A 72,089-nucleotide genomic window follows, 5' to 3' on the forward strand; every position below is an offset into this window, starting at 1 on the left:
CTTGAGTCTCGGTGAGAAAGGCAGACTATAAATGACATAAAATAATAAATAAACTACTTCAATAAAACAGCACTTTCTGTAACAGTGAATCTTAACCACTTGCCCAAACCAGTGTTACGAGCTGCGTAACAACTAATAGTGTCCGAGGAGCTATTCAAGTAAACCAAAAGGTTAGCCAGTTTAATTTTTACAAACCATCCACATTAGAATGTTTAAAGTGTAGACAAGGGTTGAATTCAAGCAGCTTTTCCACTGGTGTAAAAGGGAAGAGAGGGTCCCCTTTGACAGCAAAAACCACTCTGCCGGGGATAATGGACTCTGCCTCAACAAATGCCATGTAGGAAAAGGGATGTAGGAAAAAGGGATCAAATGAGACAGTGAAAAAAACTGCCTAGATCCACCCCTAGAGATGATTTGTGTCACTCCACAAATGAACGCTCTCTGCTGAGAAAAACATATTTCAAATGCTGTCTATATTAAGCTGACAGCAGATATAAAGGTCTCAGATTCAGTCCCTGTCATATCCAGGTAAAGGGTTTCAGGATGCAGCAACACCTGAAAGATTGTTTGGAGGCCAAGCTATGCTATGGTGGATTTCCCATGACTGGAACAGATTGGATCTGAAAAGCAGGGTGGGCTGCTGGGGGTTGTGAACTGAACTGGGACAATGGCACGGGAGGGCATTTAATTTCTTATGCTCCCCATTTCCTGATCCAAAATGGGAAAAAGATAGGTCTGTCTGTTGCATCAGTCTTGTTTTCTCCATTGGCATTGTAGCAGTTGGAGGGGTGAAGTTCAGTTATGTAAACCAAGTGGAGAGTTATCCCCCTTTCTTAGCTTCATGACTCAGATCCCTATTTCTCCTTTGGCTTTGCGGGGGGGGGGGGGGGGAATAACACCCCTGGCATTCCAGTCACAAAATCTAAAGATGTGCTGTTTGGCCACTCCTTCTCTGAGCATTTTGCAGGAAAGTTAAACCACACGTGAAAGTCTCTGGAATGAATCATTTCTGAATGTTTCTGTTTGTTGTGTCTATTTTTTAAAAGTGAGTAGTATGGAGAGTGAGGTCATAATAGGATGAAATCCCACTGCTTGTCTAAGAATCACAAAGCGTATCTCCAGGTCCTACGGGGCCACCAGTGCTTGAATCTATATATTCAATGAGCCACAAACATGTTCTATCAACTTTTTTTTTTTTTTGCTTAAAGAGAAACTTTTTGCTGAGGAGCCAATCGGCTTCTTGTGCAAAAAAGCATATCTGCCTGCTGTAACATTTGAAAACTTGGGGGGGGGGGTGTCTTAGCGAAAAGTTGGAAATAACTCCGCCCGCCCGCGATAGATTCATGAGGTATTTACACAATTGGAAGGGTTTTCCAGGTATGCCTTAACAGGAAGCTCTAAAGAGGTAGCTATTTTTGTCTTAAGATAAAGCAGATAAGAGGTGTGGGCAGTCCTATGTATTCATGACAAGCCTACCAGGGGAGGTCAAGGAGTCAAATTTATTTCTTAAACTGAAAAAAAAAAACTTCTGAAAGGGGAATCCTGGGAAGTCAACACGGCGTTTTGATTTGGTTCGTGACATCAAAGCCACGCAGCGCAAGCAAGTTACCTTGCTGAGGCAACACTGGCGGTTCTCTTTCTCCTCCCTCTTCCAGGACCCAGGACTATTTGGCGGAATGCAAAGTAGCAAACGCCGCGGGGCACAGCCCTGAGTATTGATCCGGGGCTTCCTGCGCAACCTTGCTTCCGTTCTCTCCGTGGCAGCCCCCGCTTGAAAATCTTGGAAGAACTTTCTTCGGCGAGGGGGCGGGGCGGGGCGGGGCGGAGGGCGGCCCCCGAAGGCGCATTCGGCGGCTGTGCGCGGGCAGGTGGGGCGAGGTTCCGCGGGGGTGGCACCTTGGCGGGCGGCTTCTACTCTTTCCCCTTCCCGGAGCCGGATCCCGATCGCGCGCTTAGATCCGCAGTCTCCCGTCCGATCCCCCCTGTTATGGGGTCCCCCGAAGGAGGGGAGCTGGACTTCGACGACCTGTCCCGGTTGCGCTCGCTCTTCCTCGCCTGCGACGTGAAGGGCTCCGGCCGGATCGAGCGAGACGACTTCAGTTCGCTTTGCGCCGAGTTGCGGGTCCGGCCGGCCGAAGCCGAGGCAATCTTCCAGCGCTTGGACACCGACCGCGACGGCGCCATCACCTTCCCGGAGTTTGCTCGCGGCTTCCGCGGCGCCACTCAGCGGCGGAGGCGGCGGCAGCGGCAACAGCAGCAGCAGCACCGGCAGCTTTGGGGTAACCGGGGAGACGTCTGGGAAGAGGAGATGGAAGAAGAGGGGAGCGAGCGGGACGCGGGCGACGCCTTCGACGTTTTGGCTGGCGTGGCGGCAGCGGGCGCTGCAATGGGGCCGAGCCAGGCTTGGCGAGACTTCGAGCTCCGGCTCGGCGAAGAAGCAGGATACATCCCCAGGTAAGCCCCGGCGGAGGAGGCGCTGTAAGCCCCGGCCATGGAAGGCGAGAGCTGGCGATGAAACTTCAGTTGCTTTGGATTGCGCGGGGAGGAGGGCGGCCGCCTTTTCCTGGGGAGCTCTTGTGCCTTTAAAAGCTCTACAACGGCATTTCCCGACTTGGAGATGCCACGATAGAGGAAAGGACGCACCTGTTGCCTTTCTAAAGTTACAGATGAATGGAACTCAAGTAGCCATTTAAAGACTAACGAGATTTTATCCAGTATGAGCTTCCTGGACCAAACCCTAGTGTAGTGGGTCCTCTCTAGGCAGACATTTCTCAAGGGGGGGGGGGGGAGGACAGCAGTGTCAAAGGGAACTGTGGGGTGGGAGGTATGTAATTATGTAACCTTCAAGCAAAACGTTTGAGACAGCAATGACTGGCCATTTATCTGTTTTCCTAAGCAATTAATTCCAGAAATGGCTGTGCAGTCTTGGATATCACTTAAAGGTGGATATCACTTAATGTGGTACTCTAGCTTCCATTCTGCTTGACTTTTGTCTGCCCAGGTCGCATGGTTCCTGGCATAGTCTTTTGTGGGTTAGAGGAGATCCCACTTTGCATTTTCACTAGCAGAAAAGCTGATTAGATCCAGTCCTATAAATCCCAGATCCATGTCAGCTCTGGATTGGGGATTGTACCAGACTTCTTGGTGAATTTTAGATCAGCTTAGTCATTACTGAATCTGACGAAGAGAACTTGATTCTCGAAAGCTTATGCTACAATAAAATTGGTTAGTCTTAAAGGTGCTACTGGACTCTTTTTGATTTTGCTACCACAGACTAACACGGCTAACTCCTCTGCATCTCTCCCTCTAAACAGTGCGTCCTAGGAGTTTCAAATGTTCTTTCATTGGCTTCTTAATACTGCCATTTTAGTGTCAGTTTTATGTCTTTTTATTTTTTTCCTGGGACTGACCTCTTTTGTCCAATGTATAGAGGCCCAGATGGAATAGGTGATATTATTAGGTGTTTTATTGAAGACGGAGCTGTCATTTGGGTTTGTGGTAGGGTCTGGTCCCTGGGTTTGTGTCTTTGTTAGGTTGCCCTTTGTTGTTGATAAGAAGGGGTTTGGGGCACAAGTTTTATTAACAGCAAGGTTGTGATTGTAGCTGAGGGACTAGGTCTCTTACTAAGGTCTGATTCTGGAGACAAAGCAAGACAAAATTGTGCTGGAGAATTTCTAACAAAACACAATACTGTGGTGCTTCTAGAGACTGTTATCACATGTGCTCTTTTGAAATCTTTCCCACTGCAAACTTGTAAGGTGCCACGTTGCTTCTTATCTTCTTACAAGACAAACAGGGCTACTCTTCTCCAATTTCAAGAAGTCTCCTGTTACATCAAAAGAATGCCTGTTGTTCCAGAACAGCATAATTTTTCTGTGGGGCATCATTTCTAGAAATTTTTAGGAGGTTCTGCAGAAACATTTTTTTTGCCTAGACTTGAAATGGGATATAGATTGCAGGCATTTTTATTAAGGGGGAGGGTGTTAGTTGTATTCTGGATGTTTTAAATGTGATTTGTTTGCCACTTAGAGTCACAAGGAAAGGCAGGATAGATATTTAAATAAGTAAAACAGATTATTTTGGAACATTCCAGCTCTGAAAAAGTCTGTTGAACAGTTTTCATAGTGGTGTCTCTTGGAAGACATTTATTATATTTAATACAGATGTTTATGGCAGCGCTGAAGAATTTCTTTAAAAAGACCAAACATCAATGAGATGATATCTTTTACTGAATCAGTGGCTGTCAGATTCTCTGGTTACACAGTGCTCCTTTTACAGGCAGAGTACAACAACAACAACAACAACAAAGTTTATTAGCCAGAGGCCATCACATTCTCAAAATCAATTCAAAATTACATGATTGCACATCAGCGAGACACACACCGTTTTAAAATAAATATTTAAAAGGCAGAGTAAAAGGGTCGTTGTAATTTGGCCGAGGAGATTGGTCTGAAAGTTTATGCCAGTGATGGTGCAGAAACACTATAGGGGATTTGCACTATGTCAAAGCTGTGACAAAGAGTGTCCAAAATGGCGGTCCTTCACCCAGTGGCTGGAGCAATATCATGGCTGCCTTCATGAATTTGTACTCTTCATGAGATAAGAAACCTATGCTGGTGAGAAAGGTAGGCTATATAATGCAGATAAATAAACCTCCCATATTCATTTCATACACCTTAGTTATGATGTGAAAGATGTAGTTATTAAATGGTACCACATGATAGTGAAAATAAAATCTTGAGCTTTCAAAAGGAGAATGGTCACACTGACAGAAATGTTGCTTCTTGGGACGTGAGCTGTTCTCAATCATAGTACTGTAATCTGAAACCTTATTAGCATTTAGTTTCACTTGCATAGCTAACCACTGGGGCATTAGGTACATCGTACTGAGTACATAATTTGCTGTGACTGGCAAACAGGACTCGACTGTCATCAGTGTTTTTGAGAGGCAGAACACAAAAAGTCACACTTTTCTAGGCTTTTAAAAATCTATCTTCCCTCCTTCAAAGAACTCAGCATTTCCCTTTCCTTGTGCTGTCCTCGCCACAGCCCTGCAAGATAGAGGGAGGGCAACTAGGCCAAGGTTCCCCAGTGATGGCTAAGCAGGTCCATAGGCCTAGCCCAGTGTTAATTTCTACACACCACACTGACCCTAGGGAATAAAAGAAGGTGGATTTTCCTTCTAACAACAAATATCAAACTGTCTTTTTCTTCAAGTGGACAGCCACTTTGATCAGTTGGTAATATAAACATTGGTTAACTGATTAAATTGCAGGTGACTGAATGAACTTTATTTAATTTGATTGTTTATTTACACTTTCATACCTTATTTTTCTCCCCATTGGGGACCCAGAGAAACTTACAATATTGTTCTTCTTCACATTATGCTTACAATGAAGTAATGAAGTAGTTTAGGTGTGTGACTAGCCCACGGTCACTCATCAACCTTCCATGGCAGAGCAGCAATTCAAATCTGCGTCACCTAGATCTTAGTCTTTTCCTTATAACAATCCACCTTGAATCTCAGAGAGAAAGGCAGACTATAAATAAATAAATAAATAAATAAATAAATAGTCTGACACTCTAACCACTACACTGTACTGTCTCTCTTATTTGGTTCTGAACATCTGAGGAAACTTATTGGAGCAGAACAAGGGGCTATCTAGCCCAATATTTTTGGTAGTGGCCAGCCAGATACTTCCATGAAGCCCCACAAACAGGACATGAAGATAACCTTTCTGTTGTTCTGAGGCATACTCCATCTGAACATGGCATTTCTACTTAATATCATAACTAACAGATGGCTTTTCACTACCTTAATTTTTAAGTATTGTTCTGGCCTTGGGATTATAATAAAATTAGACACTTCAGTTGCAGGAGAGACCCCTTATTTCTCTGAACATCTTGAACAGGGAAATGTATTTCATTACAGGGGAACACATTGAAGCCAGCCGTGGAGTTGTTTGTTGGAAAGGATAATTAAAATCTAGAACTGGACTTTCCCTGAAATGTGGGGGAAAGATAATTAATGAGGGCCTACCTCCTTTTTAGGATTAAATTGCAGTGTTGTTTTCCTGAGGTAAACTGATAGCTTGAAATGTGTAATAGGAGATTTATCAGTCGAGGATTGCCAGTTCCAAGTTGGAAAATTCCTTGAGATTTTGGGGGGAAGGATGCAACCTGGAGAGGGCAGAGTTTGAGGAGAGGCAGAACCTCAGAAGGAATGATGCCATAGAGTTCACCCTCCAAAGAAGCCATTTTTTCCAGGAGGATTGTGGCCTGGAGGTAAGTTGTAATTTCAGGGGGGGGGGATCTCCAGCTACCACCTGGAGGTTGGCAACCTTAGAAAGAGGATATTGGAAGAAATACAAAAACTGACGACCTGAGATCCAGAAATTTACACTGCCATCTTCTGAGCTCTCTGCACTAACAATGTTGTAGCCAAACATGCAGGTTAGATTTTAGTAGGGCAAACTTTAATAATCTTGGCGATATGATGAGAGTTATTCCATGGACAAGAATGCGGGAAGGGAAAGGAGTGAGTGAAGGGTGGGTTCTTCTAAAAGAAGAGGTCTTGCAGGCTCAAGCTATCACTGTCCCAGCAAGATGGAAATGAGGTAGAGGATCTAAGAAGCCAGTGTGGAGGAATGGAGTTCTGTGATGAGCTGAGGAGGAAAAAGGAGATGTTCAAGATGGAAGGAAATGCATCTAAAGAAGAGTATCTAGGGGTAGCTAGGCACTGTAGGGCAGCTGTCAGAGAAACGAAAGCTCAGAATGAGCTGAGCCTGGCCAAGGGGACTCACCACAACAAAAAGACATTCTTCAGATATGTAAGGAGCAAACAGAAGGTGAAGGGGGCGATAACCCCATTGCTGGGTGGAAAAGGAGAAACTCTGACAGAGGACAGAGAGAAGGCAGAACGGCTCAATGCCTACTTTGCTTCAGTTTTCTCCCTGAAGGCGAGAACAGGCCCACCTAGAGGTGGTATTGTGCAAGCATGACTTCAGGGATGATGGTTGACATGGGCAGAGAAGTCGTAGAGAAGCAACTTGCTGCACTGGATGTGTACAAATCCCCCTGGCCAGACGGGTGCACCCAAGAGTGCTTGCAGAACTTTCAAAAGAACTTTCCAACCCTTTGTTGATTATCTTCCAGGCTTTTGGGGTGACAGCTGACATTCTGGAAGACTGGAGGAGGGCAAATGTCATCCCAGTCTTCAAGAAAGGGAATAAGGACGATCCTGGGAACTACAGGCCAGTCAGCCTGACCTCTATCTCAGAGAAGATACTGTAACAGATATTAAAGGTGTCAAGCCGCAAGCATCTGATGGACAACTTGGTGATATGGGGAAGTCAGCATGGATTTTCCCCCAACAGATCCTACCAGTCCAACCTTATTTCATTCTATGATTGAATGACAGATTACTAGATCATGAGAATGATGTCAATGTATCTTATCTGGATTTCAGTACAATTTTTGATAAAGTTCCTTTTGATGTTTGTTGGGTAAACTGATGGACTGTGGACTAGACTCTAGTATGGTTAAATGGATAGGGAACTGGCTGGATAACCGCACCCAAAGCATAGTTGTCAATGGCATCACGTCTGATTGGAGGGAGGTGTCCAGTGGAATGCCGCAGGCCTCAGTTATGGATCCTGTGCTTCTCAATATTTTTATAAATGATCTGGACTGGGTGTGAAGGGATTCCTCATTAAATCTGCAGATGACAGCAAACTGGGAGGAGTAGCAAACACCCTTGAAGATAGAATTTGACAAGATCTGAACACACTGGAAAACGGGACAGATTTGAATAAGATGCAATTTAACATGGATAAGTGCCAGGTTCTCACCTGGGTAACAAAAATGTAAAGCAGGCATACTGGATGAAGGCCACCTTTCTGGATAGCAGTGTGTGTCAACAAGATCTTGGGATACTGATGGATGGGAAGCTAAATATAAGCACTCAGAGTGATGCAACAGCAAAAAAGGCAAACATAATCTTGGGGTGAAACAACAAAGGCATAAGATCCAAATCACAGGATGTCACTGTCCCACTATATACTGCATTGGTCAGGCCCCACCTGGAGTATTGTGTGCAGTTCTGAAGGCTTCATTTCAAAAAGAACGTGGACAAATTGGAATTTGTGCAGAGGAGAGCAACCAAGATAATCAGGGCCTGGAGACCAAACCCTATGAGCAAAGCACGGAGGTACCTGAGAATGTTCAGTTTGGAGAAGAGATGGTTGAGGGGAGACTTAATTGCTCTCTTTAAGAATTTAAAAGGCTGTCACTTAGAAGAGGGAAGGGAGCTGTTCTCATTGGCAATAGGGGATTGGACTCAATGGGTTTAAACTACAGGGGGGAAGGTACTGGCTGGACATTAGGAAATACTTCTTCCTGTTAAGAGTAATCCAGCAGTGGAATCAGCTGCCTAAGGATGTGGTGGGTTCCCCCTCGTTGGCAGTCTGCAGGGAGCAGCTGGATAAATACTTGTTGGGGTTGCTATTCCTGTTCCTAGGGGGTTGGACTAGATGGTCTGTAAGACTCATTCCAGTTCTATGATTCTATGATTTCTATTGGCAAATTTGCTATAAGAAATAATAATGTGTAGACCAGTAACATGCTGAGACAAAACAGAAATATGCATACATTCATTGTTGGATTTAGAACCTAAAATGTTAGCTCAGAGTAATTGAGCTTCCTTAAAGCCTGAGTACACTTTACATACAAATGCATAGTTAAACCTCAGTAGATGCTTTTTTAAAAAAGTGAAGTGATTTTCAGTAGAGAAGCAGTGGAGGTGGTTAATGTTTCTTCCAACCTACCTCTTCTTTGGTGCAGCGTCTCTACCAAACTCCTTTAACTCTCCAAGTTCCTAGATGTATTGATGTCTGGAAATCTGGACTGTATCAGTGGCAAGTTTTCACAGAGGTTGCAGTAGACAGGTATACTTAGCAGGCATAGTCAGTCCAGCCCCCTCTGCCCATGTTGATCCCTCACCTGCCACATGGCCAATACAGAAGAGAACTGCAAACTGCATGTGGTTTGTGTGGTATACATAGGGCAAAGAGTGGTGATTATACAGGAGCCCTGTACCACTAGTACCATCCGCACCCACCTCAAGCACTGGTTCTAATGCTTCAGTGTTTAGCATAGCATTAAACACAAGTATGGCCACTGGCTGCTCCTCTGTGGCATGTAATAATGTTGACATGGAGTTATAAGAACAAAACAGTGCTGATTTCTAGTCTCCTTTAGTAGACTCATATGCAATCATAGAAGCTTGTGGATTGTTTGGTATCTTAATTGAGTGATATGGAGAAATGCCCTAAGGTCACCGATGCTGTGCCCTCCTCAGACCCTGGTGATGCCATGATCCTTTCTGCAGACCTCTGCAGTATTGACCTCTGATCTCCCTGTGGCCACTGAATGCCAAAGGGGGAGGGGAGAATCTTAATCGAGTTTGGAGTACAGTTAACCATTTGGTAAATAAGGAGAGCCCGCATAGTGTTTCAGAATGGGATTTTGGTTCATGTCTCTTCCTAGGTTCAGCCATTAAATTCGTGGAGTGACTCTGGACCTGGCCTACCTTTTGGAGTCGTTGTGAGGACAGAAGTGAGGAGAGGGAGAACTGTGTGTACTGCCGTTAGCTTCTTGGAGGAAGAGCAGGATAAAAAAGGATATATTGTACAGAATAATGTCAAGAGCTTATTCAGTTGTTTACCAGCCACCTTTTAAGGTTGCTTCATTATCCATGCTGTGGAAGAACCAGTGGATAGTGTCTTATGAAAAGCCTTTAGACAAATTATGACCTATATATAGGGAACTGAATATATATGTTTTAAACTGAACCAGAAAAGATAATGAATGAGGTGTGTGCAGTGAGAGTTTGTTTAAGCATCTATCTCCTTTCAGTCGGTGGACTTATCTCAGTACCATGGATACGGGTGTTTGTCATAGTACTCTGAATGTAATCCAGCTACTTTATCTTAATAGGGTGGTAGAGAATTGCGGTATCTTTGTTTGGCATGAATGTGCAGACATGTGGTTTGATTCTACTGAATGGCAATTCTCATACATTGCATCAGACAGAACAGGGTCAAGATGAAATGGTTCTGGTGACAAAAGAAACTGTACAGCAATAGAAGCTAGGTACAAACCAGACCATTCCCAATTCAGATTAAAAGATACACTAACCTCTTTTTCCCCTTTGAACTTTTTTTGAGTCAACACAAGTTTTAGAACAATGTATTATTTTTCTTTTTAAATGCTCAGAAATGCGGCTGTAGTATTCTGTTTTGAACCTTAATATTTATATGCTTGCCTAGCAATTGCAGATGTATGGTAAAATGGTAGTATCCATTCTGGCCGCTTCTGGTCTTTTGAACCACACAACTGGGGTAATGAAATTATTGACTAGTTCAAGCATGTATGTGACTTTTCTCAGTAATTTTCCTTGGAATCTCATTCCATACAGAGAACTGTTCATGAATTCAGGTCTGGCTTGTTGCATCTTCTAAGGCAGTGTTTCCCAAATCTTTTTTCCGTGGAGGAACCTCTAAATTAATCTTTTAGATCCTGAGGAATCCCTACCTACAAAAACTTCACAGGCCAGAATACATTACTGGAGGAGAACGCGCGTGCACGCGCGCACACACTGTCAAGTTAACATCATAAGGAAAAAGTGAAGTGTTTTTCCTGACTTTTTTTGTATTCTCTAATCTTTTTTCCAAATGTCAAATCAAAATAAAGTTCATATAAGGTTTATTTATTTATTCCCCAATTTCTCATGTTATCCTAGGATTCTGTGGGAAACATTGTTCTAAGGTGTTGAATGATGTCTGAAGAAAGAAGGAAATGGTACACAGAATATCTAAAATGTAGATGGAGAAAAAGCAAGAGAAGCTCTTTCCACACTTCCTGTGACAACTTTGTTAGGTTTACTCTGCAAGCTTCATTTTGTATGTTTTAACAGAACCCAAAGCAGAAGAAGCACAATTTGCTTGTCTCCTCTTGTATCATTGCAGTTCTAAGAATATATGTACTTGGAAGTCGTTCCTAGTGAATTCATTGTAGGGTAGCCAGGTGCCCTTACCCTCCTGGGCAGGAGGTTGGAGACCTGGCACTCACCTTTCTGGTAGAGCGGTGTGCGCGCGTGCATGGTGTGATGATGTCATTTCTGTCATTGCACTTCTGGGAAGTGATGTCATTGCGCAGGCCACATGCTAGCCCTGGGAGCGCTCCCGCGCTCTGCAGCAGTCCAATTCAGGTGCGCAGGAGTGTGCTGTGCTGCTTGGGAGCACACTCCAGGAGGCGCATCCTCCCCAGTAGCCAGGTAAACAGGAGCGGGGGTGGATGGTGGGAGCGGGGGATCTCCTGCCCCCTGGCAGGGGACTGACATCTCTAATTCAATGGAATATACACCTTAGTAAAGGTACTTAGGATTGCATCCTCAAAGAGGAGTCCTTGGGAAGAAAATTGAGTGTTTTATTTCCAGTCATATATCATGCTCCCCTATTTGCTTCTTTTGGTGTTGAGATCGACACATTTCTGATGATATTTATGCATAATTGGAGCACCTTCTTGAATTGGTAGTCCAGCTAAACTCAAGCTTGAATACCAATATTATCACTTTAATCACCTCCAAAAGGAACATGAAACACTGTCAAATCATCACGAGATCCAAAACCCTTTACTACAAATATTTCATGGTTTCAATGCAAAAACATGTAAACACTATTAGGAGGCAGCAGGCATTGCAAACGTCCATTCAGGAATTGATGTTCTGTTAAATATTCATTGATGGTATGTGTCTCAGTCAGTTTCCATCAGGCTTCGCTGAAACATACTTTAGGTGCAGGTGAATTTACAGTACATGAAGTAGATGTAACCTAACAATGTGGGGTGGAGGGGGAAGCTAATGTCAATGAGAATTTTCTTAAGGTTGTAGAAGTTTTGAATTGGAGGGCTTAGTCCTAGTTTGTACTAATTCAGTATCTATATGTAACTTTAATTTAAATTCTAGGGACTAGCAAACAAATGAAAAGCAAATGCTGAGTAAATAACAATGAAGGCTTTGCTCCCCCATAAATAATGATAACAAATAGTCACTGTATTTGGCAACAGCATTAAAGATTTGACTAGCATTTTCTGTCTAAGCCCTGAATTGTTTATAGTATTTTATAGAGGTGCCCTTTTAGTATTTTGAGAGATGACAAGAGGTAACAATAACCAGAGGCATCTCATTTTCTCTTTTCCACTTTCTGCTTTCATTTCCTTGAAAGACCCCACAGTCTCATCTCCTTTCTTGCTTCCTTCTATCCTTCTCATCCACCAGCCAATCTACTTTTACCTGTCCCCACGTCTTCAGCTTTTCTTCTGGCCCTCCTCCTGGGAAAACCATGGTCCAGTTGAGTGGTGCTGGCCACCAGACTGGGCCCGGTTGTGCACTGGACTGGACTGTACCCTGTATCCCTTTCCCACACTATCTCCACTCATCCTGGCAACCCCCATATCCTCACCTGGCAACCAACCAACCTTTTATCTGCTGCCTGTTGTCAGCTCTATTTATTATTTAGTTACTGCTTTTATACCCCACCTCTCTCCATAATGGGGACCCAAAGCAGCTTGCATAATTCTCTGACCTCCATTTTATCCTTATGACAACTCCGGTGAGGTAGGTTAAGCTGAGGCTGTGTAACTGGCCCAAAGTCTCCCACTGAGCTTCTGCATCAGAGTAGTTATTCAAGTCTTGGATCTCCAAGATTATAGTCTGAAACTAAACACTACACCACACTGGCTGGGGTGGCTGCTGTTGAACAGTAGCCAACAGCCAGCTCTAGGTGAGTCATGGAAGTCATGTGCTGTCTATGGTTGCTGCCAGGCCTGGCCCCAGTGAGGTCTCCTTTAAAGGTCAAAACAGCCCTGGAAAGGGTGCTGTCCCTGCCCTCTGCCTTTTACTGACAGAAACCAAATATTGAAGGCTGGCAATACTATTGTGGTTGCCTTGCAGCCCCCATGATGTCACTGAAAAGGCCTTCATTTTTTTAAAGCTACAGGTGCTGATTTTATTATTTGGGGGCTTTTAACCTTCATCCAATTTTTTAAAAAGATTTTCCTGCAAACTTGAGGCTTTCCCCAGGTTTGTAGAAAGATCTGTCTTGTCTGTTCATGGCTCCCATCTTGAGATTTATGCATTTACAGATTTGGTCATTCGAGAATTAGATATATTGGTGGTCAGAAATATGGAAGGGAGCAGTTCGGCCCCATACCCCATATTCTTTAAGTGGTGCTCATGATCATTTACTAAGTGGCGCTCCTGGAAGAAGCAGCTTGCTCTGTAGATAGTTCCTTCAGAAATTCTGTGCATTTATAGGTTCACTTGGGTCACTGCATGCCACTGTCCTCACTCTTGTACAGATTGATACAGATATTTTTGAATGTTGTATGTATTTCAGTTTGATCAAGAGCAAATCTTCCAGTAGCTTTCAGATAAGCTGTTTTAAAATGTGCCTGTCTTCTTCATGGCTCTTGTGGGGTGCTGACTTGTGTTTTCAATTTAAATCTGCTGCAGACGTGTGCAAATATTCCGGTGAGTGCCCCTAATGTCATCTTCAATTTGAAAGGAACCCATTCCTTTTCCGGGGCTACTGGTGCTGCTTGCAGAGCTGCACTACCGTTTGCCTGGGATTTGGTTTCTCTGTTGTTCACACCTGACTAGGATTTCCACCACAGTTTGTTGTAACAGTCTTAATTGGGCTTGTGAGGAACAATCGGGCTATATTGTGATTTGGGGATCAAATAACCTGAGCAAACTCCCACAATTATCACCATGCGCTTGTGACAGAAAGCGGTTCTCCCAGCACATAGCTTTCCACTTTCCTTCTTTCAGGTTCCTTGTTTGTTTAATCTTTGAAGTTCAAAACCCTCTGAAAACAGCAGCTGTGACGTAATTGAGAGAGCAGAACAAAAGGTAGCACTGTCAGAGTACAGTACAAAACTCTCTTCCAGACTCCAGAGGATAACTTTACAAAAGGGGAAGAAGGCAAGGGGGAGGGGAAGATGTGCTTCCTGACTAGCCAGTTCAAGAGTGTGAAGCAAAGCAGATTATGATATTTATCCAAGGTGGGTAGCAAGTCACCTCCAAGTGTATACACACCCCTGCATGCCAGAGGCTATTATTACAATCAACCTTTTAAAGACAAAAAAAAATCAATCCTGCTCCTCCCCCAATATGTAGGTGAGCTGACATTGTTTGAGACATAACATTCATAGAGTGAAGCCCATATTTTATTAATTACGGCGTCACCATTAATCAACATTAATCTCAGAGTTCTGCGTTGGAAGCCCCTACTTCAAATTTCAGCATTGAAGTGAATGTCACCGTAGCATTTTAGGAAAATCTCCACCATGGATCCAGCCTTCCTCCATCATAAGTGGAGGATGCTGTAGGTTGGAGGAAGGTGTCACATGGCTTACTGGAACAATAGGATTTAGGTAGGATCTACCGCACTGTCACTGGCATTTCATTTCACAACTGTAATGACTTTTGCTGAGCAGCGCCTATTCTTATATATTTTATTTAAATAGGGAAAAAGGAAAACATAATAAAGACAAGGATTCCCCCCACCTACACAGTATAGTGAAAATTCTGTATAAGAAAAGTTGATGTCCTTTATATGACCAGTTCAGTATTCATACCTTGGGACACACATGCCTGCAATTGTATGAAGGAAGTTGCTTATATAGTTGCGGAGATAAGGACAATGCAGAGTTATTTCTAGCCTGAACTTCTGCCTTGCACCCCCAATACATCTCCTTGACCCAGCCAAAGGTCTAGTATCTTGTTAGAAGCTGCCACCATTCTGCTTGCTAAAGGTCTTCAGAGACACTTGATTAATCATAGAAACAACCTCAATAATCTGATTTTAATCCAGAGAACTTCCCCAAGCAGGGCAGGGAAGACAGTATGTAAAATATAAGGAAACATATTCTGGTTTAAACGTAGGCAATAATTTATTATAAAGGAAATTGGAATTCATGTAGCATTTAAAAATAACAGAGCTCTTAAATGTGAAGAGAGATCAAAGTAGAAAAATACAGTATTTTTTATGTTGCTTAGTCCCAGACATTAAAATAGTGCATAAAATTTAACTAAGTTGTAGACAGGTCTTTGTTGAAACCATTAAAAAGTGTAGAAACAGCTTTGTGGTGTCTCAGAAAAAAAGACATTCACCCCCGTGCTTAGACAGCATCATCCTGGAAGCTAGTTGGAAAGTGTGGGAACTCTCTAAACAATACAGTAAATGCCTATTTAAATATTTCCATGGGATCCTCAATCATTGGCAGATAGTGATTTTTATAACAGTTGAGAAAAAGGATTGCAAAACTAATTCAGAGAGATATGAAAACAAGCCAATAAGAGGAGAGTAGGTAAATTAAGGACTTCAAAACCTGGGTAGATGGAACGACTTTGCTTGCTGGCTATGTGACTGCTGCTGATACACATTTCATTGCTTGAGCAAACATGACACAGAACACATTACTCAGCAGCAAGGTTGTTTAAGAAAGGGACAGGGAAGTTTGGATTGTGGAAAACAGAGTTTATTATATGAATTAATCAAACTTTAAGAATAATTTTTTAAAAAAACCTTTAGAAACCAGAGAAGGAACATAGTTCATAAATATAATGGCTTGGATCCGGATTAGATGATTCCAGAGGAACAAATATTTTCACTCATAGAATGCAATTTCCCTGCCCCCCCTCCCAAAATGCCCCCTGAAATGCTTTTCTTGGGGGAGAGAGGACCCCTCAGGATAGCATTTGTTGGGGTGCATTTTGGGCTGCCATGGAAGGGGGAAGGCAAGAGAATTGCTATCCGCAGGTGGAAATCCTTGCATGCGTGGAAATATTACACTAGCTCCAGCCCACTGTTAATTTTGCCATAAAAGATAGACTTCAGAATCTCTGGATATATTCAGAGATTCTTAATTTTATTTCTGTTTTTGGCACTTCCTAAGGTTAAGTTTAAAATTGGGTTCAGGGTGGGGTTTTATTTTTGGTTGCTCAAACCGAATAAGTGCTTTCTTCCATTCATTTTAGTGATCATCTCTCAATATTACCTGATAATTAAATCATTACCTGATAATTAAATCTATCATGGGTATCTTTTTTTTTCTTCCAGGCAAGAACAAGTCAGTGTTCTGTATCAGAACATCAGTATAGTGGAGCCACGATTAATTCAACCTTATGAACATGTTATTAAGAACTTCATTCGCGAGATCAAGCTTCAGAGTGCAGAGATGGAAAGCTTAGCCATCGCTGTAAAAAGGTAGTGTCTTGCTTTGCATTTCATTGTTAATGATCATTTTTGTATGCAGGATACAATGTTGCTTATTATTGTTCATGGAAAAATGTGTTAATGTGTGGTTTCCATTCCTTCCTGATTTTGCTTAGAATTGTAGGTGCTAAGATATCACACTGAACAACCTTTGAATCTCTGAATGCACAAGGCAATATTTTTGCTACTTTGATCTGTATTAGAATAATAGAATCATAAGGTTGGAAGGGACTTCCAGGGTCATCTAGTTCAACCCCCTGCACAATGCAGGAAATTCATAACTACTCCCCCCCCCCCACAGCCCCAGTGACCTCTGCTCCACGCCCAGAAGATGACAAAACACCGTCAGGACCCCTAGCCAAACTGGCCTGGGGAAAATTGCTTCCTCTCCCAAAAGTGGTGATGGGCATTGCCCTGGGCACGTAAGAAGGGGCCACAATGGAAAAGGTTATGACTCAAGGGCAGATTTTCACAAAGAAAACATGTCTGCATGCTGTGGTCATCTGGCTATTGTTCTTTGATTCCCTTACTTATTCTGCCCTGGCAGCATGTCATGATGTTTTTTATCTCATCTCAGAGGCCTCTGGTTTGCATCTCAAAGTTGTAACTAAAAAAAGCAAACAAAGCCCTGACTGAAACGAAACAGGTAACTTTTATATCCTTATATTTTTTTATTAAATATGGCTCAGAATTATTAGAACAATATTGAAATGCAGACTAATAATGTTTGATGTTTTTATTACTCGTCTCTTGATTATTTTGTATATCCAGTGTTCTTTGTTCTGAAACATCCATTTTATCGTGGGACTGTCTGTTTCTTCTGTGATTACATGCCACAGGAAACATAGGAGAAATGGCATCCCATTAGAGTTGCCAACTCTGGACTGGGAAATTCCAGGAGATTTGAGGGTTTGGGAAGGGATGGACATATAATGCGTATAATGCCACAAAATCCACCCCTTAAAGGAGCCATTTTCTCCAGAGACAGGACAAGCAGAGGATACATGAGAACTCAAGGGTAGAAATGTGTAAAAAATCTTTTCCTCCATTGCTTCCTTCCCTTTCCTTGTAGCTTCCTTGTAACCCTTTCCTTGCTTTCTTCCTTCCAGCCTCCATCCCACTGTTTCCTTTTCCTTTTCTCCTTCCCCTCTGCTTTTTCATCCTCCCACCTTTACCTTGTTTGCTTTACCTTGTCTTTCCTGCCTTTCCATTCTTGTTCCACCAGCTCATATCTGTATCAGGCATTTTGGATTGCCTAGGCAACTACAGACTGTTGGCTGGTCAATCTAAAATGGCTGCAAATATGTTGAGAATCTCATAAGATTTGTTGCTGAAGATGTTTCTGAAAACCCATGGTTCTTCCAGATTTGTAGAAACATCTCCCCCTTTCTGTACTTGGCCTTACTGTGTAGATTTTTTTGATCTATACTCTGGGGCTGGATTCAGAATTATATATACAGACTTTTGAGCTAAGTCACATGGCCATCAAAGATGTGGAAATTTCTAGAAAAAGCAGGCCAGTTCCACACATTGAATCTGCAGAGCTACTGCTAATTACATGCACAAAACTTTGTACAAAAAAAGCCAGTCCTCATATGGGTGTGGATCTTTATCACTCTGCTCAGTTTAAGTGTGGAGCCTCTTCATCCAATGCTTGGAGGAAGTGAGGGATAAGATCCAATCCATAGGTTAGTGTCTGTGCGTGGCAATTGTGCAGCAACTTCAGTGTGTGGTATCAATAGGTGCCCCAAATTTTTATTATTCTTAAAGTAACTTAAAGTAAATGTGACTTTTCCATTTGAAGAATGTTGTCATTTTAATTCAATGGCCTGAATTTTGAGAATGAAGGGACTTTAATTTGGAACTTTAAATACTGAGTTCCTTCCCCTCAATTTTCCAACTTGAAATATCTCTGTTCATCTGTTTTGGGTCATGGTTGAACTAACTGTATTTCCCCCCAATTGTCTTCGGTGTTTTAGAGTATTTTATGTGAACATGTTTAATCTTGTTTACATGCTAGGGCACAAGATAAAGCAGCAATGCAGCTGAGTGAATTAGAAGAGGAGATGGACCAGCGAGTACAGGCTGCAGAGCATAAAATCAAGAAGGAGGTAATCTACATCTGCAGCTCTTAATAATTAAGGGTTTTTTTCACCTTTCGACAAAGTTAGTGACGGGACTCTGTCTTGTACACCCCGTCATGCGAAAAATAGCTCTTTGAATGATTTTCTCTCCAGTTTCCATTAATGCAAAAGTATGAAGGACAAAGAACCTGTCAGACAGAGAGTGATAAAAAAGGAAGCAGAGGGTAAGGAGGGGAAGGACTATCGATACCCCTTTTGTCCAAGGCCCATTCAGCGACAGTCTGGCTCAAACATTTTCAGGGGTCACCTGAACAGCCTCCCAAAAGAGCTCTAGGGGAGCAGGAACAGAGGGGAAATATCCATGAATAGGTGACGATTTAAGACTGGTTTTAATGTTTGTTTTGTTAAGACGGTTTTTACATCGTTGTTTGGTTCTGAGCTGTTCAGGAGAAAGTCAAGCATATGACTTTCAGATAAATAGTTCATATGTCTTAAATAATTTACCTTAAAGCAAGTAGTTTTACATATGGGTGAAAGGTGTGTTATTTTGGAATCTGTAATGAATTGTTATAGAAATGATGGAAACCAGGTGTTCATCTGGAGTACCTCTCCTGAAATAGTCAGACTGTGAACTGAAGTACTCTAATCGTTGTACGAGGCTCATATGATTGAATGCTTGTCCACACAAAAATTCTGCTATGTACAATATTAGATAATGGGAATGTATGAATGTATTTGTATTTTTAAAAAATCAATTAAATGTTTTAGTAGAAAGATATCTGCTAAGTATTCTTCACTTCATTATCTGGGTACTAATATCAGGGTGGACTATTTCTATTTATTGTTCTCTGAAATTGAGCTTATCTTACTCTGTAGATCCATATTCATAGCTCCACATATTTTCAAAAAGTATACCACCCCAAATGTAAATGCAAGGTCACTGTGATATTTACTTTGTGGGATAGTACTGGACTGTAAATTTTAATGGTACTATGCACTCTGTTATTACTGATACTGTCCTGACCTGTGACGCAGAGAGATTATACTTCATGTGTTAGTCAGTACTGTGGGATTTCCTTGGTTTTTGTTTGCTTCTTAGCTTGCAATGGTTGTTTAACATGTACTGAAGCAAAGCTATACAGTTGCTATATTGCATTCTTGTACATACACAGACTTCAGAGTTAATGATAAATGATTTTGTTACGTTACAATTAGAGAGAATATATGCCCCCAATACATAAACTCTAAGGGAGCTTGTTTAAGACTGCCATTTGCAATTTAATAAAAATGTGGAATATTGTAGGAGAAACGGAAGGCAGAAGAGGCTCTGAATGATCTCAGGCACCAGTATGAAGCTGAAGTTGGTGATCTCCAAGTGACAATAAAGAAACTTAAAATGGTAGGTAGCATCAGCTTTTGGACCAGACTGTGAACAATGCATACGATCTGATATAGTAACTGCAGCTTCTGAAGTACTGAGCGCCAGCATATGAGATTTGTGCTTTATATTGCTGTAAAATTGTTTGGGCCAAATGTAGGGTTGCTAGCCTCCAAGAGGCCTGGAAATCTCCTGGAATTACCTTGAGCTTCTGTCTACAGATCAATTTTCTGGAGAAAATGGTGGATTCAGAGTATTGGGTGTGCACTGAGAAAAAATTTGCTAAAATGTTGGATTTGGGGGAAATTTTTTTTACTGTGATTGCTTATTTCTGGGTAGGACATTACCAGCTCGGATTCAGATCGGTGTTTTTTTTCAAATTCTGGAGTTCCAGGACCATTATAGTCAGTGAGGAATGTATATTAGGATCTAGGCCAGGTGTTTAAAAAGATAACGGCACCAAATTTGACCAGAATACGATCCTGCACTAATCTAAAGCCCCCCCTCCCCTAAATTTCAAGCAGATTGAACAAAGGGGGTTGATTTTAAAGACCGCCAAAATAGGTCCCTCTCTGCACAGCTGTACTAAGTTCTCTCTTCTAATTTCTAAAATGGCTGTCAAGCAGCAGCCAGCAGGAGAACTCCAACCAGCCATCAGCATTCATTTCATTTCCCTATTGGTACAGTGACTAGCATTTTTTTACCTTTCTACAGAAAACTCTGCATTTGCCTTCCTTCCTTGTTGTCGTTTGTGTTTTCTTTCAGAAAATGAGGACGACTTCTGTTGCAGCCCCCCCATATTCCTGTTGGTCTGCCATTATGGCATATGGTGAACCTTTTTAGGGTGGGGGCTGCAGTCAATGTTTTTAAACCCCCACATTTCAAATTGGAGAAGGATTTTAAATTCTACAGGGCCCTGAACCCTTCCTCCACCAGCACTGTAATTGCACTTTCATTATTCCTTATGGGGGACTTTTTGGGTGTGGGGCTGCAGTCGTTTGTCAACCAAATGTCACCAAAATTGTAGTAGAGATACTTCTGCCCATCCACCAAAGAACCTCCAGGTTTCAAGCAAATTGGACAAAGGATTTGAATTCTATGAGCCCTTGTACAAACCCTTGCTTTCTACTTTCAGAGGAGGGAAAAACCTCTCTCTCCATCCCACATGGAGGAGAAAAGGAGAATGGCAGCTCTCTGCAGCTTGTGATTGTCTGGGAGTACTCTGTGCTCCTCTCTTGCAAGGATCTGATCAGAAGGGAGAAATGCCACTGTGCAGGAATCAGTAGAATCAAAGGGAAACACGATCTCATGTGGCATGTGTCGTAAGCATCGGAACTTAGGAACCCCCCCCCCCATTTTTTCTGGAAGATGTTTCATGATTCTCAGGCAGCCCAGATTAGTACCATTTTGGAGTATCAAGTAATAACTCTGAAAACAGTTATTTTTGTGCTTTTTCCAGCTCAGGTATATTGTAATGTACACCTCTACTTCAGAGGGTAGATACTATGGCATTACATCCCTTCAGAGCTACTTCTCATCTTTCTCAGGCTCTGCCCCCAAATCTCCACGAATTTCCCATACCAGAGTTGTTAACTGCCACCACAAGAATTAAGTCCTTAGATGACAGAGAAAGGTATTATGAAGCACTGAAGGCAGCTCTGCTCATTTATGATTGTTTCCCCCGAGGGACCAATGAACTGCCCATCCACAATCTGTGTTTAGGATATGCTCTTAGAGGCAAAGTTTCTTCTGATTATTCATTCCCCCCACAAGCGTCAACTGTAATACCCAAGTTTAGAAGAACTTTAGGGTGCACTGAGGATTTACACTATACATTCATGAAAAGTTTGCTCCCTTTCTACTGAAGTCTGCATTTTAATAGGTCAATTAGAGTTATATCATTGTAGCAAACATGCTTTCTTTATCGTTTCAGCTGGAAGAACAGTCTAAAAACATCAATCACAAAGGAGATTTGACTGTGTTAAAGAACAGGATACATGATCTGACATTGGTATGACCTTCTTATGACTTTCCTCCTTACATTGGACAGAAATTGTAGGTACTGATAATTCATTTGTGATGACCAGCTAAAACAATGCATAAATAGACAGCATTCAAGTTACCTACCTTATTCTTGTTTAAGTGAAACAAAAAAGAGACAGAGAGAAGAAAAAGATGATATTGGGCATGATGAAATCCCAAAGAGAAATCTCTATGTGCCTGCAGAGAAGAGATGGTACATGTGTAACTAAGCTGAACTGTGCTAGGTGGAAAAAGTTACTGCCTTAGAGTGGTAATTCAGCTTGGCCATGATGGCATAACTAAGCAGTTTAACCACCTACAATTTTAAAATGTTTGAATAGTTGAATTTTCTTGAAATCTGTCAGTGTTTGGAAAGATTATTAGCATTTTAGCATACACACACCAATAACATCTCTCTCCAAAATGCTAGTAATCTAACATTAAATATAATTAAATATAAATTATGTATCATTTATATTTCTGTTTAGGTATTATTTCCATTACTAAAATGTGGAAATAACGGAGGTTAAATTGAATTTACAAATACAGGTTTATTGCTGATCATGGTGTGTGTGTGTGGGGGGGGGACTTCTGGAGACACAGTTAAATAGTCTAGCTGTGTAGATCCAGTTCTTATGAGCCTCATTACAGTTTATATGTTTGTATATTCCCATTTCATAATTAGCAGCTTTTTCATATTTATATCCTTTAAAAAATCTTTAAATAAACATTGCTTCTTTTTAAAGTGATCTGATGAATAATTTAAAGTTTCTTGCTTCATTTTTAGGAAAACCAGAAACTTAAAAAAGATCTCATGGAAGCTCAAACAAATATTGCTTTCCTTCAGAGTGAATTAGATTCTTTGAAAAGTGATATTGCAGATCAGAGTTTGAATTCAGAGAGGTAAGGTTCTTTAATTATATCGATAGAAATTAGGTTGCCTAGCAATGTGTATGTTTGTGTATATATCATAATTAACATAATTATATCAATTTTGGTTTATAGAGACCTGGAAATGATCAGAGAATATTCTGACGACAGAGATAGCTTGGAACGGCAGATAGAAATACTGCAGTAAGCTACTAACAGTTCAATTCCTTTTTACTTATGAACTTTAATTTGTAAAAGCTGGGTACCGCTTGTAAAATAAGAAAGAAACATAGCAGCAAAGTTACTGATCCCACTGTTCTTTTAGTGAAATCTTAAAATATATCAAGAATTGGGGGAGAGTGAGAGTTGGGGGAGAGTGGAACCCCCCCTCTTCCAGAACAGTCAACCCCCTCTCATAGGAGAACACGCGGAGCATTAAACGGCATGTATTATGGGAAGACCTTGATATATTTTTATGCCCCTTTTTGGTCTTTTATGATTTCTGGCTCAAATACGAAAGGTGGGGACATTAAATGGGATGAGATGCTGAATTAATGGTTTTCCTTATTGTTAGTGGTTGTTCATTGTCGGTTACTGACAATTTCATAGGAATTTTCCCAAGGGTGAAAGAATACCTTTTGGTTCCTTAACTTTGTTAGCTCTCCTCATGCTGATTTCCTTAGCCTGGAAATGCTTTTCCTGACCCATTTTACATATTAATTTTATTTCCCTGGCTTTTTTTTTAGGTCAGCAAACAGAAAACTTCATGACAGCAACGATGGCTTACGAAGTGCATTAGAAAACAGCTGGAGCATATACAACAGATCATTGGTAACTACTAACTTTGTATAATTAATGTATTTAATTATGTGATATTTAAATATTTGATCACGTTTATAATCCAATATAAGACATCATTTAAGGTCACTGAAGTAATATAGTCAGTCTAGTTTTATGACAAAGTTACTAAAAGCAGATTTTCATTCCTGTGTGTAACTCAAGTACCAGTACATTTTTCTCTTTATATATTTCTGTGTAACTAATTGTATGTAGTCTTTAGGAGAGGAGTACAATTGTTTGACTAAATAAATTTTACTTGAATGAGCTTCAAAATTTTGTTGTATTGTAAGATGGGCAACTTTGTTCAACATTTCAGTATTCTGTTTCAGTTTCCCTGCCTGGTTCACCCTCAGTATGGGCAATGAAGCCATCGTGTAATGACTTCACAATGCATCCAGGAATGAGGGATGTGTCCTGGAAAGAACAGATTTATTCCCTCCCCTAACACACTGTAGGAAGCCAGTTGTTTGGAATGAGCAGCTCCTGTTTGCTTTGTGGAGGCAGGTTGAAGCACATGTACCTGATTACCATGGAAACCATGGATTCCTAGATTGGATTTGTGTCATTATTCACATTATTCACAGAGGGACCTGTATCCATGGGAATACATGGATACAGGTCCCTCTGATTTCTGGCAGTCACAAATAACAAAGGGTCAAAGTAGCTGTATTTATTTAACCTCAATGGTAATACTTCTCCCATGTTTTTCTGCCTCTGGTAATGTGGTTTGTCCTATTGTCTATTTTTGTGACAGAATAATGAACATCAACACTACTAAAAGGAGCATGAGTCACAGAAAATGGCTCCATGCTGGAAAACATAGATTAAAATATTGTTGATTAAAGTAAAATAGAAAGTGTATTGTTCTGTGCTATACTGAAAAGCTTACTTCCTTCATGTGTATTTCAGCGTCTAACCAACACTTCCCCAGGGAATACTGTCTCCAGAAACAGTCCTAAATGCATTGGTGGCCAGTCTCCCCAAACTACACGATATGACAGGTAGACCTGTTTGTCACTTACATTGTAGGATTTGAAAATAAATGTTAACATTTTAGGCTGTGACCCTGAACTATATGCAATATGTGAATAGGTTCATTTAAAATGATGGCATTTATTTCCAAGCAGTTGTTCAGAATTGAATTGTTACATAAGCATGAAAGCTGCCACAAAGTATCTTGCTGATACATGTAAAGATAATGAATCTTCCATTAAGAAATTAGCATTACTGAAGGATACTAATGCATTGATTGGTTGCTTACTCCATTCTGCTTCCTAGTGGAGTATATGATCATCAAGTAGCAAGAGGTAGTCTTCTGCTAAGTGGCTGTTAAGAATGAATATTCTGTATTTTGTCCCATTGACGAATAGGCAGAATAAAGTAAATGCTTCTCTTACATAAGGTAAAGCTAAGCACCGAGTCATTACTGGCCAATGGGGGGACGTCGCATCACGTTTTCTTGGCAGACTTTTCACGGAGTGGTTTGCCATTGCCTTCCCCAGTCATCTACACTTGGCCGTTCTGCGCCAAGCTGCAGTACTGCAGCCCAAGCTCAGATGCGACGTCCCCTCAAGGATCAGTAATGACTCGGTGCTTGCACAGGGGACTACCTTTACCTTTCTCTTGAATTAGTTGTTCTTAAATTGAAGCCTTACATTAGATGTGAATAATTTTGCATACTTGGATTTGTCGTAGCTTAGATCTGTGACGTATCACAGGGGTGTTTCCTTAATTTCAGATGGAACAAGCACTTTGAGTTTGAATTTTCTGTAAATATAAGAGTGAGGCTCTTGAAACATATCTGAATGTATGTTTGGTAACTGTGTATGTATCTTACATGTTTGATGCAGGATTTGAAAGTCTTTTTTATATTGGGTAATAGATTAAACATTAAGTCTTCAACAACTTTTGTTATGCTTTCTTTTAATGTTTCCATGGGAGCATACTTCAGGGAATTTGGACGTAATCATGTACATTTAGAAGATGATTAACTGTTTCATTAGACCTTGAATTTCTATTGCCTGTTTATCATAATAAATAAGAACAGGAGACTTATATGCACTCTGACTGCTCCAAATTTATATTATGAAGCTCATTTTATTAAAACCTTTTTGAATGGTAAAGGTGGCCAACTTATTAAGAATGGCTCCTGGGACAGCTCATGCACAGCTTTAGAATGCTTAAGGAAACAAATAGAAGGAGAATTAAAAGTAAACATAAGTTGTTTGTTTGCCCAATAGGGACTTCTCTTCCTCATACTTCCCCAAATTAGAACTTTGGGAAGGAAAAGATGCTTTTAACAGCAGCATAATCTTCCAAGAGTTCAAGGTGGGGAATCCAAGACTAGTGGTCTGGCCTGGGGATATTCGTTGGAGGTCTTGTGTGTGTGGGGGGGGGGCAGGGAAAGCTGGAGCAGCCAATGGCCTTTATAATATAGTAATAATAACATTCAATTTGTATACCACCCTTTAGGGCAACTTAATGCCCACTCAGAGCAGTTTACAAAGTATGTTGTTATTATCCCCACAACAAAACACCCTGTGAGGTGAGTGGGGCTGAGAGAGCTCCTAGAAGCTGTGACTGACCCAAGGTCACCCAGTGGGTTACAAGTGGAGGAGTGAGGAATCAAACCCGGTTCTCCAGATTAGAGTCCTGCTCTCTTAACTACTACATCAAACTGGCCCTTATTCAGGAGAGCATGTTTTGTGCATCTTTCAGGTACACAGAAATGTTTGCCTGCAGATCAGGAACTTTGGTTACTGGTCCTGTAAGTTGTAGCCTCTCCTTTTGTTCCAATCAGGTCGTCTCATTCTTCCTATGTGGATGAAGACTACGATTCTCTGGCACTTTGTGATCCTATGCAGAGGATAAGCTGTGAGGTAGACAGTTTGCCTGAAAGCTGCTTTGACAGTGGCCTCTCTACCTTGAGAGACTCCAACGAGTATGATTCAGAAGTGGAATCCAAGCATCAAAGGATTTCTCAAAGGTCACAGTGTCCGCAGGAAACCTTTGCAGGAGATGCTTCTGATACAGATGTAAGCTCCAGACTTATTGTGTTTTTTAAAAAGAATCTCTTCTCATGTTCAGAGATAAAAATGAGTTCTTGCTGCCTGTAGAGTGAAATTGATCTCTTCATATAGGGCAAAGTCAACCAAGTGCTCACCTGGCTTTAAAACATTAATGTAAAAAAGCCCCCCAAAACAAGCCCTCCCCAACCAAGAAAAAGGTTCAGCATGTATAAGTGAACTAAATGTTGTTGTTGTTGTTGTTTTTTAGTGACTTGTGCAGATGTATTTCTATGGCTGCATTTCCTCGTTTCTGAAAAAAAACTTTCAACCTGTAGTGAATGAAATTTAGAAAAAGTTTATTTAATTAAAGTATGTATATCCTGCAATACTCACAAACATTGATAAAAATCAACAATGGAACAATAAATCGGGACCCTTAAAATCTTTTTTTTAATTTAGAAGCATCATCACTAGAAGTCAACACATGAACCTTTCTAGTCATCTGAATGGGTGGGAGGAGAGTGACCACATTTTCTTAACCATAGGCCTGACAAAAGTTTTCATCTGGTGTTTAAAACTAAATAAGCATGGCATCATATGAACAGGTTGAGGTACTAGAGTCATCATGCCATCACACATTGTATAGGTGTCTGGTGGCTGCTCCCTTCTTCTCTTTAAGGCAGTTATAATTGTATTCTCTGGTTTGGGGCAGAAAGTTTCCAAGGGTACATATCTGTGATTTACACCAGGCCCTCCCTTGTGAATTATTTATCTGTAATTATTTCTTGTTGCCCTTCCACTTTTTGCTGACTGTTTTATTACTGTGTTTTGGTTGGCTTCCCCCTCCCCTCTAAAGCCACAGGCTAACTTATGGTTATTATGGGAAGTAATAATATTTGAAGAGCCCCGTGGCGCAGAGTGGTAAGCTTCAGTACTGCAGCCCAAGCTCTGTTCACAGTCATGACCTGAGTCCGATCCTGGCGGAAGCTGGGTTCAAGTAGCCGGCTCAAGGTTGACTCAGCCTTCCATCCTTCCGAGGTTGGTAAAATGAGTACCCAGGTTCCTGGGGGTAAAATGTAGATGACTGGGGAAGGCAATGACAAAACCACCCCGTAAAAAGTCTGCCAAGAAAATGTCATGATGCGACATCCCCCCATGGGTCAGTAATGACTTGTTGCTTGGACAGGGGACTACCTTTACCTTTAATAATATTTGCTGATTTGTTTAGGTCCCTGATATCCGAGATGAAGAAGTATATAGTCCTGATGAAGTCAGTACGGTGTTGGACTGGAAACCATGCCAGCCAGTCAGTCGAAGCAGTTCTGGAGCTTCCACAAGGAAGTGCATCTCTGCCATCTCTCCACAGGTAGGCTGATTCCGCACAGGTTGGATAATGCACTTTCAATGCACTTTATCAATCGTTTGAGATGGATTTTTTGTTCCGCACAAAAAAAAAATCCATTCTAAATGACCTATAAAGAGGTAGTTAATCCAGGGTGATCACACTAGAGTCTTCGTAATCACAGAGGCTGAGCTGCAAAGGACTGCTCTGGAGATTTCCAAGAGCTTGCAGAATCTTTTGACTTTTTGGGTTTCGAATGGCAGATTCTCAGGCCCTATCATGAGCTGCTTTTGAAAGATTTCCCTTTCAAAAGAAGGATGGCAGGCAGTACGAGGGGCTGTTGTTGAAGAATCACAGAGACAAAACTGTCTTGGACACATGGGTATAGTTGTGAGGTCCAAACTACGTTCTGTGTTTTAAGTCTATTGCAATCTTCTGCAAGGTGCTGCTAATATAATAACATTGTTACAGAATGTGGTGGGTGCCCAGTTCTAATTTTTAGTTGTATTATGCTTTCCCAGAAATTTACCTATTTTGAATGCAAAAAAAAAAAAAATTGAGTGAGCGTTTGGGGGAGAAATCACCATAGATTGGTTTTTGAAATGAATACAAAAAAAAAGAGTGTCTGAAAAGGGAAACTCTGACTCTCGAAAGCTTACATCCTGAAAATCTTGTTCGTTTCTAAGGTGTAACTGGAGTCAAATCTTGCTGTAATACAAAACACAATCAATGTTGTCCTATTTTGCCTGGCCTCATTGTTTTTCATTTTCTTAAAAAAAAATTACCAAATCTCTATGACAATATTTCAGAACATACAAAGAGACCTTCTAGATGAAGCTAAAGCTCTAATATTATTATCTACCTGGTCCTACATCTGTTTGCACGACTAAACTTTAACTTTCTTTGTAACGGAACAGCTTCAACACCTTCATTATTTTAGCTGCTGTTTTCTTCAACCTTCTAGGTCAAGGATATCTTACTGAGATGGGACAGCCAGAACAGCACATAGTATTCCAAATGCCACTGTTCTGTAGATTTATGTAAAACAATTATGATACTTTCATTCCTTTTTACTGATATTTCCTAAATTTTCTTTTTCACTGCCATCATACACGGAGTTAAAGTTTCAGAGCCAGTTTGGTGTAGAGGTTAAGAGCGCAGGACTCTAATTTGGAGAACTGGGTTTGATTCCTCACTCTTCCACTTGAAGTCAGCTGGGTGACCTTGGGTCAGTCACAGCTTCTAGCTCTCTCAGCCCCATCCACCTCACAGGGTGTTTTGTTGTGGGGATAATAACAACATACTTTGTAAACTGCTCTGAGTGGGTGTTAAGTCATCCTGAAGGGCGGTATATAAATCTGTTGTTGTTGTTATCTTCCTTGACCCCAAGAACTTCTACCTGATAGTTACAGCCAGTTTGGATCCCATGTGTACAGGGTGTACATGAGGAATAGAGACATGATTTCGCAGTGACTCCCTTGAATGTATGCTGGAAGAATTTGTATGTTTTTCATAATAACATTTGGTATGTGTTTGTTAAATTTAGCCAGACTCCATCGATTGCAACTCCAGATACCCAAGCTCGGACAAGGCTTACAAGATAGTTCTTGCTGGAGATGCAGCAGTTGGAAAATCTAGTTTCCTTATGAGACTTTGCAAAAATGAATTTCGTGGGAATACCAGTGCAACTCTTGGTATGTATGTTACACTTTTCTGAGTCATTGGCAATGATTTGCAGTAGCTTAGAACTGATGTTTGTAAGATATTTTATACTTGGGTATGGAATGGATTCTGTCGTACAAAATGTACGTGCATTGCATCAGTTATGAACAGACATGTGCAAAGTGCATATTTCCCTTTTAAAATAAGCTATGGGTGCTGGTGACCCATTCCTAAATATCTGTTACTGTGGCACCCTTCTAGTCAGCTCAGTTTGTCCTTGCCATCACTTTGCGGCAGCATATTTATTTATTTAAATCTCTGTCTCATTTCCACCATATGTAGCCTTCAAGGCAGCTTCTACTATCCATAAGAACAGTTAAATTATCTACTAATATCCCCCCAATCCCCTTCAAAGAAACATTCTGCTGGGGAGGGTCACTTGCTGGCCATGGCAACCATGGGGCAAATATTTCACCTATTCCTTCTCCCTTCCTGTAAATTGACTGGAGAACTTAGAAGCTGAATGCTGCCTGTCTGGGTGGTGGATCTTCTTCCCTCCGGGTTCTGCAGTACAGTGACAGCAAGAAACTACTCTCTTCTAACAGTTCATGATGCCCACAGAAATACTGTAGTGCAGATGTTTGTGTCTTCTCTACATCCCTCAGGGATTTCTTGCTTCTCTAGCTGCTGTTTCTTCTTTTGGCATCAGCAGCCTTGGGGTAGATATGATAACCCTCCCACCTCAAAAATGGCTGCTAAATGTTGGAATTTGTGCGCCTCTGAGGGGCAGGTAGTGACTAAACTATGATGACCCAGTGACTTTGTGGCTTCCTGTGTCCAAGCTGAAAGTGCTGTGATTCACATTGGTGCCTGTCTGTATCGTGGGGGTGGAGAGCCATCATTTATACATTTTGTTTCCTTTACAGCTGACCCAATGGTCATATATTTTTATTTATTTTATTAATTTACCACCTCTCTCACTGAAACTCAAGGTGGATTACACAGTGTGAATTAGTACAGTTAATTTCAAGGAAATTTCAATAAACAGTGTCATAGCATATTTAAATGCATATTTGCAAAGATTTAAGACCAACAGAGATCTAATGCAGAGTTGAAGAAATGCTGAAAGAGAGCACAAGTCATTCTAAGACTGACATATTAAACAATATAGAACTACTTAGTAGGATCATACTTAAGCAACAGATACTACATCACAGTCAAGTCTATGGTCCCTATCCCTTTACTGATGCATTTTTGAGACCATTTCCTTACAGTACAGCCCTCCTATCTAAGTAAAAAGCACTCTTGAATAATTCAAGAGAGAGGTGATCCTGTAGATATGCTGGGCCAAGATTGTGAAGAGCTTTGTATGTGATAGCCAATACCTTGAATTGAGCCTGGTAAACAATAGGAGTGACTGTAGAATGAGATCTGCAGTATCTGAAGAAGTGAGCTGCGGCTCACAGAAACTCATATCCTATCACAAATTTTGTTAGTCTTATAGGTGTTACTGGACTCTTGCTCTTTTCTACTGCTACAGGCCGACTAACATAACTACCCATCTTGATCTGCAGAATGAGAGTACTATTCATGCTCCTGCTAGCTCCTAATAATATCCTAGCTGCAGCGTTCTGCACCAACTGGAGTCTCTGAGTTAACAGAGGGGAGACCTATGTAATGTGCATTACAGTAGTCAAGAGTCAATGTTCCCATGGTATGGATCCAAGTGAGCAGATCAGCCATGTTGAGGAAGGGGAACATCTTCCAAGCTAGACTGAGGTTGTAGAAAGCATTTTTTGTAGCTGCCTTAACTTGCTTTTCTATCATTAGTGCTAGATCCAGTATAACCCCTAGGCTCTTTAGGGTCTGCAAGGATTAGATGACTTCCATCAAACGTAAGGAATTCAATGTCCTTCAAGATTCCTGACTTCCCAATGAACATCACTTCTGTCTTGTCTGGGTATCTCTCTAAGCTGTGCAGAGATCCCTGTATTTGCATTCTATTAATGGACAGTTTCACTTGAGTCACTGCTAGGATACCAGATTCCTGTAGTTTAGTTTAATTGTATGGATAATGTGCTTAAAATTAACTTTGCTGAAAGTCACTGTTTTATTCTTCACTTGTAATGGCATCGGTGTTAGCATTAGTGCAACTTTTAATTCATGTGATTTAAAAATACTGATTGTATTATGTTTTTTAAGGAGTTGATTTTCAGATGAAGAGGCTTATTGTTGATGGTGAGCCTACAGTACTACAGTTGTGGGACACAGCTGGACAAGAGAGGTTAGTATGGTTCCTCTGGTTTTATTTGGGAATTGTACAACCAACATGTTTCTATATTGCAATTTTAAAAGCAGAGATCGTATCTGTTTTGAATTTTTGCTAAGGCTACAGATGGTGTAGAGGAGTAAATCAACATTTGTTCTCAAGTGTTGTGGTGACTAGAGTCTGTTATTATAATTGAGCTGATATTCATTGTTCCTTGAAGATTGCTAGATGACACTGGCTCTCTCTCAACCTAACTGCCCTCATAGAGTTGTTGTGAAGATAAAATGGAGAATGGGAGCAAGCTGTCTGCTGCTTGGGAAAAGGAAGGGCAGAAATGTAATAAATTGTAGAGCAAATTGTGTAAACATGTGAATGTATATAAAATTTTCAAAACTGTACAGCAAGAATTTCTCCATAAAATTCTGAGAGCTTTCCTCATCCTACCCCTTTACTTAAAGAAAAGTACCCCCTGCACAAGAGAATAAGGAAAACAGCTGATGTAGCAAGGTAATGCTAGCAGCTGTGGGTGAGTGTGAATGAATAGTGTCAAGGGTACTAGCCTTGCTATGTACATGAAAGCTGAGTGCTGGAAGGAGTAATTTCCAGTTGTTTGATGTAGACATAAATGTGAGTTTTCCATAGGCAGAGTTGTACATGAGTGCCTCCTCAGTAAGCTTGTATAATAGACAAGGGGGTGCTAGGTGGAATGGTGGTGGCTTTGCACATTTTGTAACTGGATCATTCTTAGATTGTTATGGAACAATGACCAATTCTGGCACTGGCTGCTTAAAGTACAAAGCTAGTCCTAAATTGTCCAAAGAGTGAAAACTTAAGAGTATTGCTAAGGTCTATAATTCCTATTTTTGCACTCACACTGTCCATGTATATTTAAGTTAGTTGCTGCCTTCAATAAGTAAAAATGTTCAGTGGTCCTGACTAGAGGCAGGCACGAACCAAAATACAAACTGAAGTTCATCATGAACCAGTCTGGTTCATGGTTCATGAACTGGCAGTTCATGGGAACTCATTTCTCATGAACAATGACGAATTTTAGCCCAGTTCGTTTGGTTCATATTTCAATTTGTTACTGCAAGCAGCCTGGCACCGATTAATCAGTTTCCTAGGCAATGGGAGGGATGGACTCTCTGCAGACCTTCTGCTGACCCAGAAGTGATGTTTTCACGAACTAAAAAAACCAATTTCCAAACTGGGGCAAGTTTGTGAAAGTTCATGGTTTGTGAAATGCGAGAAACCACGAACCACACAGTTTGGAATTTTCCCGTTTCGTGCCCATCTCTAGTCCTGAGTGATGTTTGTGTTGCATACCCTTCACAGTAATGATGTTACTTAGTCTTAAATCTGTATTTCTTAACCTTTTTCCCCTTGAAAGGTTCCGGAGTATTGCAAAATCCTACTTCAGAAGAGCAGATGGTGTTTTGCTGCTATATGATGTTACTTGTGAGAAAAGTTTTCTGAATGTACGAGAATGGGTGGATATGATTGAGGTAAGAATTTTAAAACTTGCCAAGAGCGCTTGTCGTTACACTATGCTGATTCCCATTCAGTTTGGTACTGAGAGCTGAAGGAGTGTAGTGCAAAGATTTCTGGGGATAAGAAACATACCTTGTGTTGAAGAATATTATCCTATATTGCCATAAGTAATGGAGAAAGTAGTTTTCTGGAGCAGCTGATTGAAGTTTTTACCTTACCAATCCCAGACCACGAGTAATCATTAAAGGCCAAGTGAAATTCCAGTATGGATAGGATTAACTGGTAGGGGTATGCAAAATGGAAACAACAGCAACAAAAAAAAAGAGCCGGACATACACCCGGAAATTGCTGTTTTGTTTTGTTAAAGCAGCTTCTGGGACAGTGAACCAAATCCAGGAAACCAAGTTATAGTGGTACACTCCCATCAAAAAGTTTGTGTGTTTCTTTTTGGTTGTACCTCGCAGCAGCAGCTGTAGGCACTGGGCTCTGCCTGACAGAATCTTGCGTTCCTGATCAGCATTCACCATTTAGATTCCAAGAGGAGAGAGCCCTTATGTTATGAATTAAGTCTTTTGGCAGGAAGGGAAGATAAGCACAGTGTGCATGAGTGCATCTTTTTTCCTGGTTGCTACCCAGGCAATTGCATTGTCTCTCTGCCAGTTGATCTTCGCAAAGTGAGATATATCCCTGCCTGTCAGCTTTGGAAACATTTGGAAATGGGAAACTTCAATCATACGCTGCAATTCAAAAGCCATTTCCCTGGGAGTAAGCACTGTTGAATAACATAATAATAACTGCACTTATATACAGCTCTTCTAGATGGATTAGTGCCCCCCCCCCCGAGTGGTGAACAAGTCAGTGTTGTTATTATCCCCACAATACAGCTGGGAAGCTGGGGCTGAGAGGAGTGGCTTACCGAAGGCCACCTACTGAGTTCATGGCAGTAGTGGAACCAGTAGAGGGCTGATTTGCAGCTGAACCTCTTAACCACTGTGCTACAGCAGCTCTCATGGGACATACATCCGAGTAAACTTGCTGAGTGATAGAGAATTTCTGTGACCCCTATTCTAAAAGACCTATGTATGAGCATTTATTGGAGTTGACCTTTCACACAGAAGGGAAAAGCTTTTTCTTGTAAGCAGATTCCTTCAGACACAGTTTCAAACACTGTGGTTAAGTAAGGTTAGGAAGCACTTTTGCAAGGACAGTATCTCTCTTGTTTTGACTTTGTACTCAAGAATTTACCTTCGATAAGCACCCTCTCAGGAAGACACCCAAAATTCCTATGTGGCACCAGACATGTAGCATGTTTTATTATAGAGTTTACTATCTTGTCAATCAGGCCTGTTTTGTGCCATGTCTCCCGAAGAAGTTGATTCTGAAGAATTGTTTGTATCTAGTTTTGTATAACAATTTTATCTCTTTTCTGTAAACAATTAAATTCTCAATTCTGTAAACAAAGATTCTCTGCTATGGTTGATCTTTATGCATATGTCATAATGAGGGCATCTGCACCTGAGCTTTATTATGAAATAAATGTAATAAAACTCATATTTCTTCATTGATCAGAGTTTGGTGTCTTGAGTAATGGAGAGTAACGGCTGTTATGGAAAATAAAATTAAAGCAGACCACTTTTAAAAGAAATTTCCCTCACACTGGGGAGCATGTTGCTTTGTTTTGCAGTGCTAGCCAGACACTGGTCTGTCTCCCCCATCACCATGAGGGCAGTTGGATGGTCTTGTGAGGAAAAGTGCTGTGGGGGGTGGGATGGGTATGGTCTGTTCAATCAATCAAACTTGATAAACGCCCCGGAAGACTTCAGTCATAGGCTGCATTTCTAAAGACACTTCCCTGAGAGTAAGCAAAAGGAAACATGGCACCAAAGGTAATAATGTATTGGCAGGATAGAAAAAGAAAAAAGTGAACATAAAGCAGGATTTTTTTTAGTACGACTTCCTCCACTCTGCTTTTCCTTAGCCAGCCAGTTTCTCGCCATAGTGTGTACCCACTGACACTCATGTTCTTCAGGGTTCATTGTTGTATGTATGTGTGTGTGTAATTGAGAAGAAACTCAGTGAGTTAATGGTTTAGAGGGAGGACTGTGTTCTGTGCAATTTTGGTGCTGTTAAGTGCAAAAACTGCTGTCTCAAAAGAGTCAGGAACAGGGCTGAAACTCATGATAATGAAAAAACCAAATGGATTAGATCCAAGCTGACAATACCCCAGATGAAAAAAAAAACAGTAATGGTGCATAGTTGCTTCAGAACTCCTGGATCCAAAACTGAAACAAATTTTTGTCAATGCACACCTCTGTTAACTGTTACTATGGGGCTACACTGGGGTGAGAGCTGTAGATGTGGAAGCCTGCTTTATCCTGCAGCCAGTGTAGCTCAAGTTTGACTTATTTGTAATTAATAAATATTATTTTAATATCAAAATTATTATCTTAATTTTGTTAGTCCTGGATCAGAGATGGTGTTGGTCTCCCTGACAGACGATCTCTGGATCGGGGCAAGTAGACATCTGGATCAGGGTGGGTTGGTGCTGCTGCTGCTGTTAGATCTCACAGTGGTGTTTGACTCGGTTGACTATGATCTGTTGACCCACCACCTCCTGACATGGGAATGCATGGGATGGCCCTGCAATGACTGATCTCCTTGCAATGACTGATCTCCTTTCCCCATGGTCAGGGACAGAGGGTGACACTCGAGGAGCAAACATCACCACGCTAACCACTGTTACGCAGTGTCCTTCAGGGAGCAATACTCTCCCCAATGTTATTTAACTTTTATATGCATCACCTTGCCCATCTAGCTTGGAGTTTCGGTTTAGGATGTCATCAGTATGCAGATGACACCCAGTTATATCTACTGTTAGATGGTCGGGCGAACACTGCGCTGGATACCCTGGCCGGGGCTTTGGAGGCTGTGACAGGGTGGTTGAAGCAGAGTCAATTGAAGTTGAATCCTGTGAAGACAGAGGTCCTGTATCTGGAGTGCAGGTTGACAGGTTTAAGAATACAGCTCCCAGCCCTGGATGGGGTGCCATTGGTGCCTGTACTGACAATGAGGAGCCTGCGTGTGGTCTTGGATGCTTCCCTGTCAATGGAGGCCCAGGTCACAGCAGTTGCCAGATCTGCATTTTATTATCTTTAACAGATCAGGCAGTTTGTTCCTTACCTCTTGACTAGCGACCTGGCAACAGTGAGCCAAGCAATGGTCATCTCCAAATTGGACGACTGTAACTCACTCTATGCAGGGCTGTCCCTGAAGTTACAGCTGGTCCAGAATGCTGCAACCTGTATCCTCACTGGGACTCTGGTTAGGATACACATTAGACCTGTCCTGTGCTAGCTGCACTGGCTTCCAGTTGAGTTCCAGGTCAAGTTCAAAGTATTGACTATGACATTCAGAGCCCTAAACGGACTGGGACTAACATACCTGCAGGACTGCATCTTGCCATATGTTCCCCAGAGGGCTCTTTGTTCAGCCGATCAATATCTTCTGGTGGTCCCTGGCCCAAGGATGTCCACCTAGTGTCAACTAGTGCCAAGGCCTTTTTGGCCCTGGCACTAGCCTGATGGAACTCTCTCTCCGTCGTGGCCAGGGCCTTGCGGGTCTTATTACAGTTTCACTGTGCCTATAAGACACAGAGATGTTCCACCAGGCCTATGGCAGTGGTTGAGATCTGGGTGGGCTACTTGGTCAGCCTCTCTGCTGTGGCCTTGTTCTGCTGTCTATCTGAAACATTTATGACCTGCTCGGCCTACCGCCTCCAGTTGCTGGAGGTGTATAGTGTAATATCTTCACTGCTATTGGATATGGTTTTATGGTTTAAAATTGTGTTTTGTACTTCCATTGTACTATTAATTTTATACTGTATTTATTGTTATTGTAGTCTAACAATATTGTTATCAGCCCTGAGCCTGTTCATGGGGAGGACAAGTTAAAAAATTAATAAATTTAATTAAATTAGGTAGTCTGGTTGTTTTGATAGTGAGTTTGTAATGATAGCAGGAATTCTAATATTTTAACTTTTCATTCTAATAACAGCAATTCTAATATTTTAATTTCTCATTCTAATACCTTTAATATCATTGTTATTTCCAAAATCAACAAAACTATACTCTTTGCAGGATGCAACACATGAAAATATTCCAATCATGGTGGTCGGAAACAAGGCAGATCTTCGCCTAGTGGCTTCTGAACAAGGAGATAAATGTGTACCAATAAATTATGGAGAAAAGCTGGCCATGGTAAGAACTAGACAGAACAACACTAAGAATGAGATTATCATGTTGAACTTTGTAAAGGATCGGCATAATCAGTTTTGGTAGGAAATGGCATTATTTGACACTTAAGGGTAGTTTTATTTATTTATTTATATCATTTATAGTCCGCCTTTCTCACTGAAACTCAAGGTGAATTACATAGTGTAATATTAGTATGATCAGTATCAAGGACATTTCAATAAACAATGCCATAGGGTAAATAAATGCAAGTTTACAAAGACATGACATTAGCAAAAATCCAGTACAGAGTTGAAGAAATGCTGAAACAGATCTAGTCTCAGGTTAGCAACTTCCATACAGGCAACATAGTAGTGAAATCTGTGATCCCTTTCTCATTAGTGAAACATCTTATTTTAGAGTACTCTGTGATCAATTCAAACCCCCCTTCAGCCAATAACCTCACACAGAATTAAGACACCAAAAGCAGTGATCTATAAAGAAATACGGGTTTATTGTTTATAGAATAAGCCCATGACATATATCACCTTTTTAAAGGTGAAATGTGTAAAGACCAGTTACGTTGGAGAGCTTTATATACCTTAACACGAATTGTTTACAGAATAAAAGATCAAAAGGTTAGTATAAACACCCTGTCAGAATGATGCATTTCCCAAAATACATGGTATCTGAGAAGCTTGAGTGATACATGAATTATACAAACATTTGAAAAATTGGAGCCAATTTGTATCTGATATGGAAGGAATGCATTCAAGCTTAAAATCTTAATTATCTTAATTATAATAACCAAAACAAAATGTTTATACTTTGCTCAGTGACCTTTCTTGCCTACCTGACACCTATCTGACCTGTAAGTTATCTTTGCAGGAAGAATTGTGACACTAGAGCAAGGCTATCTTACGTGCCTGTGTGCTTTGTGTGATTTCAACTTGGATGTATGCTCACAAGAATGTATGGAAAGGGGTCAAAAAACCCTTTAACAATAACTAATTGGTTATTCAGCAGGTGATGAGCTGACCACGGTTCAGGCTGAATCTCCAACAGTGAAACAAGACTTTCCCTCAAAAGCTTAGTGCCACATGTTAAGTCCAAAGTGTGGCCTCTTTCATGTGTAGGGCCTATCACTATTTGAGAGAGAGCCAGAGTTGCCAGGGAAGCTATAAATTCCTGGGCTGGACTTGACTTGGAACACTCAGCATGGATGATGAAGTCTCCCAGAACAATAAGTCTAGGTGACTCCCAACATCATATCCTCTAGCAGCTCTGCTAACTCAGAAAGGGTACTTACTGGAGAGCCGAGCGGTCTGTAAACAGGCAGAATACCCAATCTATCTTTAGTTCCCAAAGACAGGCGCATACAGTCAATACCAGTTATAGCTTGTGCTGGATGTCTGTGGAAGTTGAAGGACTCATGAAGAATAATAACAATGTCTTCCCCCTGACTATCATAGCAAGGTTGGTGTAGGACCACATAGCCGGGGAGAGTTAACTGGGACAGATACACCATCTCATTTTCCTGCAGCCATGTCTCTCTTATGCAAGCTACATCAATTTCCTCTTCACGTAACATCCCAGCAATGCATGCAACCTTCTTCCTAACAGATCTGGTATTGCATAGTATTAGTATAGCAGTGGGGGTCGAAGTGGCCCGATTGTAAGCACTAGGAATGCTAGAGAGGTTAGATAAACAGCAAACATTGTTGCTTGATACTGATTATCTTTGATAAGTCCCACCCCCATATCTACCAGCTCCCAACTGCACTTGATAGTAAATTCACCAGACATATGTACCAGGTAAGAAAGCTCAAGAATGCACCCCAAAACCACATATTTAAATATCAAAGATACTGGTAGCCTCAACTCAGACAACAGTCTAGGGCTACAACCATGGTATGTTTAAGTAAGCAGTGTACAGCAGGACTCACAAAGAATAGCAATCCCCAGCTACCATAGTGAGGTTAGTATAGGACTACATAGCCAGGGGGAGTTAAATATAATTGTTTTGTGAATCCATGTTTGCTTCTGTGAAATATACTAGTGATTTTTATGATGGGCATAATGAAGCATACCAAACAAAATGTCAGTAGAGAACTGGACTGCCCCTCTAATCCTGTTCTGGGTTGTTCTTGTATCTTAATAAATTAGTTTGAAAGAGAACTTGCATGGGTATTTTTTTTCTTGTAGACTTACAATGCATTATTCTGTGAGACAAGTGCCAAAGATGGATCTAATATCGTGGAGGCAGTTCTTCACCTTGCTCGGTATGTTGAAATATATTAATCAATTTTGTCTCTCCTAAAGTGTTGTTTTAAAAGATCAGCTCCATCAAAGGGCTTTTTTTGTGTAAAATGAATATGGAATCTGCACAACCCTTTTCAGATAATAGGTAAATATGTAGGTGTTGGTATGCTGTTTGTGCATGCTGCATTCGCTCTTGACCTCTCTGTATTCATCTCATCTTCTGACCAAGACTTGTGCATGTAGAGCTTGCATGTGGGTATGTTCAGCTCCAAAGAGATCAACATGCGACTATCAGGAGTGAAGACAGTGGGTACTATTCCTATATGCCACATTGACATCTCATGTAGCTTGTCATGTCTGACAGTCATATTTTCTGAGTGCTTTGATCAGTGTGAATCAGAATTCTATAATATATTTGTGACTATTTAATATTTCTTCAAAGACTTGGTTTTGCTTTTTGAAGTACTAGTTTTATTTAGTGTTACTATTTTCATCTATTGTATTAAAGTGAATGGATTTGGTTCAGTTTATCTCTGCCCTGGGCACGTGATGGGAAAGCCATGGCTAGCTGCAGCGTTACAATGTGTGTGTGTGTGCCACATGCAGGGGTGAAGTCACTTGTATGTCTTGCTGCTACTGTCACTGGCCCTGCCTCCTCGCTCAGACTCAGCTACCCCAGCGATTGCTTCCCTGACACTTGCAGATGAAGATCACTGTGTGACCGTGAGTCACCTTGCAGGGTTTTTGTAAGTATAACACAAGGGAGGCGAAAAACAACCCCCCTCTCAGTACTTCCTTGGAGGAAATGTGGGATAAAAATGTACTAGAGAGGTGGGTAGATAGCACTTTCTCTTCCAAAGTTTCATCTGTGTCAAAACCCACTCTCTGCTACCTAATGGCGGCAGTGGCCCCCTTGCCAGGCTGCCACAGCTGGGGCAACCATTTCAGAAGTTGGGTTGGGATTCAGCCATATACTGGCCTGTATTAGCTTATTGTAACCTTTGGCCATATATTCACAGAGCAAGAAATAGACACGTGAACTTAGCACACATTAAAAATGACACTCAGATTTCACATCAATCTCTGCATGTAGTGAGTGCTTTCTGTGAAGGAATGTTATAAGGTGAATCAGCTATGACTACCTGAAATTCTTAGAAACAAGAACACATGGGGCATTCACCATGTGGATGCTGTGTAAAATGGCCATCTTGTAGCCATTGCTTTATAGAATAATGACAGCCCCTGAGCCAACGAGGTGTGGATGCAGCCTGTTCTCCCTGTTCTGGTTGTGGCAGCAGAGAGTGGAAATGATCTGTGCAAGTGATGAAGGAGACCCGTGGTATGAGGAGTTGTAGATTGTATGCTGGGGTGCTGATTACTCTCCACAGGGGAGCTGACTTAATTGGGGCCTGCAGGTGTCACGCCTAATGTGCTCCAGTCCCAAGACTGCAATCAAATTTGCAGTAGCAGCTTTAGGATTCTGTATGAGTATTTTTAGTATTCAGCAAACCTTGAGTAATAATTCATTTCCAAGCTATAATAAATGCTGTTTATTTCTTTCACTACTGAAACCTTAATAAATGTCCCAGTGTTATTTTTAATATATGGCACTTCAGATCAAAGCTATGTAATGTTTAAGTGGTTTTTGCATTTATGACAAAATTAGCAATATAGTATTTACCCAAATGCAAGACTGGGCTTTTTTCCAGGTGTGCCATAAAAAAAGAAGTCGTCGTCTTAAATTTGCATACAAGTTACAGTTATACCCAATAGTAATTTTTGTGTGTGTGGATGATGGGGTCATCTTACATTCACAGTTATTTTCCTTTCAAGTAAATATGGTAGCATTTCTGTTTCTATATTGGGTTCAGATGTCCTCATTGAACAAAATTGGATTCCTGGAAAGAGGCATAGCTGCTTGTTCATTCAGAGGGTTGAGAAATTCCTTATCTTCCAGTGGCAACAGGTGCAGCCAAATTGGAAGCAGCCATTTATCTGGAAATGTCAATTCAAAGCTAATTGTTGCTTTACATAATTCATTTCCAGGAATTTTTAGGAGCACCTTTTTAAATAGTTCAGTGCATTGGGGATTTCTTTAGTACAATTATAAAAGCTAAACAGTGGGTAGAAATAGGCCTTTGGCTATAATTTTAGGATGATTAAATAATTTATTTTACAGTTAAAATATTCTTCTCTTTGCTGGCTCAGCTTTTAACTATTTGCTCATCCCTAGAAAGAAATATGTTTTCTGGAGCATGTTAATATATTTGAACAACAGTGAACTATGTGTAAGAAGTCCAAAGGAAAAACTGCTTTAGTTGGTTATCTTCCCACTTTCTGAAGAAAAGAATGGTTGAACCTGTGGAATATAACCCTAGGAAGTTTCATAATATTGTCATTATCATTGACAAATAATATTTTTGGTCATTGGTCAAGTACAATGAATTCTAAGATTCAGTATGGCGAGCCAGTTATATGGGTAATGAAATTTAAATACACTGTTGGTGCTTCTTAGAGCCAGACATTTTTAAAATGAAAAATCTGATATCAAACTGACACCCAGAGAGTAATGTGACAGGCAACCAGTGCAGTAATAAGTGTATGATGTGATCCTAGAAATCAGATGGGAATCACACAGTGGGGTGGGGGCATTGCCACACACCATTCGATGAAGATATTTTCAGGTAGGTAGCCATGTTGGTCTGCAGTAGAACAGCAGGGTTTGAGTCCGGTGGCACCTTAGAGACCAAGTTTTTCAGGTACAAGCTTTTGAGAGTCAAAGCTACTTTTTTCTTTGTAGCTGAAGAAGGAAGCTTTGACTCTTGAAAACTCATGCCCTAAAAATCTTGTCACTCTCTAAGGTGCCACTGGACTCAAGTCCTGCTGTTTCATAAATAGACATGGGCGCAAAATGGGAAAAAAACAAAATGAGAGTTTCGTGTTTCGTTGCAATCCACAAATTACGAATCATGAAACTTCATGAAATTGTCATGTTTGCCAAAATGATTCGTTAGTTTCGTGATTCATCAGAACCTGGGGCCTTGAGGGAGAGCCCGTAAACACTACAGAGACACCTGCCCAGGCGGGAGAGGTGCTCAAAATAAAAATGAGATGCACACAGTGGGTGCACAAAACAAGAGTGAGCTGCACCAGAGTCAAGTGCACAACAAGAGAGAAAGGAAACAGAAGAGAGTGAGGCCCTCTGGAACCCACACAAAGCTGGGCCCCAGAGCCAGGCAGTGGCCCTGAGACTGGGCTTGGAGGGAGAGGCCCTAAACCAAAACCAAAGGAAGCAGCAAGAGTGTGAGCCCTCAAAAGAGCAGAGAAAGAATTGAGAAGAAACAAAGACAAGGAAATAAAAAAGGGGAGGCCTAGTCTAGGCTCGAGAGCCAGACTGAGGCCTGAGACTAGGGTGGAATGGGGTGGAGGAAAAAAGGGACCCTCACCCAAAGACCTTTCCACAGCAAGGCCAAGAGCTGCAAATAAGAGGCTTCTTTCAGTCTCCTTTGAAGCAGCAGCAACCAAAAGCACAATTCCAAATCCTTCTACACACTCTCCCACTCCAATCCCAGCAACAGATCCTCCTCCCTCTCCCTCTGTCTACTGGGACTGAAACACGAGGCAGAGAGAGGTGCCTTTTATAAAAAACGCTGACATAGAGCAGAACAGGAGGTCTGTGGTTGGTTGACAGACCTGCCAGACAGGGTTTGGAGGGGTGAGATTCGTGTGTCCATGGCTACAGAAGGCCCACCTCCTTGGTTGCCTAGGGGAGTGACCCCCAGCTCCTGGCTCTATAGGGCAGAATGGAAGCTCTTCAGATGGCTAGGAGAACTGCCAGTCAAGGATAAGTGGGCTATGATTGGGGTTTCCAATGGCAACAAAAAGTCTGTGCTCATTGTTGCCTAGGGAATCAGTGGATCGGCTCCAGCCTGTTCACAAAGCTAACGAAACAGGCCAAAAAGTCATGAATTTCGTGATAATTTCATGCTAACCGCAACCCCACAAAACGCTGTTTCGTGACACGGGCCGTTTCATGATGAAATTTGCTTTGTATTTCGATCCATGCCCATGTCTATTCATAAACCCTGACGAGGATCCAGTGTATGCATCTGATTACTCTATTTATCTGTTGGCCTTTGTGCGTGTGGTTTCTGATCTTCCATTGGGAAGGATCTACACAGAAACCCATTAATGTAGCTGGAAGTACAGATCCCAAACTATAAAGGGGATTCTGTGCAGAAACCAGGCTTCATGTTGGTTCATGATGTTTGATTAGTCTGGACTAGAGATGGGCATGATCTCCATTACGATCAAAGAAACCCCATGATAATGGTAATCTCTCAATTGTGACCTGGTGGATCATTGTCTTCCACTGCAAATGATCCAGCAGTCGGGAGGGGGCTGGACCGGGGCGATCGTGATAGGGCCGGAAGGCTAGACATTCAGGCGCCAACAATCTATTCCCCTGTCAACGGAGGCAGGGGAATGCCTGAGCTCTGTTTGAAACTTGATAATATTTCCCCTAGCGAGGAAAAGTGAGTGAAAAGGTGGCTTCCTGAGAAAAATATAAGCAAAGTGATTGGGGGAGGAATGGGTTAAGAGAGAGAGAAAACTTTGAGTGCGGCTATCAGCACTCAAAGTTTTGCACTTCATTCAGTGCGTTGAAAGAGTTAAGAAGATATCTCTTCTCAGTGTTAACTCTTTCAAAAACCCCTTGCTTTGAGAGCAGCTATCGAGCTGTTTTGCGCTCCTCTCCTGACTGAGTTTGTTCAGTGCGTTGAAAGAGTTAACTGAAAAGAGATCTCTCTCTCCTCCTGGCTTCTCAGCCCAGTGCCTGCTTTTTGCAAGAAGTTGGTATGTGATTTGATGTTTCATTTGTGTTTTTCCTATTTAAAAAACCATAGGATCCGCGAGGATCCATGTGGATCCTGGTTTTACTTTCTTCCTGTTTAAAATATGCTTTTGGAAGACTAGCTGCTTGCTTTTAAAATCGGGTGGGATGGAGGATTCTATCCCTGCTTTTTTAAAAAAGCTGGCTGAAACTTGTTGACAGGATGTCTCTCTCTCTCTCTCTCTCTCTATTTGGAGAGGCAGGGATGGGTTAAAAACTCCCCCCCTGCTCTAAGTGCATGTGTGTGTGTGTGTGTGTGTGTGTGTGTGTGTGTGTGTGTGTGTGTGTGTGTGAGAGAGAAAACATCCCCTCCCTGAAGGGAGGTGGCTCGTCGCCGGGTTAAAAACTCCCCCCCCTATGCTCTAAGTGTGTGTGTGTGTGTGTGTGTGTGTGTGTGTGTGTGTGTGAGAGAGAGAGAGAGAGAGAGAGAGAGAGAACATCCCCTCCCTGAGGGGAGGCGGCTCGTCACCAGGTTAAAAACTCCCCCCCATCTGCTCTAAGTGTGTGTGGGGGGGCACCCCTCCGATCCCAGATCGGAAACGAGACTTGATCGGAGTGAATCGGTGATCTGGGATCGTCACCAGAGCAGATCCACGAACAGCTTGCTCGGTATTTTTTTTGGATTGTACCCATGTCTAGTCTGGACTACTGTCTGTGAAGTCTCCATTCCCAGCCATTGTTCAGCACTTGTCTCTGCCAGAGCAATTTTTTAATGTTTATACACTGGCTGGGAAGACAAATAGACACCCTAGGTCTTTCACAATACATCATCATCATCATAACAACAACATTCGATTTATATACAGCCCTTCAGGATGACTTAACACCCACTCAGAGCGGTTTACAAAGTATGTTGTTATTATCCCCACAACAAAACACTCTGTGAAGTGGGTGGGGCTGAGAGAGCTAGGAGCTGTGACTGACCCAAGGTCACCCAGCTGGCTTCAAGTGGAGGAGTGAGGAATCAAACCCGGTTCTCCAGATTAGAGTCCTGCACTCTTAACGACTATGCCAAACTGGCTCCGTATAACCGTATAAGCGATAAAGCAACTTAGTAATAAAAAAACCCAACAGCATACATAATACCTAAGATAGCAGATATACCATATAGTAATAATTCAACACCTTTAGCAGAATGCCTGTTGTTCCCTCATGATGCAGTCTTACTGGTGCGTTGTGGAGCAGTTGAAATTCCTAAACTGTCTTCAACTGCAGTGCCATGTAGAATGCATGGCAATGGTCTAACTTGGACATGATGAGAGCATAGACTGTGGTGGCTAGATCACACTTCCTGGGGAAGAAAGCCAACGTTAAAGCATTATGTGCTGCAGGTATCAGCTCTTCATTTAGCTGTAGCTCTGGATCTAACAGCTCCCCCAAGATGTTTTCCTGCTCTTTAAGGAGGGTTACACCTCATCCAGAGTCAGCTGTATTCCATTTATGTGATCAGCACCACCTCTAGAACCGTGATTCTGTCAAGATCATGCTTCAGCTTGGTCCATTACCTTTTATGCCAATTAACTTCTTTGCTTTTGGCATCTCACTAATTACTTATAATTTAGGGGTGTGGAGCTTGTTTTCAGCCTTGCAGAATTCTGAAACCTTCTTTCCCCACCAGTCTTCATTCCTAAGATGTCTCATGTTATTGTGGGAAATGAGATAACTATTAGCAGAGCAACTGGCACTAACTGAAATTAAATACAATAAAGAGTAAAAGTGCAGAAAAATCCTAAAACTGATGTGTTGTGTGTTTATATTCCTTGCACATATGGTCAATGTGTCATACAGGACACAGTCCACTGAGAAATCCTATTGTACCGTTTCCATTCAGTTCACCTTATGTAGGAGAAGTTTCCCTGTGGGTTGCATCCAGGGAGAAAACATTACAAAATGGATGAGAGTTATTTATTTAGAAAAGTTTATGCTGCCTCTCCAGAAACCTTCCCAAGGCAGCTTACAGCTAAAAAGTTACTGCCAGATGTGGGTGTTTACAATGTAAAGTTGTGCAGTGATTGACTATATTCCTCTGTGGTAATATTGTGATTTTGTGCCTTGTTTAGTGACTATAAATAATGTAGCATTAACTCAAGGAACCTGATGTTGGGCTAGTGCAATATATTTACTTTGATTTTTATTGAACTTTCACAATAAGCAGTACATTTCTACTTTGATATTGCTCTGTTTAATCATAGCTAATTACTGTTCCACAGAGAAGTGCGAAAAAGAAGCGATAGTGAAGATGACAACAGGTCTGTAACTGACTTGACAAAGATGACGACGAAGAAGTCAGTGCTCCCCAAAAATTGCTGCAACATTTAGATGATGAAGACTTTTGGCTCCAAAAGAAGTGTACTTCATGGTCTTAAAAAATCCAAGGGGGGAAAAAAAGGATTCAGGCAGCAAAGTCCATCAGGTTCTTCAGCAACTCCCTGGAACTCCCTGGAACAATGTTCAAGAAAACCAGGTCAAGAAGAAGGAGATCTTCAGTTCAGAAGTCACTTGCAGAATGTAGGTCCATTGCGCTTCAAACCATATGTGCCTTTTGGAGTTGACTTGCTTGGCAAAGAGTTAAACAAATTGTACTTCTTACTGTGACCTTAGTAGTGAATGTTAAACTATATAAACACGGAAAATCCACTTCCTGCTCCATGGCTTGCATTCTGGAATACGTTGTCAGATCTTCAAGAAACTTCATCACTAACCTGAAACCCATACTGTTTTTGGAAGAGTTGCTGGAATTCTGAACTTTTCTATTCTGTGTTGTGCCAAAATCATGGGAAACGTAGTGACAACAGCTGTAAGGAGCTGAACCTGAATTGAAAAGGAAAACATAACACTGTTGAAAGCTGAACTTTTGCCTCTTCAAAGAACAGCTGTCCAATATGGAATCATTTGTTTGCCTTTGTTTAGCCTGGGATAAATTAACAATGGAAGTTGATTTTTTGGGGGGGTTGAAGATGTACATATTAGTTGACAGGGATATTTACGATAGGCCTGGTTATTACAGGCTCTAAACACAAGGCTCGGCTTTTCCACTACAGCCTACAGGTGTGAGCTCATGTGATGGAATATTCCTCTAGAAAACAGTTTCTGTTGATAGAAAACTAGTGTCTTGACAAAAGGCAGAACTTAAATCTTTATGCAGTGGAGGTAAACCAGCAGTGGTCTATAGTCCTAGCTAATTGAACTATCTTGCACAAACAATTCCCTTCTGACCTTCTAAAGTGTAACTCTTGATAAAACAAAGTTCATCTGAAAATACCTTTGTGCTGGCCTTAGTTTAAGCAAGCTAAAGGAAAGGGGCAAGGTCTGACGAGGGATTAATGGGGAATAAAATAACTGCAAATAGATCCCCCAAACAGAGGGATTACTCTGACTCTCCACTGGCAGCTAAGACAAGGAAGATATGTTAGCCTGTTTTATTGTTCTGATGTGGAAGGGGCACAGTGCCATTTGGCCCCTTAAACATTCGCTGAGAGGGATCCAAGGATGGGTCTTATGCTCTGGCTGCTTCTCTAAATTGCATTTATGTGGGCCTTCCCAGTCCTTCCAAAACTATCACCTTAAAGTCTTGTTCTTGTCTACATTTAAAACCGGGAGTTTGCAGTCACAAAAAGTTCCATATGAAGTCTAGCACTGTGATTTTTTTGCAGTATGAACTTGAGTGTTATAATATTTGTTACCAGGTTGTTAGTTTCTTGGCAGCCTGGTAGCAGTGAGTAGGTACAGAGACCAATTGGCCTTTCGGTCTGCATATTGAGTGCCTTGGGCTCTGTTTATATATTTTAAATTTATTGATTCATACATCCCCCCCTCGAAACTAATTTATAAAATTAGAGTATTTTAAAAAGATCTATAGATTTTATTTTATTTTTTCCATTTTAGAATTTAGCTTTATCATACTCGTTTTGAAATAAGAAGATGCCGATTGTTGAAACATTTGTTTAGCCTTTACTTTTGTATATGTTGTCTATGCAACTTATAGCAACCTAGAAAATAAATCCTGATTCTGCAAGTCTTGAAGAAGACTCTTTTATTATAATATTATCCTGGTTGTGATAAGAGGATGCATAGTTTAGCTTAATGGCTGATCTGCTATGAGCTCCTACATGCACCAGGCAGTTGGACTTTCTTATGCATTTCTTAAGATTGTCAGGAGAAGTCTGAAGTTCTTTTGGTAATTCATTTAATTGTCTTCACCATATTAAAGCACTTAATTGTGAGAAAGGAGAAGAAAATATAAATACTGGCTTGATTTTTTTTTACCATATTGCAGTAATCAAGCTCTTTAAACCAGCATCATTGCACTTTTTATGTCATTAACTCTTGACAAGTGATCCTTTGTGGATGTAGAGTTTGTGAACGGCTCAGTGGAAGGAGCAGCTTCATGCATACAGTGAAGTTTGTTGTGTGAACCTTTCTCCATCAATTCAATTGAAATGGAAAGCCATGTAATGCAAGAACTTCACATTCACACTGGAAGGAACACCAGCGGGCCTCTGGATTGGGACAAACAGCGCCAAATAGATTCAGAATGTATTTCTGCCAGTATGAGTGGCTGTTGGAGAGCAGCCCATTTGTAAAAATAATTCCTTGTTGCTTTGTTGAGTACAAATGGTCTTTTTTATTTATTTAGTGGCCATGTTACCTTTATACATGTGTATTTATTTTCAAAGGGAAATGTCATATGTTTTTGTTTCTGGAAAAATCTGTACATAAGATTATTTTTATGCATTTAACACATTATTTTAGTCCCTTCCAACCTTTAGCTTTTAAAATATTAGCTCACACCACTTTATTGTTGTTTTGTGCTTTGTACTCTTTTTAATGTTTAATCTTAATAAGTGCTTTGGTAGTCAGCTGTTAACTCCTGATAATAGGTTGTGTGCCAAAATCTGCTGCATAAAAGTTCTTAGAATTAAAATTATATATAACACTCTAGTGGATGTTGTATTTATTGGAAATTTCAGTTTGGCAATATTTCTAATATTATGTTAGAAACTAAATAACTCTGATGGGGTCTGCATGCCCCGTCCCTGCCCCCTACCCCGCTCCTCCCATCACTTCATCTCTTAAGTGCTGTTGACTATGCTGGGACATCCTGTTTATTTGTTTGTTTAATTTATACCCTACCTTTCTCCCCAGTGGGGACCCAAGTTACTTACATCTTTCTCCCCTCCTCCATTTTATCTTCATCCATCTTTTCCTCAAAACACCCCTGATTGTGAGTGCCCTGTCCAAGGTTACCATGGCAGAATGGGGATTCTGGGGATGGGGATCCCCAGAATGGGGATTCCAAAGTTACAGCAAGTTACCCTGGCAGAATGGAGATTCAAACATGGTTTTCTCAGATCCTAGTCCAACACTTTAAATATTACAGCCCACTGGCTCTCTTGTGACTTAACAACCCTCCTTCCTTTACATCTGGTTTGTAGTGTTCAAAATGCCATGGCTCAGCTATGACCTGGGGAGGAAAAAGCTGGTTAAAGAGCTGAAAGGGCGGTGAGAGAAATGTGGAGATGAGGTCTGTCATTTTGAAAGCAGAATTTGGCTCTACCCAGCTGTACAGACTGGCTGTGGGCAGAGTTTCCACATGGAAGCTCTGCCCATAGCCACTCCACATTTCCTCTTTAGATTGGCTCCAAGGAAGTTTTTTCTTTGCTCTGGCATAAAGGGAAAAGCACCAGGCATTATCGTTGGAATGAGCACAATGTCATGTGAAACGTCTGAGATCAGCAGAGGCATTGGGATCTCTCTACATGGAGCAAAATCCCCATATGGAAGTTCTGTATTGTCCTTTCTGTTTTCATGGATCTTAGGGTCTCATGGCATTATATGCCATTATCCCTTGTCTTAAACGATTCTCTCTCCATCCATATTTTTATCCCTCTTCAGTCATGTTTTCTATTTACTTATAATTGTTCCCTTGGTCTGTCTTGAGGCCTGGTACCAGCATCCCTAAATACAATTGCCATGGCAGCTGTGCTAGGCTCTTCCTTTAATCAATTCTGCCCAATCAGAGTCTCTAAAGTGAAATCCTGCTTCCTTCCTATATGGGACTCAAAATATATAGAAGTCTTGAGAGTGGTAGGATTCCCCCCCCCGACTTAACATTATGTTTTGGAGTCAATTTTTGAATGTGTCTGAAGCACAGCATAAAGCTGGAGACAATATCTCATCCAAATTCCAGATTTAGGAGGGAAGTACCATAAATCTTTAGCTTCATACTGTATGTGGTGTGATTTTGTCCCCCTCCCCCTTGAGTCCTCTGTACTTGGTTGGCAATTTGAAGAAACAGCAGGGTCAGTCAGTGGCAACCACCACATATAACAGCTGGCTACCAAGGATGGTGAAAATCTGTGGATCCGTAGCCTGGAATAATTCACCTTAGTTCCCCAAATCTGCCCTATTTTGTTTCATTTTACTTAATGCTATATATTCTGCCCATTCCTTTTTATGGACTCGCCCAGAACATCAGGATGTCATCCTGTGTGATACTGAGCTTGTTAATTCATAGTGTGTACAAGATCAGGAAGTTGTGATTACTTACAGCTTTTGATTACAGTTAACCATGTACCAACGGAGATATGTGCAATCTATTGGTATCCCATCTGCTCCACATGCTTTGTTTCTCTCGATTGCTTTGAGTGCAGCTTTCACTTTCTAAGATTACTGGTTCTTTGTCAAAAGATTCTTCTTGGAAGGAATTTTTATGTTGTTTCCATCTTTATGCTGATCAGATACTGTATTTCTGCGTTCATCTTTCAGCATCCTTGGCTATTTGAATTTACCTTTGATTTCCTGGATTTTGTGGAACAGATCTCTTGTTCTTCCCTTTTTGTTGCTCTCTTCTGTTTCTTTGCACTGATTGTTGTTATAGTTTTCTTCATCTCTGTGTGGAAATAATTAAAAAGCTGCATTTAGAATTCTGAGTCTATCTGTAAATTTTTACTTTTGCTTCTCGTCTATCTTTAACAATTTAAAGAGTTTCATCAGTCATCCATCAAGGCTTCTTTGTTCTTTTGGCCACAGGACTAGTCTTTGCATGTTCTTCTTTGAGAATGTCTCTGGTTTCAGCCTACAGTTCTTCCAAGTCACCATCAATTAATCTTAGTAATGCAAATCCATTATTTATATAGTCTTTACATTCTTCAGGAATGTTAGTTGGATTATATTTTGACACTGATTTTTTAGTATTTTTCTTCATCTTTATTCTAATTTTTGGTATTACCAATTCATGAACTGTACCACAGTCAGCTCTTGGTCTTGTTTTAGCAGAAAGAATAGAGCTTCTCCATCTTCCACTTCTGATTATGTAATCTTTTTGGTTCCTGTGATTTTGGTTGCCGTCCCGTCATTTTCATGTATACAATTGTTCCATTGCCTGAAGCATGTGTTTGTAATGAACTAGTTGTTGGTGTCATGAGCCAGCCAGCTGCCCACTCCACTGAGGATGAGGAAATGGAAGAGCCAGGCCCTGCACAAGAGAAATCTCCACCTGAGTTAGAGGCAGAACCAGTGAAAGAGCAGCTGGAGTTAGAGGCAGAGCCGACGAAAGAAGTATCAGGAGATGAGGGTTGTTCATTCTAGCAGGACACAAAAGAAATGGAATAGAAACCAGAAAGGCAGTCACCACTGGCATCCCCTAAACCAGCTGAGCGCAGGAGGCACTGGGAGCATTTAACAGCCTAGGAGAGACAAAGAAGCACCCAGTGCACAACGGCCAGCAGAGTTGTTACAGGAGCAGGAATGACAACAAGCAAGTAAGAAGCAACATTTGTGCTTCATGGATTAGTCAGCTAATTAGACAGATAAAAGGAACACACTGAACAGGGCAAGTTGTGGAAGCAACCTTGCTCATCACCCCCTCTTTGAGCTGATTCACTCAGCAAACAGAAGATTACATGGTTTTCTGCCTTGTATTTTTGTCTTGCTAACCTGTGCTTGTTTTCCAGTAAGAAACCCAGTCCCTGTCTCCTGTCCTGGCTCCCCAGCTTTGGACCCTGAACTCCAGACCTTCCTGCTCCCCCCTCTACTTTTTGGATGGGACCTTAGGCTTCCTGGCTCTGGTTTGTTGATTTTGCACTTGTCTATTGCCCCAATTGGTTGTGCTTACATCTGTGCATCCTGGGACTCCTGGGCAGAGTAAAAGTACTAGGCTCTGCCTTGGGTATGACATTTTAAAAAATTGTTTACCATCGTGTTGTGCATTCTGGAGGCTCATGTATAGTAAACACCAGACTTGCCCTTGAGCATAACAGCTGGCTTCAAAAAAATCTGTGAGTTGTTCTCCTACCCTATTTCATAATCCTAGTCCAAATTTTTAGGCAATGTTTAATTCTGCTTTGTCTCCTACTTTTTTGTTTCAGTCTCCTATGATTATCCGTGCATTGTTTTTAATATATGATCAAATTCTTCCTGAATACTTGTGCAAAAGCTTTCAACTTCTTCCTCTTCAGCATGTGTAGTTGGGGTGTAAACTTTAATGATAATAATGTTGACAGGCCTTTTGTGAAGTCTGATTGATATTATTCAGACTTTGCCTTGATTGCTTATGCCACATCTCACCTCACTATTAAAGCAACACAGTTTCTTCTGAGTTTGTCATTTCTGGAGTAAAACACATCATAATTTTCTGACTGAAAATGTCCTAATCCAATCCACTTTAGTTCACTCACACCCAGGATTACAATGTTTAAACATTCAATTTCTCATTTTATGATTTCTAGCTTACCTGGATTCATATTTCTCACATTCCATGTTCCTATCGTATGTGTCACACAGCTTTGGATTTTCCTTTTACATCAATTCACATCAGCAACTGGACGTCCTTAATCCACTCTCATCATGAAGAACAGAGCTGTTCTTACTTGTCCTTGGCTCTTTCCCAGTAGCCAACTGAGTGCCATCCGACCTGGGGGTCCTGTCTTCCAGCACTATGTTTTCTTTTCTTTTGGAATTGTCTCATCATAGGGTTTTCAAGGTTAAGATATTATCAGAAGTGATAATATTGCCACCTTCTGTGCAGTACTAACCAGAATTACGTAGCTGAAGTCTCTGGTCCATTGTCTGCAAAAGATCCTCTGCTAGTGTCACCTTCCACTACTGCTGCTGCACAGTAGCTGCCCTTCAAAGATTCCTCTGCCCCAATCACCACTGGAACTGTCGGTTGTATTCTGCTGATGTGACTATTGATTCCTGAAGGGAATGGATGCATCTTAGTCTGGTTGACCAGTCTGCCTGAAGTGACTCTGCTAGGAGTTTAGATTCCTGACTGAGTCTAACAGTGTTGCTCTCGGCTTCACCGACACACTTGAACCTCCTCACCACATTAAGGTGTGTATCCATATTGGTGTACCCCCTTGTAAAAACAAATGTGCTGCTTTTTACAGTCTGTAGATTTGGTATTGTAGCTATTCTGGATTGGATCCAAAGTACTGTTTGTGAAGTGCAGTTCTTGGAAGGAACTTTCCTGCCTGGAGGATTGGAACTCCAGCACTGAAAACTACTGGGGAGACACTTCCATGAGAATCAGCAAAATTCCCTCCCCAGCTACTCAGCAGAAGTGCCTTTCAGGTAGAAAAGGGATTTTCTTCTGTTGCCACTTTCTTTATGAAGGATTAGTCTTCAACACCCTGATATCTGTGGTATACACCCGTGCTTTTTACAGTGCAGGTGACATAAAAATGCTAATCATTTTTTTATTAAAATGTGGGTCTGCTTTGAGATAAAAAGACCTTTCTGGTACTGCTTAGAGGATAGCATGGATAATGGTCCCTGTTAAGATTGGCAAAAGAAATAAATAGTGCCTTCCTGAAAGACTTTATGGATCATTTGAGTGCTATGGCTCCCCCCCCCCTAACAACTGTGCTCTTTACAGAGGAACATGAATAATTTGAAGAGTGAAGTGCTTTGATGGGCATGAAATCTGTGCTCCTTAAAAGGGGAACACGGATCATTTGGTATACATGCACAGTGAGAGAAAAGGTTTTCTTCCTGTTTAAAAAGAAAATAAGGCCTGCATGTTTAGAGTGTTTAGAAGCATATTTACAAGTAATGGACTGCTGGGGTGGACAGCATCTTGTTCAGCTTGTCTAATTTGGCACTCCCAATTTAGACAAGCTGAACAGCTTGCTGGCAAATCAAGATTTTGACACTGTTCAGCATGGAGTGTGACACTTGCTGTATGTGGAATAAATAAATAACTGGTTTGTGAATTATTTTTAGTGATAATCCATAGGAGGTATGTTGCTTAAGAGCAACATAATAAAATTATTATTTAATGTATGTTGTTGTTGTGTGTGTGTGTGCGTGTATGTGTGCAGATTCTGTAAATGATTAATCTAAACATCATTGTGACCAAGGCTGTACCCACAGATTGCTAGATATTGCACTATAGTTTGGGGGCAATCATTTACAACTGGACGTTGTGGACAATCCAATCCAATCATGAATGCTCATGATAGCATAATATCCAGCGTTATGAGGATATCCAGCGTTATGAGGAAATTTGCATATATATATATATATATATATATATATATATATATGCAAAGATGTAACCAGAAGAAATCCAATTCAGAGCTGAAGAAATGTTGAAACAGACATAAGCAATTCTGCGACAGACATTAAAGAACACAGGAACTACCCAGTAGGATCATACTTATAACAATGGTAGTGAAGTCTATAGTCCCTCAATATTTACAGCAATAGTAGTGAAGTCTGTGATTCCTCCGTATCCCTTTACTGATGGCTCTCTTGAGACCACTTCCTTACAGTACAGTTCTTCCATCTGAGTAAAAAGTCCTCTTAAATAATTCAATTTAGCATCGTTTGCAGAAGACCAGGAGTGTGGGAACTTTCCTAACCTCCTCAGGTAGGCCATTCCGTAAAGTGAGGGCCACCACAGAGAATGCATGTGTTGCCTTTGCCCATGTGAAAGGTGGCACCTGCAGAAGGTCCTGTTTAGAAGAGCAAAGCTGTTGTGATAGAATACAGGAAGAGAGTCAGTCCCATAGATATGATGGACCAAGGCTGTGAAGAGCTGTGTAGGTGATAGCCAATACCTTGAATTGGGCTTGGTAACTGATAGGCAGCCAATGTAGTAACTGTACAATGGAACTAATATTCATGGTTTTCTTGACTCCTGATAATAGCTGAGCTGCAGCATTCTGCACCAACTAAAGTCTTCAAGTTAACTTAGGGGGAAGCCCTATGAACCTACATAAAATGCATTTCAGTAGTCAAGTCTCAGTGTTACCATGGCATGGATCCAGGTGGTCAGATAGGACATGTCAAGGTAGGGAGCCGTCTTCCAGGCTAGACTAAGTTTGCAGAAAACATTAATAAGACCGAGTCAAAGGTGGGGTGGGATAATGCCAAGCCTGTAACCTGATCCTTCTTTCAAAGTATTCCTGATTCTGAAATTCTTATGGAAAAAGAGAAGCTGCAAAAAGCAACTGAAATACAGTACAGGAGTAGAATATTCTAATAATAAAATACTATCTGGCCCATGTAACACATGGTTTTCTTAGGTCTCACAATGCATTCTTTGTTTTAGAGTTCTTTAGGTGGAAGAGCAGTAATTTCCAGCAGTTTACAAAGGTACTAGCCTTTGGTGTTTTTTAAAAAATTTCAGTGAAAGTGGGGGGATGTCTATTCAGTCTGAAGCAAAACAAAGATGAAGAGACATGTCAGTTCTAGGGACGGCAGTCCATGGCAGATAGACCCCCAAACCCCTCACAGCAAGCATTACAATGCATTGGTTGAAAGGCCTTTATTTAGGGATCCATTAAGTTCATGGGTACATCCATAGATGGTAAAGTTGGCAGGAATGATTATACAGGCAAAGACACTATTGATATAGGGAGTGCTATTCCTCCTCCCTTGTAGCAGTTTGCATTTAGGCGCGAAAACCTAAGAAGTTGCATGAGAACACAATAGCTTAGTCTGGATAGAAATGGCAGAAGATTACAAAGAAATCAAAGTCTTTCTCTCTCCCCTGGGAAACGGTTACATTTCTGGTTCCAGCTGCAAGGCCAGCATCACATATTTTTAGAGATAACAGGCTGGTTACTTTCTCTGTGAAATCAGCATTAGTACTTTCATTTTTAGGCAGGTCAAGAATGGCATGAGTATGTGGCTACATTACAAAGCACAACTATGTGAGCATGGCATAAGATCATACAGTAGATGAGTACAGTGAACAGATCAGATCAATACTTCAGAAGTATCAATGGCATGGGTGTTTGCACTCATGACAAGACAATTGGTGCAGGAGAAAGCATCTTTAATAATTGTACACCCCGTACGCATTTTGCACGCAGCTTCGTATAGTATATGTTAATGCTGGTTCAGTTGTTTAGATATTAAGAACTCATGAATTGCACATTCATTTGCAATTGCACATTGCTCTGTGAAATTATCCTATGTTTTATTAATATATTTTATTTACTTTTGAGATGATGTATTAAATGTTTTTATTTTTTGTATTATTTGGTAGATTCCCCCCCGACAAAGCTGCATGTGAAATGCATAGGGGTTGTACAATTATTAAATATTCTTTTTCTTCTGCACCAATTGTCTCTTCACCTTTGTTTTGCCTTGGTGCCCCCCCCTTCATTATTCAGTCTAAGGGCAATATTTTGTTCCTTGACTTTGTTTACTTCTCATGATAGCAGCACAGAGACACATCTAAATTTGTTAGGTAGCATCTAGTTCACTACCTGATTTCTGACTGCAGGCAATCACCTGTGTGACCAAACAATAAAGAAAAAAAATGCAATGATGAAAGGAACAGAAATGATGCCTCGGCTGTGCTGTAGCAGGGGAAGTGATGGCTGTGAACAGAATAGGTTTACATGTTTTCTTTTTCAGGAAAACATCTTTCCCCCAACAACATTGTTAATAAACTGAAATGCTAAAAATTTTGGTATTTTTGGTTTCAATTCACAGGGTTTTTAGTAAATGAAGAGTCTTTGAAATGATTCAAGGAAGCATTCTCACTGGGAGTGGAAGAGGAGAATGGTCTCATTATGTTACTGGTGGTAACAAGGGGTCCTGCAGAACATTTCTTTCAGTAAGTAGACAATGAATCTGATCTGGATGGTCCAGGCTAGCCCTATCTCATTCAGGGTTGGCCTTGGTTAATAATCGAATAGGAGGCCACCAAGGAAGGCCAGGGTTGCTACACAGAGGCAGGCAATGGTAAACTACCTCTGCATGTGTCTCGACTTGAAAATTCCAGCATGCGTCTCTGTAAGTTGGCTGTGACTTGACAGCACTTTATACGCAGAGACCATGATTGCCATAGCGCTACTTGAGCTGAGGGAGGGGCAAGAGCCAGGCAACCCCCTTCTGACTTCCATGTTTCTAAATATTTTTTTAAATGACCACAGTAGATACCAATTTTTTTTAAAAAAAAATCTCACAACCATTAGATGAATCTGCCTTGTTTGGCAAAGAAACAAAAGGCATAATCATTTTAACATTTTACTTTCACAATTCAAATAAATGACAGATCTCTTCCTTTCAATTGGTTTAAAGGGGGGGTACTCTTCTTAATTTTTTTTTAAAAATAAGTTCATCTGTATTTTAAATTACTATAAAAATCAATTTGAAAAGAAATAGCATGTATAATCTATAGAGAATAGAAATATGAAGCTTTAAATATCAGAGATGTTTCTTGTTCATTTCTTTATTATGTTTTTTGGTAGAAAATGTGCACCTCTGCGCATGCCATAATTGGCCTGCAACAAGCATTTCAAAAATAAAGTCAACAGGCGCCTCCTCTTCCTCCAAGAAAGATCCCCCTGTCCTCCCCCCTTGTACAGTTACCATCCTATTGACGCAGGGTAGGAGCTTGCATCCATATAGGATTAAGAGAGAACGACCCCTGTTGCATTACAGAGCGATTGTCTCAAAGATCAGGTCTACTTTAGAATACATTGTGGCATGTTCTGTTTCAGTGTTGCTGTTTTCTTTCTTTTCCCCCTTTAGCTCTGTACTGATTTTCTTCTTATTTTCCAGTTTCTACTATCCTTACCCTATTGTATTGTATTTGAATGTCCCAGCCAATATTTGTATTTATTTATAGTATGTAATTTGCTTTGACTTGCAATGAGAACGGAGGACTATATGTAAAGTAAACAAAATAAATTTAACTGTAATATTCATGAACATCTTATATACTGTGGCAGTGATTTTAACCATGATGGAAAATCCCTCCTTTATATTCTGTTCCCAGCCTTAATTCCCCAGGTAGTACAGACTCTAATTTGTTCTTCATCTTTGCAAAATTCTCTCTTGCTCTCTCAAAACACTCTCATGCACTAGGGTTGTCAACTCTGGAATGGGAAATTCCTGGAGATTTTGGAGGAGAAACCTGGGGAAGGCAGAGTTTGGAGAGGGAAGGGACATCAACAGAGATATGATGCTATAAAGTTCACCCTCAAAAATCAGCCATTTTTCTTTGGGTGAACTGATCTATGTCATCTTGAGAGCAGCTGTAATTCTGGGATATGTCCAAGCCCCACCTGGAGATTGGCAGCCTTATCACACACACACATTCTGTTTGATTTCTCAGAACAATTCCTTTTGGCACAAATGCTCTACAAATCTGCAGTTATCTTAATCCAAACTGTTTTTCTGAGGATGGTGGAGTATTTGTCTTTCTTTGCCTCCCCACCCTTTACACTCAAAGATCAAACCATATGGAGTAGTTCAGCTGTTCAGAGCAATCAATTCCAAATGATTTTCTGTCATTATGATTCAAGCCGCACATCAAACCTCCCAAATCTCACCTTGCAGCGCTTGTAATGAAAATAACCATGCAGAGAGAGAGAGAAGAAAGCCTTCAGAAACCCCAGGTATTACACTGTGTAATGTAGAATAATTTGCACCCCTCGCCCCATTGCATCATAATACTTACACTTAGCCCATTGTGTCATAATACTGCAATTGTTTAGATAATATTTGCTTTATTTAATGCTTGTATAAACCAAAGCTCTTGTCAACTTTTAGACAGAGAATTTGAATTGAGATCATAGAGTCTGACTGCAGATAGTGGCAACAGAAAAATCCCAACTTCTTGTTTAATGGCTTCCACAAGAGGGCAGCATTGCTCAACTAAACCCTTTTCTCAAGCAACATCAGAACAGCCATAAAAGAAAAATAATAATTAAAATATATGTAGCTTTAAAAGTAGGTTATGTCACAGGCATGCTTTAAGCAACTAGTTAAAAGAATGTCAGTCTATTCTCCTACTTGAGGAGGGACTATTGCTGCTTGGCTTGTTAAAAAATTCTGCAGGCAAAATCTGACATACAAGATCTTAACCTGAAAGTAGCTATTTTAACCATATTTGATCAAGTTGGCTGGCTTATTAGTTACAGCTAATTACATAAATTAAAAATTACTAGACATATTTGATGTTGTGAATGCTTAATAGTTTTTAGAAATAGGGGAGGGAAAACACTTTTTTAATGAAAGTGAATGGTTACAGACCACTTATCTGTAATGAACAGCAGCTCATTAAACCAAGAAAATACTACAGGAATCTGATTGATCTTTGACTGAATGTCCACATGGAAGCATCACAGAAGCATGGCTGTCATTCTAATAGATGGCAATGGCTGCTTATTAGTGCTATTATTAAAAAATATTCCTTATTGTGATGGTGTTGATGGTTGCTTTAATTAGACGTAACCAGCAAATCCTTCTAGCCTTCCGTTCATTTTAATTGAAACATGGACTGAGCATTCAATTTTAAGGGACATTTTCATGAAAATCTCTTCATGACTTGAATTTGTTTATTGTAGGGATCTGTTTTGATTATGACATCACCATCTCTCTGATGGGTGTACTCTACATCTGTTCATAAGTAACACCCACCTGGTTGCAACCACCACCACCCATACCCATAGTTATTGCCTCCACAGCAAATACTGCTTAGTAGAAAGAAGGGCAGATGCAGAACTAATATGAGTTTCAGAGGTTGTGTGTTCCTGCATAGGTAACTGAGACCACAGATAAAGGGTTAAGTATGAGTGTAAATTAACCCTTGTTTTGTTTAATGTGGAGGAAAATCCCCCTAGTGGAAGATTAAGCAAGGAACAAGACACAACAAATATTGAAGATGAAGACCAAGCAGCAGTGATCAGATATGAATAATAATTTTGTGGAGAAAATGCATTGGAAAGTCTCTGTTGGTTCTTAAAATGTATTAACGGAGGCTGACACTACATAATGCTGGTACAGCAAGGGTAAAGGCCCTACACTGGGTGTGCTTAACAAAACCTCATGGCGGTATATGGATATTCAGGGTGTGCAATCCAGGTCTCATAACAAGCAAAAAAAGCTGAATTTATGCCAATCAGGCATAATCCATCTATGCAATTTCCCAGGTTGAACTCTGGATCCAATCTGGGCAGCTGGACTCTGCTGAGTTGAATTATCTGGCTATAAGCCACTGTTGCAGGCGCCGCAGCAGAACTGAGCAGCTTGGAGTAAGAAGGCAGCGGTGATGAGAGGGCAGCATGAATGAAGCCAAGCTCCTCACCACTGCAGGAGAGCAGTGCGGGCTGGTGGGGCAGGGGAGGAGGCAGAAGGCAGAGGATTCCCATCCCATCCTGTCCCCTCCTCGAGCTCCAAAAGAGCCCTTCGAACGGTCATTTCTGCCAGCTGCCTTTTAAACTCTGTGGCTTGACAAGACCCCTCCCCCTTGCTTCAGTAAAGGGATTCTTGGGATTCTCTGGTTTGACATAAGAATTCTCAAATTGATTTGTTTGAGCTTTGTTAGTTGCAAGGGAGTTGAAATGCCTCGAAAATGTTTCCTCCTTAGGAAACAATGGAGAATGTCTTGGTGCAGCTTGTTCAGGGACCCACAAAATTGGACCCCAAAGTCCAATCCTCCTGATATTTGGGGAATCATTTTGGGACAGTCAGGAATAGCTTCCTGGCACATTTGGTGGAGTTGCTTATCCCCCCTCTAGCTGCCCAGCCATTTTCCCCCTTAGAGAATAACGGTCAGTTAATCCAAATTCTCTAACCGAGATCAGAGAATGTGACCCAGATTTCAGGGGTACAGAAATTTTTTTTATCCCTGAATCCTAGACTTGGATTACCTAGACTTTTTTTTTGGTGCACACCCCTATTAAGTATCCTCATCAGGGCCTCCTGAGCAGTTGCTCATCACTGGGGACATTCATCCAAAAATGAATATTCCCTTCCTCTCTGATGAGTACGTAACAAAGCCGGATACTTCTTTAGTACAGGGGTCCTCAATGTAGTGCCCACAGGCACCATGGTCTTCACTAACATCTTTCCTGGCACCTGCCAAGTGTTTTCAGAATGTGGGTGGGGCCAAGTGGGGCTCTTGCCCCTAACAGCTTCTGATTGCCCGTTGGAGAACTGATTGGCTGTGCAGATTAAAATAATGTTGCTTTGGTTGCAGCTGCCACCAGAGTGTTGGTTTTGTTCTCTCTCACACTTCTTTTTCCCAGTGTATTTTTAAAAATTACCCCAATTGTCCCTGCTCTTGGACTTCCTCTGTGTATGTATGCCTCTGCCTCCTGTGGCAACCATTTTGTGGCTGTGCCCACTATCAAAGGTGCCAACAGGCTCAAAAAGGTTTGGGGATCCCCCTCTAGTACATTGTATATAATATTGAAGTAGTTCACGAGTGCAGAATGAGAAACTGAAAGTCTTTCCGTCATTTGTGAAAATATCATAAAGTACTGGCAAGGCAAACTTGGCTGAAATGATGATTCCTGGCTCAGCTTCCTTTGTGCATGCCTTTCAGAATTTAACTTGCCTTTGCAGCTCAGTGCTGTGGTTTTCCTTTAGAGCTCTATGTCAAGAACAATTCGCCTGTGCCAAAGAAAAGCCTTGTGCATTTTTGATTTCTAATTGTCTTCATACGACATGATATTAAAAAGTAAAGTTGTTCACTTTTAGCATCAGGGCAGTTGAAGGCCTCTGAGTAGTGAATGGCTTTCCCCCCTGTTTCTCTCTATTTTTTAAAATGAGTTGCACTGGAGACCTCAGCGAGGCATGTTCTGTGATTGTTTTTGTATTGCTTCAGTAACTCTGGAGCATTTATCCATGTAATAGCATGGTCTTCTGCTTCACTGCGTGCCTTGGACTCATGCTTCAGTAACTTTGCTTGATAGGATTCGGATGGAATACTGCTTAGTATAGTTTATGCCTCTGAACGAATATTGTAGCAAACAAGACATAATCAGCTTGACTTGAAAGGCTAATTAAGCTTTAACTTTAATATATAAAATTATACGAGTCTGAACAATCTTGTTTACATGTAAATGTTGCTTTTTGTTGCACTGTGTTTGCAACATGGATTTATTGGCACATAAATAAGGAGAGAACACAGCAATTTTATTTTTCAAGCATTCACAAAGACATTCAACTAAGTTCATCTCCGAGAATTTGTCTTCACAGGTGACCTATGCGGACAGTTCATCATGTGATTTTGAACAGGGCCAACTTCATAGAAGCTGATAGTATGGACCAAAAGATATGGGGACTCAAATGTTTCAGTTGCATTTAGTCCATTTATCAGGTCCACAAAAGTCAAATCTAAGTATTGTCATTCTGAGCAGACATTTTACTGCTTTGGATGGCTTCCTACCACTCTGACCTGAGACTTTTGAATCACACCTACCCTTTCAAACACCATTGATTTAGAGGTAAAAATCTTCACCTCCATATAAGTTATGTTACTTGAGATTTCCCTGGGAATTAAATTCCTGATGCTTTCCTTTCCTTTGCTTCAGTTCCACGTTCCTTTAAGTGACTAATGGAGTTTACAGGGTTCTTTCCAACCATTTCTGCCCAAGAATACTGTGTTTCAGAAACATCCATTCTGGTTCTTCAAAGCATCATAGGAAGCACATCTATTTAGTACTTCTGGTACTATCCCCATCAAACCAATGTGCATCAAATGAACTTTGTATGGGCCTAGTGTATCCTATGGCAATATACCTGTAATCTAGAAGTAAAAGCTGAGAGAAAGCTAAAACTGCTGGTCTTGACAGGCAAGAAATAAGGTAAAGAAAGTTTAAAAGATAACAACAGAGGACTGATACAAAGACCTAGAATAAGGGAAGATGACTATTCAGTCAGGAAAAAGGTATCAGAGCTGGTCATAGTCAAGTGAAGGTTAAGACTCAGATAGCCCAGAGCCAGACACCAGTGTTGTTAACGTCACCTGACTTAATATAAGCTGTGACCCACATTTATCAGATGTAGGGCTAAAGAACTAGTATGGCAATGTGCATTTATTTATTTATTTAAAATATTTATTAGCTGCCTTTCTACCTTGCAGGAATTCCAGATGGCTTACAAAATACCTTTACCTTACTGTGCTGTATTGCTTTTAACATTTCCTCCTACAATCAGTTCACTTGCAGTATCAGAGCTAAACGAAGAGAAAAATTCCCAAAGCAACAGGTCAGGCGTGGAAAAGGGCTAAATTTAGTTTCCCTCGCCTGCATGATTTGTTCTAAACTGGATAAATATGCAAGGATACTCCACCCTGCCCAAACTCCTCCTTCCAATGCCCCAGAGGTAGCAAAGGGTTAGGGGGGCTGCATCCTGCCTTTATCCAATGCTCAGTACAGAGATGGCACCTATGTTCCTACTTAATGTGGTGCTAATAGCATTTTATTTTTAAAATTTGTAATCATTTTCTGCATTTATTTGTTCCTATGTGGAGGGGTCTTCTCTATGTTGAGAGGATTTATTACTTATATGAGGACATTTTCTCCTATCTGTCTAAAATTTTGCAGGGAGGAAGCTTAGGGGACAGGAGTTATAGTTTTTAAAAGTTTCCTAATTAAACCAATGGAAACAAATAGAATAACTAAAGGTAAGAGCAGTGGTGATGACTTTAATAAACCTGAAACATTTGTATAAAGAAAATGAACTGCAAACAATGCTTTTGAGCACATCATGAATGCCCTTGATTCTCTTGTCCTCCAGAGCCAGATGTCGGCGTGCTGAACTATTTAGATCCTAGGCTTGATGGTCCACTACGGCAGTTCTTACATTCTCATATAAAAAACGCAGATCCTATTCAGGTACTTCCTTTGAGATTTCTTAAATTCAACCGCGATAGCAATGAATGAAATAATGGCAGAATATATATTTGATAATTTGATCTCACATCTTCCTTTTGTAAAAGGCAAGGACAGTGAAGAGGTGTTAAATACTGGATGATCTTGAAAATATTGTTGATGTGGCAGAAGAACCGGGTTAATAAGAGCATTTAGCAATTATATAGCACTGTTCATTTTCAAGATGTTTCAATGTAATTGAACTAATTAATCCTCAGTACATCCCAATCTCTTTTCCTACTTGAATGATGTGTTCCTGCCATCTACCTTCATTTAATGTCCCTATTCTCCCAGTTTCTTCCTTTGTGTTCCACCTTCTTCATCTACCAATTATTTATAAGTATCACATGTCTCCCACTTCCTCCTTCCAAATATCACCATTCTAAAATCTATCACAAACTGCAAGCCATAAACATAGTTTGGAATATAACATTTAATTTACTGTGTTTGACTGTGCATCAGATTCTAGCAAATTAACTGTAAATTTATGTGAAATGATTTACAGTGGGTACTGGCATTAGCACTGCCGATTTATTGAGAGTTTACTTTGTATAAATATTCATGGTAAATAAACAAATACATTAAATAGATAGTGCTAGCTTCAGTGCTGTGAAAAACAACTCCAAAATTTATAATTGGGGGAGTATGCAGTCAACTATTAATAAACCATTATTGTAAAGTTTACACCTCATATCATAAATGGAATTTTTAATTATAGAGATCATTGAATAAGAATAGAATTAACTTAATTTAAAGTACTATTACAGGGAAATTGAATAAAATCATATGTGAAGGCCAGCTATTGTGTTTAAGTCTGGGCAGCTATAGCTACTGGATTCCTTAATAGAAAATCTTTTGAGAACCTAGGAATCAAAGAGGAATCAAATACTACAATTTATAGATATAATTTCACTCAGATGTCCCTTAGCAGGTGCAGCTCAAGAATTTATGGAGATGATGACTGTCCTGTCCTAAAAAAGCCCATGTGGTGTGGGCTGGTAGCAGGGGAAATCTCTGCAATTCCATTGTTGTGAATTGACCATTACTTGATGAGGTTTGGACTTACGGGAACTCGGGATCAGTTGGAGTAGTTTGTATTCATGAAGCTTATGGATGGATTCCTGACAACTCCCTGAGAGTTTCCTGCTGGCATGTTTGGACCCATAAAACCAATCTTTTATAATTTGCAGGTGAATCAGGAAATCAACACTCTCAAGCAACCCGTTCCACTCTCTAACAAATTAAATATTGATAAAGAAACAGAGTAGGAGATGGCTAGAGCAAAATGGACAAAAACTTAACTCAATATGACCAAACACAAATGAAGCACATTTTTGTGCCAATCCTATAGTAGTGATGACAGCCACATGTACTTGATTGCCACCATTTGATCTACCCAGAACTGCGCATCTATTAAGTTTAATTCCATGATTACTTTATACCTCCCCCCCCCCACCAAATGCAACTGTTGGAGTTACTTTTTCAGAGGAAGAATGGCAGAACTGGGGCTCTTTAGCTCCTTCTTTCCCTTCCAGATGAAAAACATAACCATGAGGTACTTCACCTGTTGGAAAAGTTTACAGGAACTTATATGTTTCCCCCAGTAGACAAGAAATGGCTTGGAAACTGGCTTTTTCAGGCGGAAAAAAAAATAAACAGAGCTCTTTCGCTCTCCCATGCTGCTCTCCCCTTTGCAAAAGCAGTCCTAGCCAGCGCTTTTGGAGGGGGGGCGGGAAAGGAGAACTAACTTTAATATGCAGCTGTGCCATGCATGAACTCTGGATGATGGGACAAGATTCTTAGGGGTGTGTAGATGATTTCCAGCACTTTAGCATTGGCTAGTTTCATCTGAGCCACTGCAATCCTAGAGAAAGGCACTCTTATGCTAAAATGGCCTCTTATACCTTTCATGCTAAAACCAATACAACAAAGCCAAGGACTGGGGTGTTTGGTGGGGCTTGCAGACAACCTGATTTATGTTTCTAGTTTATTACTAGAATAAACTGTGTGAAAAGAAACTGCTGGTGGCTGCACGCAGAGGCGGCCTAACTCAGCACAATATAATACTTGAGAAGCAAATTATGTAGCATCATTGGAAATAATTAAGCAGTGTCATTCTTGATTATCTTGGTAATGAAGAGGAAAGCCAAGTGCTACTTATTACACCTCCAGGGCCTGGCAAAGCTGTCTTGTATTTAAGTCCTAATTGATTTTTGATTGTCCTACCTGAAGAAAATATCTCATTTTCTTAAAGCGGCTGCTTCTAGCTATTTGTCATTATGATCCTGTTCCAATGAGAGCTATTCTTTCCCAGATAACAGGAAAAGAAATTCTGGAGTGAGAATAATGTAAGTTCTAGACCTTAACACTAGCATAAATTTATAAGTTGTATTATTTTGGAATGGAAAATCATTATCCTTTAGCAAAATAGCTATGCCCTGTCCTGGGCAGCCCAATCTATTCCAATCTCATCAGAACTTGGAAGCTAAACTTGGATGGGAGACCACCAAGAAAGCCTAGGGTTGCTGCACAGAAGTAGGCAATGGAAAACCACCTCTGAATGTATCTTGCCTCCAAAACCCGATGAGCTTGCAATAGGTTGGCTGCAGAGGCAATGGCAAAACTCCTCTGTTAGACTTTTGCCTTGAAAACCCTATGGGGTTTCCGTAAATCAGCTGTGACTTAACTGCACTTGACACATGCACTCATAAAATAGTTATAATATACCAGGAACCTGATTATGGCTGTTGCATAGGTATTTTTTTCTCCCATATGCTGAAGGCCAAAAAGTACATGACTTAGGAGAGTCTTGGAGTCTTGTCTAGTTATGTGTGTTGGTTTTTTATCTGGAAAAAAGGTGGGTTAAAATTGTTAAACTAAATAAACTCTATTATGCTTTCAGCAGAGCTTTCTTCCAGGAGAAGAGATGCCTTTGCAAAAGCAAAAATCTGTGCTATCAATGGAATGAAGTTGTTCGACACAATCTTTTATCTTATTTTCCTGAGCATTGTAATTTGTTGAGGGTGTTGAGAATTCTTTATTAGAGTTCTATTCAGAGAGCTACAATTTCTAGGACTTTGTACAGAGTAGAATGACTATAAATCCAGTTTAAGCCTGTAGTAAAGCTATGCCCTATATAAATTGGAGTCTGGTGTTAGTGTTGTTTTTGTGCCAGATACAAAGGTGAGGCACTTGAGATAAGCAGGAGCTACTTGATCAGTATTTCTGCCAGAAAGGACCTTGCACCATGCCTTAAATCCTATGGAATTAGGTATTTTTAATATACAGATTTTACTTCAAAGTATGTCACATGCTATCTGTGAAATTGTCCTTGTAAGGTTATTATGGAAATAAAAAGTCATTATTCCAATTTTACAAATGATAAACTAAGGTAGATAGAGGGACAGAGAAAGTGAAGTTTGTTCAATATTATATATCCTTAAGAGAACAAGCACAATAAACTTCTCTTGTTATATGAGAACTAGAGATTTGCCCTATCCTTTTACACTACCCATCCTATATTCCATGCTTCAAGACAGTGAAATGATATCAGATACTGTAATATTGACACTGAATCAAACCAAAGTTGTAATAGTATATTTGAAGCAACAACAAAAAAGTGACATCATTGTTCCATATTTTAAGCCTGAACGGCATCTTAAATCTTGGTCACTGAAGAACTAGTATCAATTGATGTGTAGGCCACTTCTTACAGAGCTGATTTTGCTTTACAATCTTGCATTGGATCCATGGCAAGGACCTCTGCTTTTATCTAGAAACAAAAAAATTCCTTTGGAAATAGTATAAAACAAAAGTTTGGCACAGGAATTGAATATACTGGCACTGAAGGAACAGCAATGTTGTTGATTCTTAAACACTCCATAAACTTTTGGAGATTTGTTTATTTTCAATTTGTTCAGCATTCCTAAATTTAATATTTTTGGCTTGGGGAAAAAATAAGAAACAGTGTTTGGAGAGGCATTTTATGAATTTTTCCTGTTTTCTAAAAATGGTGTCAATATGAACATGGGCTGGAGGGGGCCCTGGATACTTTTGAGTCAGTGCATTGCATGCTATTCCCTTATAAGTGGCATGCTCTTTGACACACAGGAGCAGAACTGACTACAACAACGGATGTCTTGAGATGAGGGGAGTGCAATCAGGGTTCAGCAACCATTTTAAAAGCCGGAATTATGCCAATCTGGCTTAATCTGGTTAAAACAGGTTGTATGCTGGAACCCTGGACTTGCTGGGCCAGATTATCTGGCCATAGGCAGCTGCCACAGACAGCCAAAACAGTGGAGCAACAGTGTGAGCAAGAGGGCAGTGACAGTGAGAGAGCGGTGGTGCAAAAGAGCCATGCTCTGTGCTGCTGCAGGAGAGGGGATGGGAATCCTCCTCTCAAGCCAAATGCCAATTATGCCCCTTCAAGTTCCAAAAAGAGCCTCTTCAAACCGCCGTCAGCCACCTTTTAAACTCTGTGGCTCAACAAGACACCCCCCTTCCCCGCTTCACTGAAGGGATTCTCTGGTTCGACACTGGAAGTCTCTGGTTTGACAATAAGATTGCAAGGGAGTTTTAATGTCAAACCAGAGAATCCAAAACTTGGAGGAAGGCACAGAGTTTAGAAACCTTGGAAATGTTTCCTCCATAGGAAACAACAGAGAGTGGTTGGGACAAATTTTTTCAAGGGCCTATAGAATTGGACTCTGGAGTCCAATCCTCCTGAAATTGGGGGTCTTTAATGGACAGTTCCCTTCAATTTTGGTAGAGTTGCTTAAAAAATGCCCCTTCAGCCTCCTGGATGTTTCCCCCCATAAGGAATAATGGCCAGTTACATCTGAGTTTCTCTAACCCGGATCAGAGAATCTGACATGGTTTTCATTGATCCTGCCCTCCCCCCCTTTCCTCTGAAACCCAGACCAGGATTTCTTTTCTTTCTTTTTTTTTTTTTGATGCACACCCCTACTTGAGATTCCCTTCTTACACGTCTGGATTTGAGCTGCTGTAGCATAGTAGTTAAGTGGTTGGTTTGCAAATCAGCACTCTACTGGTTCCAAATCCCACTCCTGCCATGAGATGAGTAGGTGACCTTGGGTAAGCCACCTTCCTCAGCCTCAGCTCTCCATCTGAATTGTGGGAATAATAATAACACTGACTTTGTTCACTGCTCTGAATGGGGCACTAATCTGTCGAGAAGTGTGGTATATAGGTGCAGTTATGATTATATTTATTACTTACCTGGTGCAAATAGGGGAAGCACTGCTATTTGGTGCAGAATTGGGATCCATAGTGGCATGGCTATACAGCCCAGAAAATCCACAACAACCATAGTGGCATGGGCCAAAGATGCAGGATCTGGTTGCTCATTGGTGGAATTGGAGTCATACTCTGACCAAACTTTAGGATTCAAGCCCTCATTGGCATGAGGCTCAAGATTTGGGGTGTCATAGGATAGTTCGTATTTTCTGTCATAAGGGTTACCAGAGAAGAGTAGCAGAGTGATGTAATGGAGAAGATGATGGCTCTGGTGACAGATCGTTGTTTTAGGATGGGTGCTAGGCATGATTCAGACCTGCCAACAATGGCCAGGAATGGGTTGATGGCTCTTCTTGGCATCACGACTGAATCATCCAGGAAACTTATATTGTGAGGCAGATTCTGTGAGCTTTTGTTCTGTGAACAAAAATTACTTGATTAATGTTCCCCAGGAGCATTCAGGTGGCCAGGCAACTTCCTCTTGAAAATGCCTGAAGAAATTCCTTGATGTACAAGGGTCCCCCCCCCCCCCTTGATGTATGTATTCATTGGCGTTTCTTACTTTAGAGGGCTAGGCGTTCTTGGGGTACAAAAGACATGAATCCCAGGGGGAGCTAGACTTCCTAACAAACTGTGATTTAACTGCAATTGGGTACAAAGCAGCTTGCACGTTCCACTTGTTTCTCCCATCTTCTTCCCCATCTCTTTCATGAAACTTGATTGAAAACTTCTCAGTTTGACCAAGCTTTCATTTGCCACAGCCTCCAAATTCAGGTGCATTTGAGGTTTAGTGTCCCACCTTGATGGTAGAAACAAATTCTACTTTGCCAAGGTACCTGTACTCAAGTGTCACAGCAAATTGGATCTTGATCCAACTAGGAAATTTGGATCTCAAGCCACTCAAGCTCCTTGCACAAGATGAAGAGAGGTGGAGAGAAGAGGTGGGGCATGCAGGCATGGCTCCCTACTATGTTCATGCTCAATTGCAGTTTAATTACAGCTTGTTGTGATGTCTGAGTCCAATCCAGCTGTGAGGAATTTAGCAGTGTGGCTGTATTCCTCATTAACCATGGACAAGCATTCTGCCATCTCCACTGAGCCCACCAGTTACCCCTATATTTGTTTCTTTCTGATCTTCCCCCAGTGATCTGTGCTATAGTCACTTCTCATTTAGACTACTGTAATGCACTCTATGTAGGGCTGCCCTTGAAAACGCTTTGGAAACTTCAGTTGGTACAGAATGCAGCTGCCAGATTGCTGACTCACAGACTATGGTCAGAGCATATAACTTTGATTTTGAAGCAGCTGCACTGGCTTCCATTTGGCTTCTGAATTAAATTCCAGGTGTTGGTCTTAACTGTTAAAGCCCTTAATGGTCTGGGACCCTTGTACAGAGACCACCTCTCCTGGTATAACTCCCCACGTGTAACTCAGGGCCCACTGGTGGTTCCTGGCCCTACAGCTGTTTGACTCTCTTCAACCATTTTATGGTTGTGGCTCCCTCCCTCTGGATTTATTAAATTCCAGACTGCCTACAAAGCAGAGATGTTTCATGTGGCGTTTGGAAGTTGATTCTGATATTTTAATTGGCTTAATTCCATATGATTGATTTGTTATAGGTATGAGTAGGATTTAGTGATGGTGCTGTTCTTTGAGATGTATGAGTTTTAATTTTTGCATTCTATTGTGTTACTAGTTTTTAATGTTTGTATTATATTTTAATATTGTATGATCAGTTTTAATGTATTTGTATATATATTACTTTAGTATTGTATTGTGTATATATGCTGTAAACTGCCTCAGGCACTAAACATGGAGGAGAGGTGGTATATAAGTTAAATAAATAAATAAACAAACAAACTTATGTCACAAGAGGTTTTTTTGAAGCTAACATTTCAAAGGTGGACCATGTACTCTGGTCTGAGCTCCTTGGTGGAAGGAGTGGGAGGAATATAAAGAAAGATTTTGTGGAAATAAAACTCCAGCTATGTGACATGATTCTTTTCCTGT

At 40.9% G+C, this 72,089-nt stretch overlaps 1 protein-coding gene across 1 annotated transcript; it reads left to right on the top strand.

Moving 5' to 3' along the window:
- The first annotated feature begins 1,938 nt into the window (after nucleotides 1-1,938).
- On the top strand, nucleotides 1,939-49,606 carry RASEF (RAS and EF-hand domain containing). The gene is made up of 17 exons (XM_054986139.1): nucleotides 1,939-2,454; nucleotides 16,185-16,331; nucleotides 18,361-18,451; nucleotides 19,728-19,823; nucleotides 21,736-21,813; nucleotides 22,612-22,727; nucleotides 22,830-22,898; nucleotides 23,441-23,525; nucleotides 24,444-24,535; nucleotides 26,335-26,569; nucleotides 27,771-27,908; nucleotides 29,431-29,578; nucleotides 31,749-31,830; nucleotides 33,206-33,320; nucleotides 37,443-37,562; nucleotides 39,741-39,817; nucleotides 46,899-49,606. The coding sequence occupies exons 1-17, from the start codon at nucleotides 1,988-1,990 to the stop codon at nucleotides 47,005-47,007; spliced, it is 2,265 nt and encodes a 754-aa protein (XP_054842114.1). The 5' UTR covers nucleotides 1,939-1,987; the 3' UTR covers nucleotides 47,008-49,606.
- Nucleotides 49,607-72,089: the final 22,483 nt, after the last annotated feature.

This window comes from Eublepharis macularius, chromosome 8, assembly GCF_028583425.1.
Source record: "Eublepharis macularius isolate TG4126 chromosome 8, MPM_Emac_v1.0, whole genome shotgun sequence".
Taxonomy (NCBI): Eukaryota; Metazoa; Chordata; class Lepidosauria; order Squamata; family Eublepharidae; genus Eublepharis; species Eublepharis macularius.

Bases quoted from the DNA above. Each gene is read 5' to 3' on its own strand.
- RASEF (XM_054986139.1), top strand. From the start codon at position 1,988: ATGGGGTCCCCCGAAGGAGGGGAGCTGGACTTCGACGACCTGTCCCGG. The intron at 19,824-21,735 runs GTAGGTAGCATC...TTATCGTTTCAG, and splicing joins CAATAAAGAAACTTAAAATG to CTGGAAGAACAGTCTAAAAA. The intron at 33,321-37,442 runs GTAAGAATTTTA...TACTCTTTGCAG, and splicing joins AATGGGTGGATATGATTGAG to GATGCAACACATGAAAATAT.